We start from the raw sequence: 72,089 nt of genomic DNA on the forward strand, positions 1-72,089 counted from the left end.
AGAGAAGTGATGTTTTTCCAAGCTCTGAATGCATGTCCTATAGAAGAATGGCCGTATTGTGTCTATCTGGCTCAAAAGACATAATCACAAGCTCCAGAGGCTGAAATTTAAAGAGAAATTGCTATTATACATCATGTCACATACCTATAGTCCCTGCTCTGGGGGACATTGAGTCTGTTAACTCATTAAGTTCAAGACTTCAGAACTGCAGCAAGACTAAAGCTGATTGGGTGTCTGAACCAACCATCTTAAAAATATGGTGAGCCTGCAAGAACATGCAGCCCTGGTTAGGGCAATAGAGAAGATTAAAGTTTTCCTTGTGATCAGTATTGGGCTCAAGCCTATGAGTCACCATTTTGTTTCTACTCCTGGTTTTATAGAGAAACAATTTCAAGGATAATACGAGTAGCAAAAAGAGAATCTAGTTTTTTGTCTGTAAATATAAACTATTCTCTTCCCACCAACTTAGAATAAAGCTACTGTTAACATAGTTGAAAGGAAATCAAATCACAGAATCAGTTTCAAAACCACATGGAAAAAGTCAAGGTAAAAGCAACTGTGTGAGGCACAGAAAGACAATTTTCCTGAGAGACTGACTGACTTAACTGTCATGAGAAAGTCTGGAGGGCATTTTGTGACAACTGGGTTTATATCAGCCTGCGAAGATATCCTGTGGAGAATTTCTGAGATACTGAAATATGGAGAGGGCTGATGGGAGGAGGGGAGTATTTGTTTCCATAACTGTGAAAAAATTGAACAGCTTCCATTAATTCCATTAATGATTTTAGCCAGAATCCTTACCATCACAGAAAACTTATTGAAACATTTCTCTGTAAAAATTGTTATACTCAATAAAATGTATGGTTGGAGGTAGAGCCATGATTGCAGAGTAAAAGTAGGCACCTGCTTGAATTCTCCCCCAACTCCCCCCCCCAAACAATTCTAGAGCAGTAGAACTAACAAAATGACAGTGAAACAAATTTTCTGCCCAAGAAAATATGGAAGTTCTATAGAAGGGTCTGTTGCAGCAATCTGAGAGAGGAACACAATTTGGTGCATGCTGTGCTGGCACAGATGGGTTACAGCAGGCCTCAGGGGACAGAATCACTGGCAGCTGTAGCTGTATGGATTGACTTCTCAATCCATAAATGCCAAAGACAACTTACAAGTCCAGTAAGAAAGGTCTATAGGAACTGGGTGAGAGAAGAGTTTTGTTTAGCCCCAGGCCCAGGACAGAGAGAGGAGCACCGTCAGGCCCCAGCCCCATGGGCAGTGGAGGGGGCAGCTGCAGTGGAAGGTGCAGTGGCTGCTTCCAGATCAATCAGCCCACAGAGCACTGGATCATTGAAGGACTGCAGGGATCTCTTTTCTGTCACAGAGGCAGGATTCTCTTACTTTGCCTGTGCTTGGATCTGGGTCGCAGTCCTGGGTGGAAGCCTTGGGGAGAGGAGGAGCACTGGTGTGGTAGAGCCTGTGGCAGGCAGTAGAGAGGGAATCCTCCTCACAGTTCCAAGGCAGCAAAGAGTACTTGTGGTCACAGAACAGGAGAGGAGTAAACACCTCTCCTTTGATTGTACCACCTTAGAAGAACTAAAAATTTACAGAAGTATCTCTAAAAAAACAACTGCACAAAACCACTAAAGTTTGGACGGCAGTACTGTATACCTGCCACACTGGAAGCAGAGTCCTACCTTAACAGAGAGTTTAAAGTTAAGCAATTGGCTGGGAAAATGAGTAAAGAGCATAAAAAGTTCAGAACATGGTATCTTACTTTTGTGACAAAGAAGATCAAATTATATAACTAGAAGAAGACAACAAAGTCAAAGCTCCTACATTCAACGTCTCCAAGAAAAATATGAATTGTTCTCAGGCCATGGAAGAGCTCAAAAAAGATTTTGAAAATCAAGTGAAAAAAGTAGAGGAAAAACTGGCAAGTGTAATGAGAGTGACTCATCCAAATGGCAAAAATGGTCCAAAAAGTCAAGGAATAGAAGAATGCCTTAAAAGGCAAAACTGGCCAAATGGAAAAGAGGTCCTTTGCTCACTGAAGAAAATAATTCCTTAAAAATTAGAATGGAGCAAATGGAAGCTAATGACTCCATAAGAAATCAAGAAATTGTAAAACAAAATCAAAAGAATGAAAAAGTAGAAGAAAATATGAAATATCTCATTGGAAAAACAAGTGACATGGAAAATAGACCAAAGAGAGATAATTTAAAGATTATTGAACTACCTGAAAGCCATGATAAAAAAAGAGCCTAGACATGTTTAAAGAAATTATCAAGGAAAAGTGCCCTGATATTCTACAAACAGAAGATAAAAAGGAAATTGAAAGTATTCACCAATCACCTTGTGAAAGAGATCCCCAAAAGAAAACTCCTAGGAATATTGTAGCCAAATTCCAGAGTTTCCAGATCAAGGAGAAAATATTTTAAACAGTCAGAAAGAAAGAATTCAAGTATTGTGGAAACACAGTTAGGATGACACAGGATTTGGCAGCTTCTATCCTGGGTGATCAGAGGGCTTGGAGTGTGATATTCTAGAGGTCAAAGGAGGTAGGATTGAAACCGGCAGTTGCCTACCCAGAATAACTGAGTGTAGTCCTTCAGGGGGAAAATGGGCATTCAATGAAATAGAAGACTTTCAAGCATTCTTGATGAAAAGACCAGAGGTGAATAGAAAATTTGACTTTGAAATATAAGCAAGAGAAACATGAAAAGGTAAACAAGAAAGAGAAACCATAAGGGGCTTATTAAAGTTCAACCGTTTATATTCCTAAAATAAAATTAAATGTATTGTCGATAGAATTTGTGTTTTGTCTAAGCCTGTGACTCCAAGTATTGATGACAGTTATAATTAAAAATCTACAGGAAAAGAAATTTCTATATTACATTTATGAACTGCAATTAGTGTCCAGAGTTAATTACTTGATTAGTGACTAACTGTGGATCACTAATAATTTGTGAGTAATTATTGTAACATACCCTTGATTACTTAAGAACTCAGAATGGAAATTAATAAGAAAATAACTCATTACCATGTAGAATGGCTATAAAGACTGATCATTGACTTCTTAGTCAAGCAGTGTAGGATATACTATAGCCTAATCAGTAGGGTAATGATGAATACAGCTTTTCAACTTTTATGATTCCCACAAAATGAAATAAGATGATTTGGAGGTGATGAGTAACCACATGACTGGAAGCAAACTCCTTTTTTTTTTTTTTTGGCTAAAGGGGTTTCCTGTCGAGATACATCAATGGTGCCTGAGGACTTTTCCAGCTCCAGGACTCTGTAAAAGAAATAGTAATTATGATATTTATATGCAAACTGACAAGAATTGGAGATAAACAATATATTTTCAAGGATCATATAAACTGAGAATTTGAGAGTTGAGAAAGAATTCGTTATTCGTCTTGTCCCACCTAAGCCCAAAATACATCCTCCCCACAACACAGTTAACAAGTAGGCACTAATTCAATATTACTTTCATAAATTAAGTACTGCATATTTCATCTCCCATAGATCTTTGTCTCATAAACATTTCATGGATAGCCCAAGGTACAGTGTAGACAGTATTGTAGATGATGTAAGTGAAGCCAGATACAGCCATATCAAAAATGTCCAGGGCCAATGTCTCCAAGGAAGCATTTGGTGAACATGTCTCTTGTTGACTTTCTGTTTGTTCTGGGCACCTAAAAGCTGAAAACCAGAATCCCTGAAGTAAAATGTCATCTGGGTATTTAGAAGGTGTAACTCTCTCAAGAAAATTCTGAACCCAGAAATTTCTTTTGTCAAGTATGAAAATATGAGAGACCCTTGGAAAGGAATACCATGATAATTGAAAGGTCTTATGGTAATGTCCCAGTGAGATGTGGCAATCCAGACCTTCCCTGTTGGCAAAATAGGTACTTGTGAGTATCTAAGAATCATGAATGAATCTGTGTCACCATGGATGACAATCACGTTCGTTGATGATGTTAAGATCCTGGGCATGAAGGTCTCATGTGATTTCCTATGTCTTCTCTCACTGACAGGGATCTTCTCTGTGAAGGCCACGCAGACACCATTCTTAACATTTCCTTCCTCATTTCCAAGAGGAATTCTTCACCTCTGATATCACTGGAGGCAATCAGACCTATCCAGTTCCATTTAAAATATATTGTTAAGCAGACAATATCTCAGTGAAGAGAAGAGTCTTTAAAGGCCATCTGAGAGAGGGAAGGAAATTGGACCTTGTCATTAAGAACCAAATCAAATGGACCATAGCTGATCTGGACAAAGAAACCTGCATCAGTTTGACCTATGGCAATACTGAGAAAATTGAAGCAAAATGCAAATTCATAAATGGACATTTTGAGAGAAAACAATTTTGTGTATTTCAGGGCACAGCTTGCTGATGGTATGTTTTTATTTTTTTTTTAATTAAAAATAATTAATGTATTTATTTTTAGTTTCCAACATTCAGTTCCACTAGATTTTGAGTTTCAATTTTTCCCCCATCTCTCCTCTCCCCCTTCCTCAGGACAGTGTGCAATCTGATTACTCATTTTCCCAATATGCCCCCCCTTCTATAACACCCCGATCTCTCATCCCACTACTTCTATTTTCCTATAAGCCGAGATAGATTTCTATAACCCATTGCCTGTGCATCTTTTTTCCCAGTCACATGTAAAAGCAATTTTTAGCATTCCTATTTTAAAAAATTTGAGTTCCACATTATCTCCCTTCCTCCCTCATCATCCATCTTAATTGAGAAGGCAAGAAATTCAACATAGGTTAGACTTGTGTTGTCATGCAAAATATTTCCACAAGAGTCATTTTGTGAAAGACTATGTTTTCCTCCACCCTATCCCACCCCTTCGCTTATTCTGCTCTCTCCTTTGACCCTCTCCCTCCTCAAAAGTGTTTGCTTCTAATTAGTCCCTCCTCCTATTTGCTCTGTCTTCTATCATTCCCCCTTATTAGCTTTCCCCTTATTTTCCTGTATGGTAAGATAGATTTTCATACTTAAATGAATGTGTATGTTATTCCCTCCTTCAGTCAAATCCAATCAGAGTAAGGTTCACTCATACTCTCTCACCTCTCCCCTGTTCTTCTTTATTTTAAAAACTCTTTTTCTTGCCTCTTTTATGTGAAATAATTTATCACATTCTACATCTCATTTTCTTCTTCACCATGCACATTCCTCTCTCACCCCTCAATTTTATTTTTTAGATATCAGCATTTCATATTCACCTTACCCTGTGAAACACACACACACACACACACACACACACACACACACACACACCAACTAAAGCTATACTGAGAAAAATCTCATGGGTTACAAATATCTTTCCATGTAGAATATAAACAGTTTAGTAAGCCCTTTATGACTTCTCTTTCTTGTTTAACTTTTCATGCTTCTCTTGATTCTTGTATTTGAAAGTCAAATTTTCTATTCAGCTCTAGTCTTTTCATGAAGAATCATTGAAAGTCTTCTATTTCATTCAATATCCATTTTTTCCCCTGAAGGATTATACTCAGTTCTGCTGGGTAAGTGATTTTTGGTTTTAATCCTATGATCTCCTGAGTATTATATTCCAAGCCCTCTGAGCCCTTATTGTAATACCAGCTAAAATTTGTGTAATCTTGTTTGTGTTTCCATAATACTTGAATTGAAGCTTTGAGCCCAGAAGCAGCTGGCACAGGAAACAATTATTCAGGAATGGAGACTCAGCTCCCTTCGGTATCCAACATCCTAGCAGAGGTGGCCACATCTCCTGTGCTATAGAAAGGATTAGTTATAAAATGTATGTGATGGTATTAGCAAAAACCTGGAAGGGCCCCTGAGACAGTGATTCATTGGACTAGTAGCCGCCCTGGGAGATCCCTGCCCACATCTCTGCCTCCAGCTCAGGGAACCCGGCCACCCTGAGCATCTCTGGGTTCCAGGCTGAGGAGAAGGCTGATTATCACTGTCAACTATGCTACTGCTCACAGTGACACATACTGAGGGAGAAGTGAGACACAACCATCTTCTCCAACATTTATCATGTTCCTTTTCTATCCTACTAGTCCATTTTGTAAGTCTCAGAGTTGTTTTAGTTTTCAAGTTTTAAGCCTTGTTCCAGGACTCAGCCAGAAAAGAAAGGAGAGCATTCCCCTATCCCTTGGGGGTGCCTGAAGCAGCTGGACAGAAACAGGACATCAGCTTCCCCAGGGCTTCAGTCTACTTCCTGGGCTTGGGGAACATATAGGTTCCCCATGTCTCCATTCCTTTCACAATCTCTCAACATTTTCTTAGTATGATTCAGTTAAGGTTTAAACCCTCAGGCCAGAGACCTGGCATGTGATAAAGATAGAAGAATGATTTCCCAGCTCAGTGTGTCCCCAGTTCTCCTGGGATGGGGCCAGAAGGACACCAGAGGCCAAGTATGCCTCAGGGCATGAGGCTGACCTAGACATTCCTATGACCTGGACAGGTTGGTTGAACCCTGGGCCAAGCAGACATCCATCCTTGTGCCCACCTGCCTTGACTATGAGGACTCTGACTTCTCCTTTTCATACTCTAGATGTTTTCCTTTTTTCCAACTGAGTTCTCTGTCCCAGCTTCCCTGGGGTACTCCCTAGTTTTCATCTTTCCTCTCTTTCTCTAATTCACTTTTTCACCTCTAGTCCTCCCTGAGGTCACTCTGAAGTTGTTTGACTGGCCAGCATCCACTTGCAGGATAGGCTACCCTCACCAATCTCTTTTTCCTTTCTTTGAAGATTCTGAGGCCCCTAATGTGCTGACATAGTGTACTGACATAATGTACTGACACTGGTGTTCAACACCCTGGGAGAGAAGGGCTTCCTGTTCTGTTCTTGAAATGGAATTAGTAGTAAAAATGAATCCTGGTATCAGCAGAAACCTGGCTGGGCCCCTGTGCAGGTGATTTATGAGGATAGCAAGAGGTCCTCACGGATCCTTCCCTTCTCATCCAGGAGCCATCCTAACCACCCACAGGGTTCCTGGATCCTTTTCCCCCAAGTCTTCACAGCTCTATTGCACCCTCCAATACCAATTCAAGTTACCCTATCACCTTCCCTATACACATTCTACTCACCCTCCTCAAGCCCCAAACTCTACTACTTCCTACTTCCCTCACAACGAAAATCACTGTAGTTAACACTTTACACAGGAGACTGAGGTAATTCAATAATTTTTCTCAATAAAAAAATAGATAGTCCTGGTATGGCAAAATGGCCTGTGGAGGTGGTCTTCTATCTTGGCTTCCAAAACACTCCCCCCCCAAAAAAACTATGAAGAATGAAATCTGAAATAATTGAGAAAACATATTTGAGCTTCAGATCATATCAATTTATTAAGGTGGTCCAGCTTCCCAGCCACAGAAGGCTAGGTTCAAACAATGTTATAAAATTTTATCACAATTCCCATAACTGAATAAAGTTTTCTTACAACACAGAAATTGGATTAGAATCATAATTGAATAATAAGGGAATGGAGCTAATCCAGAATTGAGTCACAAGATGGAGTCAATATGATAGACCAATTCCTATAATTCCTTTTGGCCATTCAAAGCAGATGAGCCATAAGGAAGTTACCTTCAGATTGGTTGAAAAGAATGTCACCCTCTGTGAAGTTATGGATAACACACAAAAGTTCCAAGAGTTCTAACATTTAATTCAACTATGGGACTGAATCCAGTTGAATCCCTAATGGGAACTGACAATACATAAGGGAGATGGGAGAGTTTCCTCACAACTTTTGGTCTCCTACTCCCCCACTGGCCAAGGTATGACAGTGAGAACTTCAAACATTCTGAAAATCTAGAGTTCTGAGATATTACCCACTGCATTGGTAGTAACGTCCACTGAAATTCATAATAAAAGACTCAAAAAAGCACTGGTCAGCTACACTGTGGAGATCTAGCCCAGTCTTGGGAGTACAATTTGATAAAGTGGTGAGAGAGAAGGCCACATATATACTAACTAGTGTTGAAACATAGCAAAAACTGACAGACATGACTATGGTGGATTAATGCAGATTTTTCTTCAAACCTATTATTCCAAAACTGGAAGTATTAGTCCTTGCTCCAGAAAAAAATTTCCCTTTGGAATCCCATTGATTCTTGGTATTTTTCAGGATATTTTTGTCTGGCTTCCAGAGGATCACATAACATTTGGGAATAAAAATGCACCCCAGTAACCCAGCACTGGAAGCCCAGATGGAGAAGATCTCCACAATCACCATAGCCTTCCCCTTGGTGCTCTGATATGTGAGGAGGAAAGAGGCCCAGACACTGCAAAACACCAACATGCTGAACGTGATGAACTTGGCTTCATTGAAGGTGTCAGGCAGGTTCCTGGCCAGGAAAGCTACAGTAAAGCTTGCTAGGGACAGAAAGCCCATGTAACCTAGGACACAGTAAAATGCCAAGGCAGAACCTTCATTACATCTAAGGATTATGTGGCCAAATTCAGAGCTTGTATCTGCCTCTGGAAAGGGGGGATGGGTTCCCAACCAGATGCCACAGAAAATCACTTGAATCCCTGAGCAGATGAGAACAACATAGTTGGACACTCTAGAATGTATGAACATCTGGATCCTGCTCCCTGGCCTTATAAACTTGAAAGCCAAAATCACTATGATGGTTTTGGCCAAAATGGAGGAAACAGCCACTGTGAACACAACAGCAAATATTGTTTGTCGTAGGAGACAGGTGGCAGGGGTAGGCTGACCTATGAAGAGCAAGGAGCAGAGGAAGCAGAAGGTAAGAGAGATGAGGAGAGTATAGCTGAGAGTCCGGTTATTGGCTTTGACTATGGGGATGTCTTGAAACTTCAAAAAGATGCACAGAACCATAACTGTGACTAAAGAGAAAGAAACAGCTACAAAGCTTAAAGTCATCCCTAAAGGTTCTTTCAGATTTAGGAAGGTGACCAGCTTGGGGAGGCAGTTATCTCTCTGCTTATTTGGATATTCATCTTCTGGGCACTTCATACACTGCTCTGCATCTGAAGGAGACAAGCAAGGAATCAGTGTTTACGTTAAGACTTATTCCCATGCTCAGATATAGGAAGTGTTCAAGAGAATTGCAGCAATTTCTTCTGCCTCTACAAGATGCAAAATCCCCTTCCCCCTTTGCTGAAAAACCATGTCCTTGGTATGTTACATGATGCTGTTGGCTAGTCCCACTCTGTTTATGGCCTTTCTTAGTGGCTGGGCTGAGATCACATTGATTCACTGTATTCCATTTACTTAAGTAATGATACTTTTTCTTTTAGTAAAATATATAGTATAATTTTCTCTTTGTACAATAAACTTAGAAATCAGAGTCTTTTTAGTATCAGATGTAAACTTTGCTTCTCTGTGTGTTGTCTTTGTGACAGCAACTCTCCCAGAAGATTGCCTGCATTAATCTTTCCTCATTCTTCCCAGCTCCCAGTGGACCTACTCCCACAGCTACTTGTGTGCATTTTCAGATATTCTGCAGTTGGCTCCTCTGTGTATGTTCCTATTTTCTTCTCCATCGAAATGGAAGCTTCCTGAATCAGTGAATGTTTCCTTTTCTTCTTTGCATCCCTACCATTTATCAATAAGAAAATCACATACTAAATAGTGATTGGTTGATGGATTGGTGATTTATTGAGTAGTTGTAAGTTTTCTTATGGGAGAGGCTTCTTTCATCTTGTAAATAGCCGTCATGTTAATGCTCAAGAAACTGATGTCATTCCATGATATATTCAACAGTGAATTCAATTAATCTCTCATACTGAGGTTTTATTAATTAGCTTAAAGCCAGGTTCTCATTAGATCATAGATGGAATTATTTTTCACTTATTTTTAGAGTAGTGAATTACAAGTTCTGTGATCCAGGTGTATACTCACCTATTCTGATTTTGTCCCAGTTAATCTCCTACATCTGTTCATTTCATGTTGCTGCTCTAAGTGTAGTGTGGTGTAGTTGGAAGAGAGCTGATGGCCAAGCCAAAGAGACTTGGCTTCAAGTCCTGCCTCTGATGCATATGCTCTTCTAATGCCGTGGAAGTCACTCAACCCCTCCGTGCTCTAGTAAACTTTAAGACATTGATCTTTAGATAAACTGCTGACCTGTGATATTGCTAATCCATAAGTGCCCTTTAGTAGTGAAGTCACAGATCTAGTCCCAAGCCTTGGTGCTATCACCACCTCTTATTATATTGATTAAATTGGACAAAGACAAAAGGCCTATTGCTTTGAGCATTCTCTACTAAGTCTGAGTATTCTGTGGATCAAACCTTGTATGTGAATTGGACAATGAGGCAAAGAGAAAAAATCATATAATGGGCTGTTAAATCAGGAGATATATGTTTCTCTGTTTGGTTAGTCCATGTGGAAACTTATAGCATCATGGAATTGTTCTGGGTTTCATGTGTGAAATAAAGCATGCAGAAAAGATATCTTTTAAGATTGACACTTGGTCAATTATAAGTAGTTGTGCCTCTTAAATAATCTCCACAAGTTACAGAAAATAATGAGAGTTATGACTCATTTTCCATTACACCTACAAGAATTAAGAACCTCGCTCCTTGACCACAACCTAAACCAAGATTTTTCACAATGTCTGAAGTTAGATACTGAAATGTTCATTTCCTTATTTTTCATTATCAAAATTAATCTTCCTAATATGACTGCTTTCAAAATTTTTCCTTTTCTAGTCCACTTCACTTCCTGAAACCATGAAATATTTAGATGCATCATTAGTCTCACTAACTTTGGTTGTTCTTCCATTTTTGAAGATCATAGTTCAAATCTGGCTGCCAAACCTGTGGGACTTTTGTCCTTGTCTTTCCACAACTTTGGGAGACCACATGAGTTCTGTTTAATGTGCTGGAAAAAGAAATGACAAACCATCCCAAAATATTCGCCAAGAAAACTCCTTGGACAGTATTACAAGGATAAAAGAAATGATACTATAGGATGAGCCCTCCAATTTGAAAAGTGCTCAATGCTGCTGGGAAAGAATGAAGAACAACTGCAAGTACTTCCAGAACTAATGCAGCAGCTGGAAAAAAGCTGAAAGGATTGTCGACTATGGATGTATGGTGATTAATGGAAAGTCTGATGCTATAAAGATCAATATTGCATAGAAACCTGGAATATAAAGTCTATGAACCAAGGTAAGCTGGATATGGTCATACAGGAGATAGAAAGATTAAACATCAATATCTTCAATGTCAGTAAACTTAAATGGATGGGAATGGTGACCATTACATATCCTACTGTGGCAAGAATCCATAAGAATAAATGGAGTACCCCTTATAGTCAATAAAAGAATGAGAAAATCATCAGTGGACTGTAATCTCAAGAATGACAGAATGATATCTGGTTAAATCCAAAGAAAACCATTCAAAATCAAAGAAATTCAAATCTATACTATAACTGCTGATGCTAAAGAGGTCAAAGTCAAGCAGTTCTATGAAGATGTACAACATCTTCTAGAAGAAACACCAAAAAAAAGATGTCACATTCATCAGAGGGGATTGGAATGCTAAAGTAGGTAATCAAAAGATAACTGAAATAACGTGCAAGTTTGGCCTTGAGGTATAAATGAAGAAGGGAAGAAATTAATAGAGTTTTGTCGGAATAACTCACTGGTCATAACAAACCATCTTTTTCAACAAGCAAAAGAATGACTACATGTAGGCATCACCAGATAGTTAACGCCCAAATCAGATTGATTATATACTTTGGGGTCAAAAGTGGACAAATACTCAATACAGTCAGTTAAAACAAGACCTGAAGCTGTATATAGCTAAGAAATAAAATTCTTATTGCAAAATTCAGACATAAATTGAAGACAGTAGGGAAAATCATCACACTCTAAAGGGATGACCTAAATAAACATATTTTATGAATATAAAGTAAAATGATACAGTTTTTTCATGTTTACTTACTTATTTTTAGCTTTCAACATTCCTTTCCACAATTTTGAGTTCCAAATTTTCTTCCTGTCTCTCCCGTTCCCCAACCCAAAACACTGTGCATTGTGATTACCCCTTTCCCCAATCTTCCCTCCCTTCTCTCACACCCCTCCCTTCCCTTATCCCCATCTTCTCCCTTTTCTTGTAGAGCAAGACAGATTTCTATACTCCATTACCTGTATTTCTTATTTCCCAGTTGCATGCAAATACAATTCTCAACATTCGTTCCTAAAACGTTGAGTTCTAACTTCTCTCCCTTCCTCCCCCCTCACCCATCCCCACTGAGCTATTCAGTATAGGGTATATGTGAATAGCTTTGCAAAAGACTTACATAATAGTCATGTTGTGTAAGACTAACTATATTTCCCTCCATTCTATCCTGCCCCTCATTATGCTATTCTCTCTTTTGACCGTGTCCCTCCCCAAAAGTGTTTACTTCTAATTACTCCCTCCTCCCATTTGCCCTCCCTTTATCATCCCCCCACCTCACTCATTCCCTGCTCCCCTACTTTCCTGTAGTGTAAGATAGATTTTAATACCAAATTGAGTGTACATTTTATTTCCTCCTTAAACCAAATATGATGAGAGTAAGCTTCACTTTTTCCCTCTCACCTTCTGCCATTTTCTCCTCCATTGAAAAAGCTTTTTCTCTCCTCTTTTGAGAGATAGCTTGCTCCATTCCATTTCTTCCTTTCTCCTCGCAATATAATCCTCTCTCACCCCTTAAGTTTATTTTGTTAGATATCATCTCTTCCTATTCAATTCACCTGTGTCCTCTGTCTACATATGTATACGTGTGTGTATAATCCCTCCAACTACTCAAATACTGAGAAAAGTTTTAAGAGTTACAAATATGATCTTTCCATGTAGGAACGTAAATAGTTCAACGTTAGTAAATCTCTTAGAATTTCTCTTTCTTGTTTACCTTTTCATGCTTCTCTTGACTCTTGTGTTTAAAATCCAAGTTTTCTATTCAGCTCTGATCTTTTCATCAAGAATGCTTGAAAGTCACCTATTTCATTGAATGACCATTTTTTTCCCTGAAGTATTATACTCAGTTTTGCTGGGTAGGTGATTCTTGGTTTTAATCCTAGTTTCTTGGACTTCTGGAGTATCGTATTCCCAGCCTTTCAATCTCTGAATGTAGAAGCTGCTAGATCTTGTGTTATACTTATTGTGTTTTTACAATACTCGAATTGTTTCTTTCTAGCTGTTTGCAATATTTTCTCCTTGATCTGGGAACTCTGGAATTTGGCTACAATATTCCTAGAAATTTTTCTTTCGAGTCTCTTTCAGGAGATGATCACTGGATTCTTTCAATATTTTTTTTTGCTGTCTGATTCTAGAATATCAGGGCAATTTTCCCTGATAATTTCATGAAAGATGATGTCTAGACTTTTTTTGACCATGGCTTTCAGGTAGTCCCCTAATTTTAAAATGGTCTCTCCTGGATCTATTTTCCAGGTCACTTCTTTTTCCAATGAGATATTTCACATTGTCTTCTATTTTTTCATTCTTTGGTTTTGTTTTGTAACTTCTTGGTTTCTCATAAAGTCATTAGCTTCCATCTGCTCCATTCTAATTTTTGAAGAACTATTTTCTTCAGTGAACTTTTGAACCTCCTTTTCCATTTGGCTAATTCTACTTTTTAAAACATTCTGCTCCATTCTAGTTTTTGAAGAACTATTTTCTTCAGTGAACTTTTGAACCTCTTCCATTTGGCTAATTCTACTTTTTAAAACATTCTTTTCCTTATTGGCTTTTGGGACCTCTTTTGACATTTGAGTTAGTCTATTTTTAAGGGTGCTATTTTCTTCACCATCTTTTGGGTCTCCTTTAGCAAGCTGTAGACTCACTTTTCATGATTTTCTTGCATTTCTCTCATTTCTCTTCCCAATTTTTCCTCCACATATCTTACTTGATTTTCAAAATGCTTTTTCAGCTCTTCCAGTGCCTGAAACCATTGCATATGTATTTTTGAGGTTTTGGGTGCAGAAGCCTTGACTTTGATATCTTCCTCTTATGGTATGCATCGTTCTTCCTCACTCAAAAGGATGCAAGAAAATACCTGTTTAATAAGAAAGTAGCCCTCTTTAGTCTTGCTTTTTTCCCCATTTTTGGGCATTTTCCTAGCCAGTTACTTGACTTTTGAATCCTTTGTCAAGAGGAGGATATACTCTACTGATACATAAGTTCTCAGTTCCTCCAAGGTGGCATAATCAAGGGAGACGAGTTTACTCCTCTTCAGCCCTGCGTTTTGGACTGGGAGCAACCACAGGCTTTTCTGCCCAAGGTCTGCAAGTAGAATTCACTCTCCACAACCACCTCCAGCTTGACCATGCCAACAGAGCTCCTCCTCACTGAGGGCTGAGATCCAGATCAGCATCTTGATTCCCTCAGTGACTTTAGGTGGAGGGCTCCAAAAATGGATTGTGTGGCTCCAGTGACTGCTGCTGGGGGTTCCAGACCACATTCCCTGCTCACATAGGTGAAAGAGCTTTCTCACTGATCTTTGAAGCTCTCTTTGATGGTTGTGGATTGAGCAATCTGAAAACCACAGCTGCTGCTGGGGATTCCGCCCTTAGAGGCCTACTCTGTTCCTGTCCCTGCTGTGCTGCAGGGCTGAGGCTGGGCTGAACTCCACTCCACACCTGGTGTGATAGACCTTTTCTGTCAGCCTTCCAGACTGTCTTGGGCTGGAAATCTCTCACTGTCGTTTTGTGGCTTTTGCTGCTCTCGAATTAATTTGGAGTCATTTTTTCATGTATTTTATGGGCTATGGGGGAGAGCTTTTACAGGTCCATCCTGCTATACTCCACCATCTTGGTTCTGCCCCCAAGTGATACATGGATTAAAGAGATTGGATATGGTAGAGTGCCTGAAGAACTACGGGCAGAGAGTAATTTTTCTGGAGACAGCAACAACAACAACAAAGCCTCCAAAAGAGAAAAGAAGAGCAAGAAAGCAAAATAACTGTCTGATGTGGCTTTACAAATAGCTGTGGAAAGAAGGAAAGTGAAAGTTAAATGAGGAGAAAGATGAACCCCACTGAATCCAGAATTCCAGAGAATAGGAGGAAGAGATAAGGTTTTCTAAAATGAGTAGAAGAAAAAAGTAGAATGGGAAAGATAAGATTTCATCAAGCAAAATAGACATATCAAGGAAATAATTTTTGTAAAAATGGGCATGATAAAAGACATAAAAGGTAGGGCATTAACAGAAAGAAAAGAGATTAAGAAGAGGTGGAGAAATGCACATAAGAACTATAGAACAAATATATTAACGTCACTGGTAACCACAATGGTGTGGTTACTGATCTAGAGCCATAGAGCCTGGAGAATGAAGTCAAGTAGGCCTTAGGAAGCATTGCTGACAATAAAGCTAATGGAGGTGATGGAATTCCAGCTGTGCTGTATACAACACCAAAAGATGATGCTGTCTGAATCCTGTTCACAATATTCCAGCAACTTAGAAAAAAAAACTTAGCAGGCCATGGGATTGGAAATGAAGAGTTTATGTTCCTGTCCTAAAGAAGAGCAGCTCCCAAATGGTGAGAGGAAGGGGAGAGGCCACAAGAGGCAGCTTTCTCTTTCCCTACTCCCTTCTTTGGAGCCAGGAAATTTCCAGCTGCCTGTCTTATCACTACTGTTCAATATCATAACGAATAAGCACATGCAGTTTCTCACAGCCTTCATACATATATACATATACATATATGTACATATATATTTCTTTTCAACATATTTAAACTATAAGTCTTCTTTCTTTTTTTTAAAATACTCTTCCAGTGCCCTTCAAACACCATATACTTCTTATTTGCTTCATATTCTTCTCCTAATATTTCTTTTACTTGCTCTATTCCTAAAGTCTATATATTTCAGTTCTATCCCACACCATCTATAGAACAGAATTTCTCCTTTAGTACCAAAAGTTGTTACTCTAAACCAATAACTTATTGAGATTTTTATTCCTAATTTGTATTGTTCTTTTCAGTTTAGGTGACCTTTCCACTAATTTATCCACAGTAGTCGAATTATTGTTTGATTAGTTGCAGTGATGGTATTCTCTAAACACGAAAGCACCTCCTATCTCTTCCACTCTCCCAGAAGGGGAAAGAGACCTTCACTACACAAGTTTGGGAGGCAAACCCTTCCATAAACTCATTAAAATATTCTTACCAATCAATTTTTCAGTCACTTTTTTTAGTCCTGTCTGACCCTATTTGGGGTTTTCTTGATGCAGATAATGAAATAGGTTGCCATTTTCTTTTCCAGATCATTTCACATGTGAGGAAGCTGAGGCAAACACGGTTAAGTGACTTGCCCAGGATCACACAGCTAGTGAATGTCTGAAGCCAGATTTGAACTCAGGAAGACAAGTACCCAGCATTCTATCCATTGTGCCACCTATATTCCCTTCTTAGAAGTTAACACTTTCCTTCTTAGCAATAATAAGGCACTAGTAAGGGCTCTCAGTTCTCCCAGTCCCAGTTGATAGCTTACAAAAGTCTGATCTTTTCGAATATCAACTGAAATCTATTGTGTCATTAACAGTGGTAAAAAAGGATTTTTCCAAATTCATGTGTACTTTCTTCTTTCTTTTTTTTTTTGTTTACTTACTCTTCAGTTTTCAGAATCTGGGTAGAGTTAACATTCTGTAATTTCCAAATAGAGTTGCATTTTTTTATTCCTAATGGCACATCTAATAGTAGCATATATTTTTAAACTTTAATAAGTTGATTGCATTGAAGAGCAATATAAAGCTTGTTCCAATTATGCCTGAAGGACAGCCACTTACTTGACACTTACAAAACACATTGCTGTGATGTCAAATATTGTGGGGGGCACCTGTGGGGACTGAGTGCTATTGGGGGAGCAGTAAACAATTTGCATAGGAGATCTCATCTTGAATAGCTTTTAAAGGAATTTAGGCATGAGGATAAAGGAATGTTTCACAGAAAGGGGGCTCATAGAAAACATAGGGGCAGGGAAATTTAAGAGCCTTCAGAGGCTTCCCTGAAACCTCTACAATATTGAAAAATTCAATTAAAATCAGACTTACTCAGTAGGACTAATTTAGAGATGCTAGTATTTAACAATACTAGATTGTGTCACCAATCTTGGGTGACTTGGAGTTCATTGTTTTGGGAAGAGAAATGGAGAAGCATAATTGAGCTGAGGAAAACAAAAAGCCCTCTCCTGGATCTACAGTATCTCCCTCTGCCCCACATCTTCATACATTAATTTTCCTCTCTCAACCTCTGAAGTCATACCACCTTTTATTCTTGAAATATTTTTTTTTCTTTCTAGAATCTTTGGTGATCTGGCCTTTCCACTTAGAGTAAAGACATTTATGTGAATCTCAAGGTTTTGAGTTTGCCCCTGACATTGACTGCATGAGGGCCTCTGAAACAGTTTGTATTACAGTCCATAAAATAGACTGATCATGCTAAGATAGCATGTGAGGGGGACAAGAATGGTTTGAAGTGAAGCTGCGTGCACTGTGGTGATGACAACTTACTTTTCTTTTTCCCATGTTTCTTTCTCCTGCTTGATCTTTTCCTAGTTTTCTTTCTGCCAATTTTCACAAACAAAAAGGGCACTGTCCTTCAGTTGAACTATAGCCATCTCATGCCATCCAGGATATACTTTATAGAAATTCTTTCTTGTTACAAGAAATGACTGGCTTATAAAGTGCATGCTGATCATACGTAGGTCCTGCAGGTTTTGGGGGCAGAGTCATCTCCTATGCATTATAGTACTTTTGCATAGATAATAAAAAAAAACAAACAAGGATTAGAATTCTAACTCTTCTCTTGCTCTGTCTCCTGGAACTTATTCTAGTTCTACACAATCATTCAACCTTTAAGCAAAGTTTGCCTCACCTACTCAAATCTGATGCAATCATCTTCATCATTACAGTCCCAGGGTCTATGCCCTTGGGGTGAGGGACCATTCCCCTCTTCCAAAGTCATCCTATTTATTGATCCCTTAATTGCTTGTATTTCTGTCATGGAGAGTAGAGTTACTATTAAACCAATTACACCTTCTTAAGCAGAATAATTACCTCTGAATATGGCTTGAAAGTTCTCCAAAATTGATCTGTGGTTCTCTTTAATTCTAGGAATGTATTTCTCCAAGTAGAATGGTTGAGAGTGCTGAAAGGTTTATGTTGTGTAATGAAAAAAAGATTACGTATGAAAAAATACTCTAACTCACTATTAATTGGAGAAAGGTAAATTAAACCAATTCTGAGGTGCTACCTCATACTTCATTATTGTGTACAGAAAAGGAAAATGACAAATGTTAGAGGGGGAAAAATGAGACATTAATTGACTCTTGATGGAATTGTGAACAAGTTCAACCATTCTGTAGAGGAGTTTGAGATGCCATAACAGCAAACAACTAGTTCAATTTTCCAAAATTTCTATATCCCAAAACAAAAAAAAGAAAAAAAGACCTATATGTACAAAATGTTTATATAGCTATTTTCTGGAGGAAATGAACTAGAAATTGAGGGGATGCCCATCAATTATGGAATGACTGAACATATTGAAGTATGCAATTATGATGCAATATATCATATTTTAAGAAGTAGTGAGCAGAACGCTCTCAGAAAAAAACCTGAAAAGGCTTACATGAGCTGATGAAATGCGAACTGTACTGTGTTCAAAGTATCAGTAATACTGTAAGATGATTAGTTGTGAATAATATAGATATTCCCAGTAATATCCACAACAAAAATGAAGGATTTATGATGAAAAAAGCTAGCCCTACTTAGAGAAAGAATTAATGTTGTCTGAATACAGTTTGAAGTATGCTTTTTTAAATTTTATTTTTCTTGAGGTTTTCTTTTGCTATATATTTTCTTTCACAATAATATGGAACTGTTTTGAATGACTGCACATATATATTACCTATACTGAACTGCTTGCCTTCTCAATGGTGTGTATGGGGAGGGAGGGAAGGAGAGGATTTGGAACTCAAAGTTTTAAGAGAATATGTTTAAAATTGTTTTTATATGTAATTGGGAAAATAACTAAAAGAAAAAGAAAGAAAGAAAAAGAAAAAAATTTTCCTCTGGAGTCCCTTGTTCTCATATGATCCTTCACCATTAATGAAGTTCATGGGGGTCGTAGGTGAATGTAAAAGAATACTTGCTGTTTTTTTCTATATCAATGGCCATTAGAAAGGAGTTCCCTGAAGAAATTTACCCATCCAACTGGAGATCTCCCTTTCTGGGCATGGAGAACAGTCAAAGCAGCAGGCTGCCTTCCCTTGCAAAGGAGTTTTCCTGAATCCAGGACCACAGCTGTCACTGCATACTCCACGGGGAACCTAAGACAGTAATAGCAGACTAGAATACACACCTTTAACTGTGACGTTTTTTACTAAAGGTTTCAGCAAAAACTAGAATTGGCAAAATGGAAAAGGAGGTGCAAAAGCTAACTGAAGAAAACAAATGGTTAAAAATTAGAACTTGTCATGAAGAAACTAATGACTTTGAGGCATCAAGAATCAGTCAAAAAAAATCAAAAGAATGAAAATATGGAAGACAATGCATAATAACTCATTTAAAAAATTGATCCAGAAAATAGATCCAGGAGAGATAATTTAAGAATTATTGGTCTACTTGAAAGCGATGATGAAAAAAAGGAGATTTGGCAGCATTTTTCCAAGAAGTTTTCAAGGAAAACTGTTCCAAGGTCCTTGAACCAGAAGGCAAAATAGCCATTGAAAGAATCCACTGAATGCCTCCTGAAAGAGATCCCAGATTGAAAACACCAAGGAATGTTGTAGCCAAGTTCCAGAATTTTCAGGTCAAGGAGAAAATAGTGCAGGCATTCAGAAAGAAACGATTCAAATATTTTGGAACAACAGTGAGGAGCTATGGGACCTTGCAACTTCTAAATAAAGATCAGAGATCTTGGGAGAAGGTATCCTTTAAGGCAAAGGAGCTTGGATTACTACCAAGGATAAACTACCCAGAAATTTGAGCATAATCTTTCAGGCAAATGAATGGACATTCAATGAAGTAGGGGGTTTCCAGGCCTTCCTGATGAAAAGAATAGAGCTCTACAGAAAATATGATCTTCAAATACAAGATTAAAGAGAGAGATAAAAAGCAAATAAAAAAGTGAAAAAAATGTTATTCAATAAGACCAAACTGTTTACACCCCTACATGGGAAGATGGTAGTCATAAATCTTTTCTTTATTACTCAAAAACTTTCTTTAATACAAGGTAGTGCTCCAACTCAAACACCACACGCACTTGTGCATACCTTACTAAAGAGGTCCCAAGGAAGGTTGGGTCATGCATTAAGTGTTTTGGATGAGGATTTTGGCATGACCTAACATGGGTTCTGGTATGAGAAAAAGTGGTCCCAAATGAAGCACAGATCTCTCCCCTCTTCTTTGATGAGATCCCTCAATAGAAGTGAGACAAGATTTCAGTGCCATAACAATGAGGAGGCCACAAGGATCCTGGGGGGTAATGGAAAGATTCGGTTTCTTTACAGTATTACAAAGTGTGTTTTAAGAAGAAGAAAAAAGTAGCCCTGACCTGCCCACAATCTGTTAATCAGTTGGAGCTATAGGACCTGTAGGAGAACTGAGCACAGTACATGTGGGCAGTGGACAAGTCTTGGTTTATGACTGGTATTAAGAAGATCTCGGGGCTCCCCTACACTATCATCACTTGTAAAGAAGCAACTAAGTCTGAGGGACATATTGCATGTACCCAGTTGAGACCAGGAGCTGGGTATATAATGCATTGAAGCTAGTCATCGGTCTGGGGTCTATTTTTACATGAGGAGGAAAACAAAAATTCCAGTCTAGCTCTTCAGGATAAAACAACCAAAGCAACACACCTGATTACCTGCAAACCTGCAACTCAAAACTATCTTTAGAACACCATCCTTAAAGGTTCTGCTAAAGTTTGAAGTATGGGAAAGTAGTTCAGCTTTTCTCTCCTCCCCATTTCGAGCCTGGGAGTGTTTTCCATTGTGGAAGGACATTTCTAACTACAAGGCAGAAGTATCTGTTGTGAGACAGATTATAGAGAAAGGGCCATATATAGGGTACCAGAGAAAGGGTCATCAGTTTCTTTCATGCTGATATCCTCTTCCTTCAGAGCAAACTTTCTCCTCCACATCTCTGAAATAAGGATAGTTGAGTCTTCTTCCTTCATCAAGCTCTAATTCAGGTCTTGGCTCTGCTTCATCAGGTGAATGTCGTTCAGGATGTCTATCATATCTGCAAAGCTGCTAACCTTTGAGAGAGATGCAGAGTTGGCATCTTCAGCCAGGCTGCTGACAGCTTTGGAGTCAGTTTTACAATATTCAGAGCTGGTAGAACAAAGCATGGGAATGGATGGAAGCTCAGTCCTTTCTAACTCTGCCTCCTCTGTGATGTCGCTAATGACAAAGAAAGTTGTGGAGTGGAATGAGGACCCAAAACAAGGTAAGGGAGAAGAGACATCTGAACTTCCTGAAGAAAAGAAATCTGGTGTTAATGAAACCAAGGTTCCATTTGCTGCCACAAACTTGGCAATCTGGCTGTGTAGGTGACTTAGCTCATCTTGTAATTCAGTGGTTCTGCTCAGGGTTGGTAGGCCAGGCTTCTTCAAGACCAGGAGCCTCTCCTCCATCCCTCAAAGGCTGGGCACTGAGGCATTGCACTGCATGACAAACAGCAGGCTGTGCTTCCACTTATGCTGCAAGGGTGGGGTGTCACTCCTGACTCAAGCTTAGGTTTCCTCTACATCTGCTGCTATCCAGTCAATATGAGCCAAAGTAAGAACAGGGGGCACATCACTCAGAAATAGGTCAGAGATGTTGTGCAGTGTTTGCTAAATCTTTCAGAATTCTTTCAAGACAAATAGGGAGGTTAGTGTAATAATCCTGGAACAGGTAACAAACTCATCCAGGGAAACCAGGTGCTCTCATCTTAATTTGTCTTAGGTATAACTCCATAATAAGCAGATTTGTTCTCTTCACCAGTCTGAGGAGGATAAGAAGGATGGCTGGGTTGCAAGCCTCAGGAACTGGGAGGATATTGCTGCCCTTGACAATTGACAATGAAAGGATGTCCAAGGACACAGCTTCAAGGGCAGATTAGTTCCAATCCTCCACACTATGCTATGAACAGCTCCATGTGGTTTGTTCTGCCAGAGTGGGACAGTGGGATCTGTTTCCATCTCCGATATCACACCTGGCTTCCACCTGGCGGGGCTTCCTCATGTTAGGCCATCTTTGGGAACAACAGGCCTCTTTAACTCATAGCTCCTCAGTACTCATAAATCTTAAGAACAGTATCTTTATTATGAAATGAAAAGAGGTATACCTAGATAGAGCGTGTGGGTATAAGTTACCTGATATGATGATAAAAAATCTAATTAAGGGGTGAAAAGGGATTGCAATGGGAGAAGAGGAAAGGAGGAAGCAGAAAAGGGTAAATTACAGCCCATGAAGAGGCACAAAGACCTATTACAGTAGAGGGAAAGATGGGAGGCAGATGACCATTGTTTGAAGTTTATTCTCATTCAATTTGATTCAAGGAGGGAATAACATACTTAGGTATAGAAATCTAATCTGCCCTACAGGCAGTAGGATGGGAAAGGCATAAGAGCAAGCACTCCAGCATACACAGGAGTGCCTGTTGCACATGTTCTTTGATATACTTTTCTAAAAGAAATGCAACTTAAGAGGGATAAACAATTTTACTTTACTCAAATAAATGTATCATCCACTTAGTTCAGGGGAAAAGTCAGTACCCTGAACATCAGAGAAAATACAAACAGAAATTACAAGCAGCAATTAAAAAATAGAGAGGCCAACAGACAGGGCTTCCACCTCTTTCACCAGAGGCAATACATACATCCTTATTAGAGCAAGAAGCACCAGCATCTGGGTTTTCAAAGCTGGGGGGCTTTTAAATCACTTCCCAGAGTCTCCTCTGGTTTAATCACGCAAACACTCTTCCAATAATTTGAGCACCAAAGCAAAACCTCACCTCAGAATATATTTATATATATATATATATATATATATATATATATGTACATATGTATATATATTATATATCTGTACAAATATAAATATGCACATATGTACATATATACATATATATACACACATACACATGTATATAATGTGTATACATAGGTATGTGTATGTGTGTGTATATATGTGTGTGTGTGTGTGTTCATCCTTCCTTGTTGAAGAAGGCTATGCCATCAGAGAAGTAATGACATGACTGTCACTTGACTTTGTTTTGAGTGAGGGAGGGCTGGGCAGATCACCAGCCTCACTTCTCCTCCAGAGCCATCTGAATCCAGAGACCAGATATTCATCAGGATGACTGGAGATGACCCAGGAGGCAACTGGGGTTAAGTGACTTGCTCAAGGTCACACAGCTAGTGAGTGTCAAGTGTCTGAGGTGAGATTTGAACTCAGGTCCTGCTGACTCCTGCCCTGGTGCTCTATCCACTGCACAACCTAGCTGCCCCATATATATGTATAGGTGTATGTATGTATAAATACACTTTTCAAAGCTTGAGGGCATGACCTAGTGCCTCATTAGCAATTAACAAACCGTGTGGACCTTCATGCTAAACAAACCTCTCCTAATCAAACTTACCTTAATAGCTTCACTTGAGGTCTATTAATGGGTGAGGAAGATTTTTAACTCACATTACAAAAGGAGAATGAAACAGGAATGGATATTTAGAAAAGAGGGAAGAAATAGTAAGGGAAAAGGGAAAGCAAAAGGAACAGCCTGAGAGAAGGGAAGGAAGACTGAAGGAGGTGGTGCTCAAAAGCAAACTCTCTTGAGGAGGGAGAGAGGAGGGAGAAATAAATAAAAGCATATATGGGGAGAATAGAATGGAAAGACACAAATAGTAATCATAACTATGAACACGAATGAGATGAAATCTGTCATAAAACAGAAGTGGATAGCAAAATCAATTGAAACCATGATCCTACAGTATGTTGTTTAAAAGAAACACATTTGGAAGAGGAGAGGCAGAGGCAAGATGGCAGAATAAAAGCAGGGACCTGCTTGAGCTCTCCCCCAAACCCCTCCAAATACCTGGGAAAGTGACTCTAAACAAATTCTGGAGCTACAGAACCCACAAAATTACAGATTGAAAAAATATCCAGCCCAACACAACGTGGAAGGTTAACAGGAAGGGTATATTGCATCAGGCTGAAAGTACAGCACATTTCAGCATGGGTGCACCAGTACAGACAGGGCTGGAGCAGACATCAGGTGACTGAATCACTGGCAGTTGTGGCATTTTCCATACTTCTCAACCCACAAATACCAAAGACAGTATAAAATGTCAATGGAAAAATTCTGTGGGACCTGGATGAAAGAGGAAGGAGGTCCTGCACCAGCCTTGGTGTAGGTAGGGCAGGCTGTTGGCAGCAGCAGCAGCTACTGATGCTTCCACAGCTCTGGGACCACCGATGGTAGGGGATTGAGTGGTTGATACAAAACCCCAGAAATCTGGGACAGTACACCCACAACCATACTTACCCCAACCCCCACTGGAAACAGACGTCTACCTCGTCAAAAATTTTAAAAAGTCAACTATTTGACTGAAGATGAGCAAACAGTGTAAAAAGACTCAGACTATAGAATCTTACTTTGATGACAAAAAAGATCAAAACATACAAACAAAAGAAAACAACAAAGTCAAAACTCTTACATCGAAAGTCTCCAAGAACAAAATGAATTGGTCACAGGCCATGGAAGAGGTCCAAAAGCATTTTGAAAATCAAGTAAGAGAAGTCAAGGAAAAATTGGGAAGAGAAGTGAGAGTGATGCAAGAAAATCATAAAAAATGAGTCAACAGCTTGCTAAAGGCATCCCAAAAATGCTGAAGAAAATAACACCTTGAAAAAAATAGACTAACCCAAGTGCTCAATATCTCATTGGACAAAAAACACAGTGATTTGGAAAATAAATCCAGGAGAGACAATGTATAAACTATTGGACTACATAAAGGCCATGATCAAAAAAAGAACCCAGACATCATCTTTCATCTTGCTAGTGCTACATTATGAAAAGTAAACAGGAAAAAGAAATCAAAAGGGAATTGTTAAAGTTGAACTCTTTAACTTCCTACATTGAAAGATGATATTTGTAACTCATGACACCTTTCTCAGTATTATGGTCTTTGGAGTAGATTGATAGATAGATAGGTAGATAGATAGGTAGATAGATAGATAGATAGATAGATAGATAGATAGATAGATAGATAGACAGACAGACAGACAGACAGACAGACAGACAGACAGACAGACAGACAGACAGACAGATAGATAGATAGATAGATAGATAGATAGATAGATAGATAGATAGATAGATAGATAGATAGATAGATAGATAGATAGGTAGGTAGGTAGGTAGGTAGGTAGGTAGGTAGGTAGGTAGGTAGGTAGGTAGGTAGATAGATACATAGAGGAGACAGGGTGAGCTGAACATCAAGCGATGGTATCTAAAAATAAAATTAAGAGGTGAAAGAGATATATATTGGAAGGAGAAAGGGAGAGATAGAATGAGATAAATTATCTCACATAAAAGGCGCCACAAAAAGGTTTCTCAATGGAGGGAAAGAGGGGGGAGGTGAGAGAGAATGGATGAACCTTATTCTCATCAGATTTGGCTTGAGGAGGGAATAACATACACACTCAATTGCGTATTTTACCCTACAGAAAAGTAAGGGGGAAAAGGATTGGGGGGGTGGTGTTGATAGAAGGGCAGGCAGATGGGGGAAGGAGCAATCAGAATGTATGTCATCTCAGGTTGGCAGGGAGGGGAGAGATGGAAAGAAAATTTGAAACTCAAGATCTTGTGGGAATGAATGCTGAAAACTAAAACTTAATAAATTAATAAAAAAGAAATTAAAAAAGAATATCTCTAACTGAATAACTATACAAATTCATTTCTAGAGGCTTTTTCCACGTGGTGAGATCTCAAGAACTGGTTTTTCATGCAGAATCAGGAAAAACAGATGAAAATAATTTTTTTATAAACTCGTGTTTGACTACAGAGCTTCTCTGTCCAATTGTATGACCTTAACACTCATTGAAAAGGAAGGAATGTGAGCTCCATGTATGCATGCTGTCCTTCAAATTATCTTGATTGAACCCATCAGGAGGGCTAGGATGAGTTTGGAATAAAATTTAAAAGTCATTTAAAATTATAAATACTGGAGAGATGTGGAAAAATTGTAAGATTAATTCTTTATAAGTAATCTGATCCAAACATTCTGGAAAGCAATTTGGAACTATGTCCAAACAAAAGCGTGCGTACCCTTTGACTCAACAATGCCACTTCTGGGGCTATATCTCAAAGAAATCATAAAAATGTGAAAAGGACACACATGTACACAAATATTGCTAGCAACTCTTTTTCTGGTGGCCAAGAACTGGAAATCGATTGGATGTCCCTCAATCGGGGAATGGCTAAAGAAGTTCTGGTATATGAATGTAATGCAATACTATTGTCCTTTAAATAATGAGCAGGTAGACTTTAGAAAAACCTGGAGAGATTTATAAGAACTGATGCTGAGTGAAGTGAGTAGAACCAGGAGAACATTGTGCACTGTAACAGCCATGTCATGCAATGACTGACTTGACTAGACTTCACTCTTCCCCACAATGAAAGGACCTAAAACAACCCCAAAAGACTCATGTTGGAAAATGCCATCCACATGTAGAGACAGAAATTCTGAGTCTGAATGCAGACAGAAGCATACTCTTTGCTTTCTTTTTTTTTGTTCTGCTTTCTTTTATTTTCTTTCTCATGATTCCTGCCATTTGTTCTAACTCTTCTATACAACTAGGTTAGTATGAAAATATATTTAATAAATTGTATATGTAGAGCCTACTTTGGATTGCACACCTTGTTGGGGAGGGAAGAGGGGAAGGATTCAGAGAAAATTTAAAACTTAAGGAAGAGAATGTTGAAAACTAAAAATAAATTTCCTTTAAAAAATGTTCACTAGATGTTTTTAATTATAAGTATGTGTCATGTAGAATACATTTAATAAGGTAAGAATTATACCTGTTATTAGAAGAGCAAAGGTGTCACTTTAATTACTTCTGTCTTCAAACTCCACCATCCCCACACTATAACAACCTCCCATGTGAAATCTAAATCAAGGGAGATTTGAGGATGAGGTAACAGAACTACTGGAAGCCTCAATGCCACTTGGTTAACTGAATTGATCTAAATTGATTCATCGCCTTCAATCACAAAAAGATAAGACAATGCACAGACTACTGGATTTGTAAAGGATCTTGGAAAAGACTTGAACTTTGGTATGTTGCTTGTATCATTTGTAGAATGAATAGATAAAAGACCCATGACCTTGGAAATTCCATCCTGATATAACTATTATATTGATGATTTCTCTACATTTTGGAAGCAATTTCTTGAAAGGTTGCTGTGCCTTCTCATTCAGAAGTTTGTTTACAGAAAAAAGAAGAAAAGAGAAGGTTTTCTCTTAATTAGGAAAAGACACTCGTTTCAGAGGCAAAGAATCTGGTTCAAATGGGACCTTGGAGTGGTGAAAGGAAGGTAGAAAAGTAGCTATGAGGAAGGTGAGTATACCTTATTCAAAAGAAACAGAACAAATAAAAGGGTTGGCAGTGAAGATAGCGCTGAATCTGTTATGAAACTATATATTACTATCAGAACCAAGATGATAGATTACCAGGAACCAATAAAGCAGAGAAGTACATTTTAACTCCTCAAACAAATATAGAAATACATCAGAACAAACTCTCGTGGAGAAATTGAATAAAAAGTCATTAGTTCACTCCAGGTTGACATGGGCTATTAGACACCAAGATCCATAGATACTAAGTAAAGGTTATGGCCAAGATAATACCATATGAGACTGACATCAGGGAAAGAAGAGGTTCTAGAATCACACCAAGGCACCTTTATGGGAACAGGTCTTCTAGGACCATTGTCCATCATATCCTGTTTGGGGAAATAGATCCAGGCTGAGCTGAAAGGGGATTTGTGCCTATGGGTGACCTTTTGAGTAAGAATTTATCTCAGGCTCTATATAGACTACTAGGAGAGGAGCAGTTTCTACAAAAAACAACATTTTGATTCATATTCTGAATAGAGAGCAGTGTCACAGCTCCAGTTTCTATCCCAGTGTCATTTCTGCAAAGGAATAACCAAGGCAAGTATTCCATACCCAAGAAAAGCCACTAGTTCTGTTGTTCTGAATCAACAGAGCTTCCCAACTTCTTGGCAGTGGTTGAGTCATTATACTTTTGTTGCAGCACAAGCTCAGGTTAAGAACTTGGAGAGTTCAAGGTTGAAGAAGGTGGAAAAGGTAAGAGAAAGCAATCTGCCTTTACCCAGAGTTAGACCACATTGAGAACTTTGACATATTCACATCTCAATTTGGAATCATCCATGATATCTGGGAATAAGACAAAACTCAATACTTCAACAAAACAGCAAGAGGACTATTTCAGACTTTCTCTCCAGAAGTGTCCAGAGACTGGTGAAAAGACCAAAGTAAAGAAACAGACTGGAAGAATGAGCAAACAAATAAAAGTATATTCAAATAAGAAGTTATTAGCATAACGGGAAAGTTCAAAACAAAAATTCAGAAAAAGTGAACTAAAAAATTCTACCAAAAAAAAGTTCCAAAGAAAAATCCAAATTGGGAAGAAACTCAATTAGAATTCCTGGATAAAGTGAAGCAAGAAGTTTTTGCTTGTTTGTTTACTTGTTTTCTTTGTTTTTAAGCAGTAAAATGTTTTTTATCAAAGAAATCACAAGGTTAGAGGAAAACTTGGAAAACAAATGAGAGATTTCAAAAAAAGTATTGGAAAAGGATTAAACAGGAGACAAGAAGAATACAACTTCCCCAAGAAAAAAATTGTGAAAATTAGAATGAACCAGATAAAAGCCATTGACTTTATGAGACAAAAAGTAATAGAAGGTTAAACAAAATTATCTCACATAACAGTGGTACACAAGAAAATATTTGTACAAGCAAGGAAAAGGGTCAGGATTTAATGTCAATGTGATACCCATAGCAGCTGCTATGAATATGCATGCAAATTTCCAGGGTATACTCGAAAAGTATAAACTCTTCCTCAAAGACAAAACCAAAATATTCATTCAGATACCAGAAAGTCAATTCCAACATGGTAACAAAGTAGTTAATACATGTTACCAATACAGGGAACACTGACCTTCCCAAGCCTTCCCTCCATTAGGCCTCCCAATAAACAATCTCATCTAGGTAAAATTCCTCCCTCTCTCACTCACCCTAACTTCTCTGCCTCTGCTCTGCCTCACTTTTTCCCAGTTCTGCCTTGCTCTCTCTTCTTGCTCCACCCTTCCTGCTCCACTCATTCAGCAAGCTCCTCCCAACATCAGCCCCATGTGACTCAGGCTGTGGGCTGGGCCAAAGCTCAAAGTAGATCACATGGGCCTATTAATGGGCAGGGAAGATATTCAAATTCCCTTAACATTACCTGGGGAGAGGATGATACTACAACTTCACTATTACAGGGAGTGCTCAGAAAAAAAATATTTAAAAGAAGAATGACAAATTGGAGGGAAGTCAGATTAACAGAAGGCTAAAGCCTAAGCAAAACTGTAACTGAGGATGTACAAAAATATTTATAGTTGTTTTTGAAGTTGAAAAAATGAGAATTTGAGATGGTGCCCATAAATTGAAAAATGTCTGAAATTATCATATATACGCATATGAATATAGATATATACACATGTATCTGCATATACACATGTGGGAGTGTGTATGTATTATGAATGACTATTGTTTTGTAAGAAATGATAAAGGAGATTGTTTTAGAGAAATCAGGGGAGATTTAAACGATCTCATGCCAAGTGAAGTGAGCAGAACCAAGGGAACTAATAATAATAAAAGAAAGACATGACAAAAACATTTGAAAGAGTTAGAGATTCTAATCAGTGTAATAAGCAACTATGAATCCAGAGGACTGATGATATAACAGGCTACCCTCTTCCTGATAGGAAGGTGAAGAACTGGGAATGAAAAAGGAGACATGATGTTTTTAAACATGGTCAATGTGGAAACTTGCTTTGTTTTATCATAGGATTGTGCTCTTCTTGTTTTCTCAGTTTGGAAGAGGGAAGAGTTGAAGTGATAAGTAGGAAAGCTTTCTTTCTGCTGACTGAAAAAATCATATATACATATATATATATATACACACATACATATGCATATGCACACACAAACATACATACATGCATGTGTGCATGTATGCATATGCATATATATACATACATATGCTTACAGCTGTGTATGTATATATACACCAACAAACATATATGTGTGCATGTGTGTATTTACATTCATATGAGTATATATATCCATATCTATATATGGTCTCTGACCTTTGAATCCCAATATCCCCACAGTATGGCATCCTCACAAATTGTGAAATCTTGACCAAATGGAGCTTTAGGTAGAAACTGCCCCACTTTTACCAGACCATCAGTGTCATTAGAAAAGAGTAAATAGTTCATAATGGCATATTGAGCCTCAGGGCTTCTATTTTCATCCACAAACACCTGGTTACCAGCACTGTTCTTAAATTGGGTGTTCTTCAGGGAGGAGTGCAGCTGAAAGGGAAGAGAAATCTTCATCACTGGGTGGTGCCTAAGGGAAGGGCTCCCTCATATGAGAGATACTGGGGTAATTTGTCATCTAAAGGAGTTTTGTAGTCTTACTTGGAGGTGGGGTAAAACCTTGCTTTCTACTGTGACACGTAGAATTGAACCTCTGGAACCTAGAGTGTTGATTACCCTTGAGTCCTCACTATCTCTCACCCACTTTTTCTAGTCTATTGCCAAGGTCTGTTGATATCACTTTTGCCATATCTCTCAAACATGCCTACTTCCTCTCCTCTGATACTTCCACAACCTAATGACTCATACCTGCAGTATATAAACACTTGTATCACACCAGAGGGTCTATTTCTCACAAGTTTCTCCTTATTCTAGACAATCTTCCATTCATCCGCCAAAGAAATTATTCTAAAGTGCAGGTCTAAATACCTCACAGTAGCTTCCATGCTCAATAAACTTTAGTTTATTAAACTCTAGTCTGTTTCCTCCATGTTAAAATGCAAAATATTCTCTGTGGCATTAAAAACATTTTCTGCATTACTCCCCCCCAACAATTTCCACTCTCTTTATATTTTTTGCTAACCCTACCCACCTGCCTTTTTATAATTACTTAATTTCTTTTCAGGTTTCAACATTCACTTTCATAAGTTTTAATTTTTCTCCCTCTCCCTTCCCAAGATTGCATCTAATCTTATACGGATTCTATGTATACATTCTTATTAAACACATTTTCACATTAGTCATGTTGCATGAAGAATTAAAATGAATGGCAGAAATCATGAGAAAAACCAAACCAAAACATAACAAAAGAGAAAATAGCCTGTGTCATTTTACATTCTGACTCTATAGTTCTTTTTCTGGCTGTAGATGGCATTTTGCATCATGAATCCTTTGGGGCTAAGTTTATCAGACACAGTCTTCACATACTCTGCCTCTTACTGTGTATAATGTTCTCCTGGTTTTGCTCACTTCACTCAGCATCAATTCATATAAATCTTTCCAGGTTTTTCTGAAATCGTCCTGTTCACCATTTCTTATAGCAAAATAGTGTTCCATTGTATTCATATACCAAAATTTGTTCAGTCATTCCACAATTGATGGATATTCCCTCAATTTTCTGTTTTTTGGCCACCACACAAAGAGCTGCTATAAATATTTCTGTACATATAGGACCTTTTACCATTTGTAAGACCCCTTTGGGATACAGCCCTTGAAGTGGTATTGCTGGACCAAAGGGTATGGACATATTTATGCCCTTTTGGGCATAGTTCCAAATTGTTCTCCAGAAAGGTTGAATTAGATCACAGCTCCATCAACAATGAATTAGTTCTAACTCTGCCATGTCTTCAACATTTGTCATCTTCCTGTTCTGTCATGTAAGCAAATCTAACAGGTGTGATGTGGTACCTCAGAGTTGTTTTGATTTGCATCTCTCTAATCAATAGTGATTTAGAGCATGTTTCATAAGACTATAGATAGTTTTAATTTCTTCCTCTGAAAATTGCCTGTTCATATCCTTTGACCATTTATCAATCGGGGAATGACTTGTATTCTTGTAAATTTGACTCAGCTCCTCTATATTTTAGATATGAGGACTTTATCATATATATTAGTTGTAAAGATACTTTGCAAGTTTTCTGCTTCCCTCCTAACCTTGGTTTTATTGGCTTGTGTGTGCAAAGAACATTTCAATTAAATGTAATCAAAATTATCCATTTTGCATTTCAGAATGTTCTCTATCACTTGTTTCATCATAAATATCTTCATTCTCCATAAATCTGGCAAATACACTATCCCTTGCTCCCCTAATTTGTTTACAGTATCAACCAACTGCCTTGTAAACATATTACCCTGCGTGTCCAGTAGACAGTTTTAAAACAACATCCACAGCAAACTCATTAACTTTCCCCTATATCCTCCCACCTCCTTCCTTTCCTATTATTGAAAAGGTCAACACTATCCTCCCAACCTCTGTGTCTCACAACCTCGGAGTTATCATCACTTTCTCTTGCTCTGCCCCCACACCCAATATGTTGTCAAGATCTGTTGATTTTCAAAATTTAATCAACATCCTTCCTTCTTTTCAAGAACATTGATATTAAGAAGGATGAAATCTGAGATAACTGCGGTTTAAGGTTCAACTTCCAAGCATATCAGCTTATTAAACAATGCGTGTCAATTGCATAACAAAGCAAGACTAAGGCTTGTCAGCTTAGCACTGGATCCTGGAGGGGAAGACAGATTTTGTTTGCATTAAAAGAAAACAATTGACAGTATGTAAACCAGGATAAAAGATTAAGTAATCTCATTTCAAAATAGAAAAAAGATTATGAGTTTTCCCCCTCAACAGGAATCAGGAAGAGAGTGAGTTTCAGTCAAGTAGTGAAGAGGAAAGTGGGTTTGGAAGTTTTTCCTCTCCTAGAATTGAGATATGCTAGTTAGTTACAAACACCTGCATTTTATGAAACAATAAATTCCTTATGCTATCTATTTTCCCATAGATTATATGCAATAAAAAGAAAAATAAGGTGGAGCAAAATTGAGTCAGTGTTAATTGCACTGGTTCTCTTGATTCTCACACCCAACCAATTCCATTGTGAAAACAGTTTTTACTCTATTTCTTCACCATCACCCTACAGTAAGCGCTTATCAGATCCCATCTGGACTATTACAATAGTCACATAGTGTGTCTGCCTGCATCATTTCTCTTCATTCTAATCCCCACCTCCATTATGCAACTTAAGTGATTTTCCAAAACACCAATTTAAACATGTCATCCCCTCTACTCAACAAAGTCTAGTGCCTTCCTATTGCCTTGATTATCAGATGCAAAATTCCTTGTTTGCTATTCAAAAACCTTAATAACAAAGCTCATTCCCACCTGCCACATCTTCTTATTACTTTTTTCTCCACCACATGCTCTTTGATCCAATGACCCTGGCCTTCTTGCTATACCTCTAACAATAAACTCCATCTTCTCTGGACCCCATACCTGGAATACTCTCTCCTTTCATCTCCACCTACTAGACTCCCTGGCTTTCTTTTAGCTGCAACTAAAACACTAACTTCTACAGGAAGCTTTTCCCAATCCCTCTTAATTCTAGGACCTTCTGTTCTTTCCTATTTCCCCTCATTTATCATTTATATACCTTATTTGTACATATTTGTTTTCTTTTTTCTCCCCTACTAGATTGTGGGCTTCTTTTGTGTAGGGACTTTTGCTTCTTTTTGTATCCCCTGCATTTAACAAAGCTCACCACATATTTTGTTATTGTTCGGTCATTGTCACATCTGACTCTGTGTACATGGTGATTGCTTAAAAATCCTTATCAAATGATTGACTGATAGTCTCCATGCCTTTCTCATCCTTTATTTTGGAAGACGGATATATTCTGGGCTTTTGGAAGGCTGCCGGATATTTAATTTCAGGATTTTTTAGCTGTGATAGTGCTAAAGCTACTTGGATGTGTGAGCAATTCTGTCAAAAATAAGGTGAGACCCTAAGAACAGAAGAACATCAGACTATCTAATGCCATGGAGCCCAGGTGAGAGAAAACAGAGTAGATTAGAGCTTCTTTGATCAACAGTGTTGGCATCACCTCTGAGCTACCATTACATGTCCACTCGTGATTACATAGATGCTTTCAAGAGTAATATGAATAATAAAAAAATAATCTGGTTTTCTTTCTATGAGAACAGAGGGCCAGTTTTTATAGCCCTTCCAAAAGAGATTGAGGCTACCATTAATATATGTTAAAAGGAAATAGATTCATAGAATCAGTTTATCTACCATATGGAAAAAAATAAACTGTCAAGATGAGAGAGATTGTGAAAGGCACAGAAAAAATCTAAGATAACATTTCTGAGAGACTGTCGTGAGAATATCAATAGAACATTTTGAGTGAATTGAGTTTACATCACCCTATGAAGATACCCTGAGGAGAATCTTAGACAGATTTTGCTACCTGGAGAAAGTTGACTGGTGGGGGTAATTTGTTTTCATAATTGTGAAAAAATCAACAGCTGTCATTAACGGCTAGAGGTGATTTTATCCAGAATATTTATCATCACAGATATGTTATTGAAATATTTCTTTCTATAATATGTTATATTCTTAATAACGGGCAGCTAGGTGGTGCAGTAGATAAAACACCAGTGCAGGAGTCAGCAGGACCTGAGTTCAAATCTCACCTCAGACCCTTGAGACTCACTAGCTCTGTGACCTTAGGCAAGTCATTTAACCCCAACTGCCTCATCCTGGGTTATCTCCAGTCATCTTGATGAATATCTGGTCACTGCATTCAGATGGCTGTGAAAGGAAAGTGAGGATGGTGACTTGCACAGCCCTCCCTCACTCAAAACAAAGTCAAGTGCAAGTCGTGTCATTACTTCTCTGATGTCATGGTCTTCTTCAGAAGGATGAATACACACGTTCTTAATAATTTACATGCTCAACATAATACATGTGTGTCTAATGTTGTGATTCCAGAGATTGATGAAAGACAGCATTAAAAGCTTATAGGAAAAAAAGTGTCACCAGTTCATTTATAAACTGTGTATGGGTTCAGAGTGAATTGATTAATGAGAAACTGCATCACAAAAAAATTGTGAGGAAATATCCTAACATGTTTTCCTTAGAACTCAGAATGAGAGTTAATAGGAAAATTACTATATAGTAGAGAGGTTATGCACGCTGGTCATTGGCTTGCTTGTCAGCTGGCATTGGATATTTTATTCCCCACTGAGAACTATGTAGACTAGCGATGAATAGTTTTCTACAAACTGTAACTAACACCAAGTGGAATGAAATGCCTTTGGAGGTAATAGGTTACTATACACTAGGTCTTTTAGAACAATGACTGGAAAGTTTTTTTAAAGTGGTTCCAAGCATCACTACTAAACGATACCTGAGGTCCTTCCAACTCCCAGACCCTGCAAAAGGCATGACAATTATGAATTTCACACACATATTGGTAAATATTAGGAATTAATAGTGCAATATTTAAGGGACACATCACAGTATTTGAACGTTTGATGGGACTTCATTACCTCTCTTGTTTGATACATTTTTACACATTCTCAGAATATATTCTCACTACACTATGTCTAAGATGTGGCCACCCATTCACTGTTACCTGCCAAGGATGAGGCAATAAGTAGTCTTCATCTTCCATTGATATTTTCTGTGATTTTCTCGTAACTATTTCATGTAAAGTCCAAGCCACAGCATAGACAGTATTGTAGATGGTGTAACTCAAGCCAGACATGGTCATATCAAAAGACCACAGAGGCAAAGTTTCCAAGGAAGCATTTGGGGAACATATCTCATGCTCTGGATTTTCTGGTTCATGTGGGCAGCTAAAAGCTGAGAGCCAGAATCCCCTAAGTAAAATGTCATCTGGGTATTTAGAAGGTGTAACTTTGTTAAGAAAAGTTTTGAATCCAGGAATTTCACTTGTCAAATATGAAAAGGTGAGAGCACCATGGAATGCATAACCTTCAACAAAGAGTTGTCTCATGGTTATGTCCCAGTGGGATGTGGCAATCCACACCTTCTGTATTGGGAATAAAGGAATTTGTGGATATCTCATAATCATTAGTGAATCTGTGTCACCATGGATGACAATCACCTTGGTTGGTGATGTTATGATCCTGGGCATGAAATTCTCATGGGATTCCATATGTCTTCTCTCACTTACAGGAACCTTCTCGGTGAAGGACGTGCATACACCATTCTTTTCCATTTCCCTTCTTATTTTCCAGAGGAATTCCTCACCTCTCATATCATCTGAAACAATAAGTCCTATCCAGTTCCATTTAAAATATACCATTAAGCGGACAACACCTTGGTGAAGAGAAGAGTCTTTGGGGGCCATCTGATAGAGGGAAGGAAACTTGACCTTGTCACTAAGAATGGTATCAAATGGACCATAGCTGATCTGGATGAGAAAGAAAAAGAAAATAGTCTGAGCCATGGTAATGGTGAGCAAGTGGCAGCTAGGTGGCATAGTGGATAGAGGGCAGGATCCGGAGTGGGGAAAATTCATAGTTCTGAAATAGTTCTCAAATATAGGCTCAACAACTTACTAGTTATAGGACCCTTCTTAAGTCAACTTTACCCTGTTTGCTTAGGTTTCCTTATCTGTAAATTGAGTTTGAGAAGAAAATGACACATCATTACATTATGTTTGCAAGAAAACCCCAAATAGAATCATAGTCAGACAACACTGAAAACAACCGAGCAAAAGTGGTGATAGAACTGAAGCAATATGCAAATTTTTGCAGGATATATTTGTTGATAGTAAAAAAAAATGCACATTTCAGTACAGTTTGTTATAGGTGGTATTTTTATCTCTGAAAGTCTATTTCCCTCTCTTTCTGGACCCTCAAAAAGACAATGGTTTACACTACTGATTAGGGAAATGCAAATTTAAGCAACTCTGAGGTACCACATCACAAATATGAGATTGGCTAACATGACAAAACAAGAGAATAATCAATGTTTTCTAGGTCTATATACCAAAGATATCATAAAAATGGGAAAAGGACCCACATACACAAAAGTACTTATAGCAGGTCTCTTTGTGGTGACCAAGAATTTGTGTTCATCCTTTGTTGCTGAAGAAGACCATGCCATCAGAGAAATGATGACATAACTTGCACTTGACTTTGTTTTGAGTGAGGGAGGGTTGTTCAGGTCCCCAGCCTCACTTCTCCTCCAGAGCCATCTGAATCCAGTGACCTGATATTCCTCAGGATGACTGTAGATGACCCAGGAAACACTGGAAACCTAGGGCCCTTTAGGCCAAAGTCTTTGCAGGTACTCACTTAGGGTGAATATTTATAGCAGCTCTCTTTGTGGTAACCAAGAATTGGAAATTGAAGGACTGCCCATCACCTGGGGAATGACTGAGTGAACAAGTTGTGGTGTATGAATGTAATGGAATACTATTGTTCCATAAAAAATCATGAGTGGACAGACTTCAGAAAAAGGTGGGAAGGCTTATATGAACTGATGCTGAGTGATGTAATGTTAATTAGATTTTCTCTCACCCATTAATAGGCCTCCAGAACCTTTTGTTAATTTCTTTTGAGGCATTGGGTCAGAGGATCCTGTGCTCCAGCTGGGAAAAGTATATAAATACTCTGAAGTCAGGTTTTATTTTGGGGTTTACTCACTGAAAGTGTTTGTTTGGCCAGACAAGACTCTGGACAGCTAAGGAGTCCCCTGCTTTTGAAAACGTAGATATTGGTGCTTTTCTTTCTGGTAATTATGTATGTATAGACAGACCGTTGAATCTGTCTGTTGATCTGTGATGTAAGTATTGCTTATGGTCAGACAGCTGGAAAACTTGTCTCTCTGTTGATTTTCCTTTCTCTGTTTGTATTTTCTCTGAAGTTCAAAGTGCTGACTTTTCCCCCTGAACTAAGTGAATGGTACATGTGCTTAATTAAAGTGATTGTTTATCCCTCAAAAGTTGTTTTCCTTTTAGAAATTCAGATCTAAAAACCTGTACAGCAGGCCCTCCTGTGTTTGCCAGAGTTCTTGCTGATCCAAGTGAGGATAGTGGAACCAGGAGAACATTGTTTTTACAGTGACAGCCACATTGTTGGCTGACTAACTTCAATAGACTTGACTCTTCTCAGCAATGCAAGATTCAAAGACAACTCCAAAATACTCACGATGGAAAAATTTTATTCCCATCCAGAGAAAGAATTATGGAATCTGAATGCAAATTAAAGCATAATATTTGCTTTCTCTTTTTTTTGTTTCTTCTTTATTTCAGTTCATTCCATTAGTGTGAATTCTTTCCAACAAGACTAATGTGAAAATATGTTTAATGTGAATACATATGTAGAGACTATATCACATTACATGCTGTCTTGGGGAGAGAGGAGGGAGAAGGGGAAGGAGAGGAAGAAAATTTGGAACTCAAAAGTTTGTGGAATTGAATGTTTTAAAATAAAAATTAATTAATTAATTTAAAAAACAGAACTCTGAGAATGGGAAAAGCACTTAGTGGAAAATAAAACACTACACATAGTTAGTAAAGGCATTCCAACTGTCAGCATTCATCAAGTGGTTACCCTATGTTTCAAGAATTTTCCTAATTGTGAAGATAGCAATACAAAAACCAACATTCCTTCCTTCTAAAAGTTTACATTTATATTGGAGAAGAGGAGAGATATAATGGAATATTGCCCTGAAATTAATGATTTTGTCTATGAAGACACTGAGATGGTGAGTGGAGACCTGGAGTCATTTATTATGACATACTTTACATGAATAGTCATACAGATCTGACTACTGTATTCTGAGGTAGAGTGGAAAACAAGATAGAAGAGAAGAGATGAATCCAGGAATGAATAGCATCTGAGACATACATGTAGGATCTGTTTTGGACTAGGTATGGATAAGTATTACTTATGAAAATGCATTATTTGTTATTTCTACTTGAAGGTGGAGGCTTCAGAAAAGAGGCATAGGAAAATATTCCGGGAGAACGGTGTAATTATCCTGGATAATTGTGATACAGTGTTTACAACCCATTAACATCTTATTTTTTTCAAAAATTGCTACCTTAACCTGCCTTCTCACATTCAGTGATGAAATAGTTGACCTTTGTATTTTTATTAAAAAAATCAAAATATAAGGTTTTATATTTCTTTTTAAAGACCAGAAGAGAAGATGGTGAAGTAGAACCACCAGACCTGCTTGAGCTCTCTCCTAAAGCCCTTAAAATACCTATAAAATGACTCTAAACAAATTCTAGAATATCAGAAGCCAGAAAATGACAGAGTGAAACAGATTTCCAGCCCAAGACAGCCTGGAAAGCCAAAAGGAAAAATCTATCACACCAGGCTCAGAGGGAAGCACAGTATAGGCCACTTGGGCACAGACAGGACTGCAGCAGGCTTCAGGGCATGGAATGATGGGACGATGCTGTGGTTTTCAGATTTCTCAACACATAAGCACCAAAGACAGCTTCAAAACTCAGTGAGAAAGTTCTTTTACCTAGATGAGAGGACAGTGAGGCGCAGCCCCAGTTCCAGTCCCAGGGTGGCTGTACCCACTGTTGTATCAGCAGGTGCTTCTGGAGATCTCTGTCTACAGACCCTGGGGGAATCAAATGACTGATGTGGGTTTCAGTCCTGAGTAGTGGTTCTGGGATGAGGAGGAGAGCTAGCATGACAGAGTTGCTGGCGACTGTGGAGAGGGAATCCTACATGCAGATCCAAGTCAAAAAGAAAGTGCTTGTGGTTGCTCATAGACCAGAATGCAGGCCAGGAGAGGAGTAAATGCCTCTCCCTTGACTATGCCACTATGGAGGAACTAACAATTCACAGATCTCTACAGGTGTCTCAGAGAACAGCCGCACAAAACCTTTGAAGCCTGAGGTAGTACACTATCCACTTGACAAAGTTTTCAAAATTGACTGGGAAAATGCCTCAAAAGGATAAAAAATGGCACTGTTGAAGGTTACTTTCTTTGTGAAGAGGTATTTTCTTCCATCCTTTCAGATGAAGAAGAGCAAAGCATACAATCAGAGGAAGAAGAAAGTACACAACTGAAGGAAGATATAAAGGTTAAGGCTCATACATGCAAAGCCTCCCAAAAAATATGAAATGGTCTCAGGCCATGGAAGAACTGAAAAAGGACTTTGCAAGTCAAGTAAGAGAGATGGAGGAAAAATTAGGAAGAGAAATGAAAATGATGCAAGAAAATCATGAAAAATTAGTCAATAGCTTAGTAGAGGAGACACAAAAATAAATGCTAAAGAAAATAACAATTTTAAAAATAGATTAACTCAAATGGCAAAAGATGTTCGAAAAGTTGTGTGTTCATCCTTTGATGCTGAAGAAGACCATGCCATCAGAGAAATAATGACATGACTTGGACTTGACTTTGTTTTCAGGGACAGAGGGCTGTGCCAGTCACCAGCCCCACTTCTCCTCCAGAGCCATCTGGATCCAGTGACCACATATTCATCAAGATGACTGGAGATGACCTAGGATGAGGCACTTGGGGTTAAGTGACTTGCCCAAGGTCACACAGCTAGTGAGTATCAAGAGTCTGAGGTGAGATTTGAACTCAGGTCCTCCTGACTCCTGCACTGATGCTCTGTCCATTGTACCACCTAGCTGGCAGTTCAAAAAGCTAATGAGGAGAAGAATACATTAGAAAGCAGGAATGGCCAAGTGGAAATGGAGGTCCAAAAGCTCACTGGAGAAAACAGAGGTTTTTTTAAGTAGAATGGAATAGATGGAACCTAATGACTTCATGAGCAAACAAGAAATTTTAAGACAAAACCAAATGAATGAAAAAAATAGAAGACAATGTGAAATATTTTATTGGAAAAACTATTGACCTGTAAAATAGATCCAGGAGAGATAATTTAAAAATCATTGGTCTATCTGAAAACAATGATCAAATAAAAGAGCTTAGACATCATCTTCCAAGAAATTATCAAGTAAAACTCTCCTGATATTCTAGAACCAGAGGGTAAAATTCAAATGGAAAGAATTCACCAATCATCTCCTAAAAGAGATCCCAAAAGGAAAACTCCTAAGAATATCGTAGCCAAATTCCAGAGTTTCCAGGTCAGAAAGAAAATATAACAAGTAGTCTGAAAGAAGCAATTCAAATATTGTGGAAACACAGTCAAGATAACACAGGATTTAGCAGCTTCTACACTGAGGGATTGAAGGGCTTGAAACATGATAATCCAGAGGTCAAAGGAGATAAGATTAAAACCAAGAATAACCTACCCAGTAAAACTGAGTATAATACTTCAGAGGAAAATGGAATTTCATCTAAGTAGAGGACTTTCCTTTCACAAAGGAGGGGAAGAGGGAGGAGATGAAAGGGAATAAGTTAGCCTTACTCTTGTGGGATTTGGCTTAATGAGGGAATGGCATGCTCAGTTGAATATGGAAATCTATTTTACCCTTCCAGAAGGCAAAGGGAAAGGGGATAGGAGAGGGAAGATAATAGAAGGGACAGGAAATTGGGAAAAGGGATAATCAAAAGCAAACACTATTGTGGAAGGACAGGTCAAGGGAGACAATGGAATAAGTGGAGAGCAGGATAGGACAGAGGTAATGTTAGTCTTTCACAACATAACTACTATGGAATTGAGACAGCACAAAGCAAACGCAGGATGTGGAAATTTGGGATATCCACCCCAAATATTCATACAGACTATCTGTGCCCAACCTATGGTAGAGCATTCTGAGCTCGTGTTAGTCTGATCAGCCACGGTTGGACACACTGAAATTTCACTTTACAATGGTGATGTCATTTTGGTCCTCTTTGAAGATAAAGGACAACAAACATGACTTGCATGACTATATGTGTTTGGCCAGTATTGAATTGCTTGCTTCCTCAGTGAGAATGGGTAGAGAAGGAGGAAGGGAGATAATATGGAAATAAAAGCTTTAATAATGAATGTTAAAAATTGTTTTTGCATGCAACTGGGAAATCAGATGTACAGGCAATGGGGTATAGGAATTTATTTTGCCCTACAGGAAAATAGAGGGGAAGGGTATGGAAAAATGGGGGAGTAATAGAAAGGAGGACAGACTGGAGGAAGGGGTGGATGGGGTGCATGCTGTCCTGGGGTGGGGGTGGGGAGACATGGGAAGAAAATTTTGAATTCAAATTCTTGTGGAAGTGAATGTGGAAAACTGAAAATAAATTTTATGTTAAAAAATAAAGATCAGAACAAAACCATAAACTGTCAGTTCCATTTGTCATCTGATGTGTCAGTGGTAAACTTCAATCTTTATCTCATTTGCATACTTGAGGAGAATACTGTCTCTACCTTCATCAGAAACATAAATGAAAATATTAAACGGCAGAGAGCCAAGAAGAGATCCCTCAGATGCTCCATTGGTTACTTACTGTGACATTGATTTTGCACCATTAAAAACTACATTTTAAATTCAACCAGTTAATTAATCAACCATTATTATTATACAGACTGCATATCTACTTCTATTTTTTATATAATACATCAACTAATTGTTTCCTTAGGAATATTATCATATAACTTAATAAACATTTTTGTTAAACTTGAAGTTTTCTTTTCATAGCATGTTTTCTTTTGAAACAAACTAGACTTTTTTCCCTATTTATTCTGATATGAAGATTATTGAATGTTTGTTACTGGCAATTAATACCACTCAAATTAAGCTTTGCATATGCTCCTTATGTATCATTATTTTCACACTTTTCACTTTCATGTTCCATTGCTTTGAATATCAGTTCCTTCTGTAAAATAACTTTTCATTTGAAAGGAAAAATAACATACAATACATCCTTAAATTTTGAATGTAATCAAGAATAAATTTTATCCTGCATATGCTTTGTGCTGTCTCAATTCCATAGTAGTTATGTTGTGAAAGACTAACAACATTACCTCTGTCTGACCCTGCTCTCCATTTATTCCATTGTCTCCCTTGACCTGTCCTTCCAGAATAGCGTTTGCTTCTGATTATCCCTTTCCCCAATTTCCTGTCCCTTCTATTATCTTCCCTCTCCTCTCCTCTTTCACTTTGCCTTCTGGGAGGATAAAATAGGTTTGCATATCGAATTGAGTGTGCTATTCCCTCATTCAAAATCTATGTAGGTCATCTGTGAGGAAAAATCATATATTTTAGCATGACAATCATATATATATTCCATCCTAACCAGAAGACAAAGAGATAAATTCGTTGGCCCCAAAACATGAATTTGGTGTTCATTATCTATTATACACCACAGTAATATGTATTACATGATTTCTTTCATCTAGAATTTTAGTAACATTGTTCAAAAATTAAAGAAGCCTATTTTTGGCTTGACCTGTTTTTGATGGAACACTGTTGATTGTGTGTAATTATGGATTGCCCTTCTAGATATTCATTATCAGTTTAATTCCCCATTCTAGAGTAATCCCCAGCATTTATAGTGAAGATCACTAACACAGAGATTTGGGCTTCTGTAAACTTCTATGTTTTTTTTGAAAATCAGGCAATTTACCTTTCTCCAATCTCTTTGTACCTCTTACATTTTTATGATCACTTCGGATTAAATAAAATTTAAAATCACTTATAAATAAGTTAGAAGAACATAAAAGACATGAGATAAAAGGCACAGCCAAGATGGTGGAGTAAATCAGGGACGTTCTTACGTTCTCCTAAATTACCCTCCAAACAATTTTAAAATAACACCTCTCAAAAAAATCTGGAGTGACAGAAGCAAGAAAAGGATGGGATGCAACTATTTTGAAACCCAGGACAACTTAGGAAGTAGACAAACTCCAAATCTTATGGAAATAAATGTTAAAAAATAAAAATAAATAAAGAGATTTAAAACATTAAAAGATACAATAAAACAGTCAAAAATGATCAAACAGAAGAAAATGTGAATTATTTCATCAGAAAAACAATTGACTTGGAAAATCGATCCAGGGTCGATTAGTTTAAGCATTATTAAACTGTGTGAAAACCATGATGAAAGAAAGAGTCTAAACACCATATTTCGAGATATTATTAAGGAAAATTTCTCTAGTTATCTGGAATCATTAGATCAAGAAGAAATCAAAAGAATCCACTGTCCACCTCCTGAGATATTGTAAAATGAAAAGAGGCAGGAATGTTACAGCCAAACTCCAGAATTAACCAGTGAAAGATAAAGTACTTCAAGAAGCCAGGAACAAACCTTACAATATCATGGAACCAATGTCAGCATCGTAGGTTTAACTGCTTACATGTTAAAGGAGAGGATGATTTGCAATATGCTATTCTAGAAGGCAAAGAGCTAAGATTGCAACCAAGAATAACCTCCTAAGCATCAAAACTGAGTGTAATAATTTCAGAGAGGAAAAAAGGATATTTAAGAAATATTTAAGAAAAAATAAAATTTAAGAAATAAGAAAGTAAATACCAAACTAGAAATACTGAAAACCAAAGGAGAGATTAATAAAATTGAAATTAAGAAATCTATTGAATTAATAAATAAAACCAATAGTTGGTTTTATGAAAAAACTAATAAAATTGATAAACCTTTGGTCAATCTGATTAAAAAAAAGAAAGAAAAAATCAAATTACTAATATTAAAAATGAAAGGGGTGAACTCACCTCCAATGAGGAGGAAATTAAAACAATAATTAGAAACTACTTTGCCCAACTTTATGCCCACAAATTCGATAACCTAAACGAGATGGATGAAGATTTTAAAAAATACAAATGGCCCAGATTAACAGAAGAGGAAGCTGAATACTTAAACAACCCCATCTCAGAAAAAGAAATTGAACAAGCCATCAATGACCTCCCTAGGAAAAAATCTCCAGGGCCAGATGAATTCACAAGTGAATTCTATCAAACATTTAAAGAACAGTTAATTCCAATACTACATACACTATTTTTGAAAATTGGGGAAGAAGGAGTCCTCCCAAATTCTTTATATGATACAAATATGGTTTTGATACCGAAACCAGGAAGAGACAAAACAGAGAAAGAAAATTATAGACCAATTTCCCTAATGAATATAGATGCAAAAATTTTAAATAAGATTTTAGCAAAACGAATACAGCATCTTATCACGAGATTAATACATTATGATCAGGTAGGATTCATACCAGGACTACAGGGCTGGTTCAATATTCGGAAAACTATTAGCATTATTGATCACATCAACAACAAAGCTAACAAAAAGCACATGATTATCTCAATAGATGCAGAAAAAGCTTTTGACAAAATACAACACCCATTCCTACTAAAAACACTGGAGAACGTAGGAATAAAGGGAACTTTCCATAAAATAATAAGCAGTATCTATCTAAAACCTTCAGCAAGCATTATATGCAATGGGGATAAGCTTGATGCATTCCCAATAAGATCAGGGGTGAAACAAGGTTGTCCATTATCACCACTATTATTCAATATGGTACTAGAAATGTTAGCTGTAGCAATTAGACAAGATAAAGATATTCAAGGAATAAGAATAGCCAAAGAAGAAACTCAGTTATCACTCTTTGCAGATGATATGATGATTTACCTAGAGAATCCCAGAGATTCAAGTAAAAAATTACTTGAATTAATAAACAACTTTGGCAAAGTTGCAGGTTACAAAATAAACCCACACAAATCTTCTGCGTTCCTATATATTAGCAACAAATTCCAACAGCAAGAGATAGAAAGAGAAATCCCATTTAAAGCTAGGGTAGACACTATAAAATACTTAAGAGCTTACCTCCCAAAACAAACCCAGGGATTATATGAACACAATTACAAGACACTTTTTGCACAAATAAAGTCAGATTTAAGTAAGTGGAAAAACATTAGTTGCTCATGGGTAGGCCATGCTAATATAATAAAAATGACAATTCTACCTAAATTAATATACTTATTTAGTGCCATACCAATTAAACTATCAGACAATTACTTTCTAGAGCTGGATAAAATAATATCAAAATTCATTTGGAAAAACAAAAGGTCCAGAATATCAAAGGGACTAATGAAAAGAAATGATTGGGAAGGTGGCCTAGCACTACCAGACCTCAAACTGTACTATAAAGCAGCAATTATCAAAACCACTTGGTATTGGCTAAGAAACAGAGAGGTAGACAAGTGGAATAGACTTGGCACTCAAGATGCAGTAGGCAAGGAATATAGCAACCTTCTGTTTGATAAACCCAAGGACCCCAGCTTCTGGGATAAGAACTCATTGTTTGACAAAAATGGCTGGGAAAACTGGATAACAGTGTGGCGGAAATTAGGCATAGACCCATACCTGACACCGTACACAAGAATAAAGTCCAAATGGGTACATGATTTAGGTATAAAGATTGATACCATGAATAAACTGGAGAAGCAAGGAATAGTGTATTTATCAGATCTATGGAGAAGGGAAGAATTCTTTACTAAAGGAGAGATAGAAAGCATTATGAAATGCAAAATGGATAACTTTGATTACATTAAACTGAGAAGTTTTTGCACAACCAAACCCAATGCAACCAAAATCTGGAGGGATGTAGTAAATTGGGAAAGAATTTTTACAGCTAGGCTCGGGGATAAAGGCCTCATTTCTAGAATATATAGAGAACTGACCTAAATGTATAATCATACAAGTCATTCCCCAATTGATAAATGGTCAAAGGATATGAACAGGCAATTTTCAGAGGAAGAAATTAAAGCTATCTATAATCATATGAAAAAATACTCTAAATCACTTTTGATTAGAGAGATGCAAATCAAAATAACTCTGAGGTACCACATCACACCTATAAGATTGGCAAACATGACAGAACAAGAAAATGATAAATGCTGGAGAGAATGTGGGAGAGTTGGAACACTAATTCATTGTTGGTGGAGCTGAGAGCGCATCCAACCATTCTGGAGAGCTATTTGGAACTATGGCCAAAGGGCTACAAAAATGTGCATACCCTTTGATCCAGCAATATCACTACTAGGACTGTATCCCCAAGAGATCATAAAAATGGGAAAGGGTCCCACATGTACAAAAATATTTATAGCAGCACTCTATGTAGTTGCCAAAAACTGGAAGTCAAGGGGATGTCCATCAATTGGGGAATGGCTGAATAAATTGTGGTATATGAATGTAATGGAGTACTATTGTGCCATAAGAAATGATGAACAAGAAGACTTCAGAGAGGTCTGGAGGGACTTATATGAACTGATGCTGAGTGAAAGGAGCAGAACCAGGAGAACTTTGTGCACAGCAACGACCACAGTGTGTGAGAGTTTTTTCTGGTAGACTTGGAATTCTGTAATAACGCAAAAACTTCTTATAAACAAAAAAATCCCAAAGGTGGTTCTCAAGGCAAAATGCCTTCCACACTCAGAGAAAGAAATATGGAAGTCACTCACAAAATGTAGCAGATCATGTTTGTGTATGTGTATGTGTTTGTGTGTCATGTTCTGATTTGTTATACGATTTCTTTCATTTATTTTAGTCTGACTACATAGCATGACTATAGTGAAAATATACTCAGTAGGAAAGTATATGTAGAATCTATACAGAATTGTATGCAGTCGTGGGGAGGGAGGAGGTAGTGGGGGGTAGGTGGGGGGGGGATAAAATCTCAATTGTATGGCAGTGATTGTTAAACATTAAAAAAAAATAAAAAATAAAAAAAAAAGTAATAAGAAAGTTTTCAGGCATTCCTAATGAAAGACTAGACCCAAAGAAAAATCGACTTTCCAAAACAAGATTCAAGTAAAGTTTAAAATGGCAAACTTGAAAGAGAAACCATAAGGGAATCAATAAGGTTAAACTGTTTGCCTTTCTATACGGGAAGATGATACATGTAACTTCTAAGAACTTTATATTATTAGGGTAGTTAGAAGGATTCTACATGAACAACTGGTTTGTGAATGAATCAATTATGTTGCAATAATGAAAAGTAGTTGGGTGAAATAAATGGATGGCCTAGGAGAAGGGCTAAGAAAGGGGGACAAATGGGGGAAAATATCTCACATAAAAAAGATGCAAGGAAAAACTATTACAGTGAAGGATAAAATGGTGAGGGCAGGAAGTAACATTTCAATCTCACTGGTATCTGAATTAGTGGAAAGCTGGAAGAATCTATTCATACACCCTCAATTGTAAATAAGAATACATCATACTCAGCAGAGAATTCGGACAGAAATGAAATCAAAGGAAAGAGGGCAATAAGGGAGGACTGATAAAAGAAGGAAGTGGAACTGAAGGGAATTTTACAGGAAGTTTCTCTGACAAAGGCTTCATTTCTCAAATGTATGCAAAATTTAGTCAAATTTATAAGAATAAAATCTATTTACAAACTCATTAATGTTAAAGAATATGAATAGGCAGTTTCCAGAACAAATCAAAGCTATCTATAGTCATATAAAGTGCTCTAAATAACTATTGATTAGAGAAATGCAAATTGAAACAATTGTGGGATACCACCTCATACTCACCAGATTGGCCAACATGATATGAAAGAAAAATATCAAATGATAGAGGGGATACAGAAAAGTTGGGACATGAATATACTCTTGGTAGAGTTATGAATTGATCCAAGCATTCTGGAAAACTGGGAAATAAGTCCAAGATCTATGATTTGACTCAGCAATATCACTACTAGGTCTATATCCCAAAGAGATTTTTTAAAGGAAAAAGCCATATATGTACAAAAATATTTGTAACTACTCATTTTGTATTGGATAGAATCAGAAATTAAAGGGATTGTCTCCAATTGGGGAAGGGGTAACCAAGTTCTAATATGTGATTGTGATGGAACATTGTTGTGCTATAAGAAACAATGAAGGGGTGGTTTATGAAAATCCTGGGAAGACTTAAGTGAACTGATACATAATGAAGGGAACAGAGTCAGGAAAAAAAATTGAACACAGTAACAATAATATTGTGACAGTGATCAATTATGAAAGCCTTAACTACGTTAAACAAACAAACAAAAAAAGATCAAGTCAATAATCTTAAGATCTATCCAATGCCATGTCCTTGACATCAAAATAACTCATGATTTAAAAAAAAAAACCTATCCATCTTTAAAGAGCGAATTTATGAAATCTGGGTGCTTATTGAAGAGTATTTTTTCACTTTATTTTTCTTGCTTTTTCAGTGTATTTTTTTTTTTTTGCCGTAGAGTTAATGTGGAAACCTTCCACATGGTTTCATGTGGATAAGTGGGTAAGGAAGGGGTAAGTGAGTGAGAGAGAATCTGGAGGTCAAAATTTTAAAAGACAAATTTTTAAAAATATAAATGTAATTTGGAAATATTTAAGGAAATAAATAAAATACAGTGTAAAAGAAATGAAGACAGCTGAAATATATGCTAATACTGTATATAAATGGACCAATGCTCCCCTACTGCTCTCAGGCGCATGGAAAACACTTCAAATAGAAAACATTACTTAACATCATATTAGACTTTCAAAACTCTCTATACTTAACATAACTCTGATCTACCGATGAGATTTCACTAGATATAATCAGCCACTACTGAAATAGAATGTCTGTTCATGAAGAGCATTACCATTTTTGCCCAACTAGCTGATGCATGTCTCTACCTTCAACCAGAAGAGTGGTTCCATCAATGCAGAGGATGCCTATCAAGATCATAAAAAGACCTAGACAATGTCTTACCAATCATAGTCACTGTTGCCTGATATCAGAAAATTAGACCAGTACCCATACAATATCCTGTGAAGGAATAAACTCATTTGTGGGAGCAGACACATTCATCCTCTCCTGTCATGTTATACCCATCATGATCAAAGAAAAAGAAACCCAGAGGGAACACACACATTTAACTCTTCCCTATCTAGGATCCCATGCTACTATATCATCTGAGAAACAAAGATGCAAGATGAGGCCTCTTCAATGGATATTATAATTTAGGGATCTCATTTTGGTTTCCAAATCTCAACCTAGAGTTAATCCCTCCGCCCCTTGAGCTTAGAGTTTTTCATTTTTACCCAAGTGTATTATCAGAAGTCCCTGAAATCTAGTAATCTCTGTAATGCTAGCAACACCACAATGCTTCCCTAGCTACTCATCAAAGACTCTCAAATACTGAACTGATATCTGTGGAGTCATTGGGAATAAATAATATTGAGTGAAGCTCTGAAAGTTTTAAAATAAAAAGTGTGAATATAGGCACAGAGAGGTCCTCTTTTTCCTCTTTTGACATTAGTAACACCATAGTAAAAACTGGTTTGCATTTCATTTAAATCAAGGACTCATATTTTTCTATATCTCTGTTCTTTGAAGCCATCCCTATTTCTGTTCTTGGTCTTGAACTAACAAAGCAATCAGTCATTTTCCTAACCAACACTCAAAAAGTTTTGTAAGCAACAAGGGTGAAAAAGAATTTACACAACCTGCAAAGCTAGTGTTCATTGAAGACTCCATATAGTAAAATGTGAGTGGCCTTCTGAAAGAAAATTATTCATACCACATGTATCTATGTGTCTTCTTTGCCCTTTAATAGAGCTACCAGTCTACCTGCAAGCAATTTCAGGAATTTATTCCTGCACCTTCACATGCATCAAGGTATTTATGGTGCTCCCTAGTAAAGCATTATAAGGAGGCTTACATTGTTACCTTAAATTTATACCTTCCACACAAGTGTTCATGTTCAGCCTTTCTTTTGTAAATAATAATTTTATCAATAAATTCAGGACTAACATGAGTGGACTAAATGACTTTGAAAGGTGAAACACATAGAATGAGATTCAGTAGATTAACTGATTATTGAACTGATGGTCCTGGCATGTAAGTTCTAGTCCCTAGTTTTGCATCAGTGAATTGTACACTTTTGAGTAATTTAAAAAATTCCTCCAATCTTCAATGATCTCATCTGTGTGATGGTCAAGTATATGCCTAACTAACAATTATAAAGTTCTATAAACAGCACGGCTGAAAAGGCAAATTAGCACACCTGCGAGGCTCATGTTTAAAGGAGACTCCTTCCAGGCTTTAAAAGGTGAGCTGCCTTCTGAAAGGAATTTCTTCATACTATATATATATATCTTTGTGTCTTCTTTGCCCTTTAATAAAATCACTGGGCTATTTGTGAGCAATGTTAGGAATTTATTCCAGCAACTGCGTATTCCTAAAGGTACTTATGTGCTCTTGGCAGAACATCAGAGTTGCTCCATAAAACATGAACCTTCCAGTCAGGTGCTTGTACTCAGGCTTCCTTTTCTAAATAACATTTCCATCAGTAAGTTTAGGAGTGACATGAACAGACAAAATGACTTTGAAAAGTGAAGCGCATAGAGTGAAATGTAAGCGACTGACTGACCATTCAACTGGAAGTACAGGCATGTATGTTCTAGTCTCTACTCTTGCTCCAGTGAATTGTGCAATGTTGAGTGATTTTTTAAAATTTTCCAATTTTCAATGACCTCATTTGTGTAATGGGTAAAAATATCCAGGTTTCCTTTTCTTATCCTTTCATGGGATGAAAACTAAATGATTCCAATCCTATTCTCGTCTTACAGTGTGGGTGATGTTCCAACAGAGGGTTAAACTAGTGTCAACAAGACCTGAGATAAAATCCTGTCCCAGGAATTCATAGCTGTATGATCTTGGACAAACAACTTAACTTTTCTCCATCTAAGTCTGCCTCTCTGTGAAAACGAAAGTAGCAATGAAGAGGCATATCTATTACAACAGAGGGAAAGACCAGGAGATAAGTATTCCTTGAACCTTCCTCTCATCAGGTTAAGCTCATAGAAGAGAATAACGTATTCAGCTATGTATGGAAATCTAACTTATTCTACAGGAAATAAGAATGGAAAGGGGAAAGAAAAGGGAGGAGGTAATTAGGAGGGAGGGAGGGAGTGTCAAAAGCACAACTCTAGTGAAGAGGGAAAGGGAGAAAGGAGACAGAAAACCATAAATGGGGGGAAATAGGATGGAGAGAAAGACACAGATAAGAATAGCTGTGAATGTAAATGGGATGAAACCTCCCATAAAACAGAAGCAAATAGCAGAGTGGATTAAAACCTACAATTATACAAAATATTATTTCAGAAAAACCTGGAAAGACTTATATGAACTGAAGCTGAGTGATGAAAAATGCCGTCCACATCCAGAAAAAGAACTATGCATTCTGTCTGTGGATGTAGAAGACTATTTGTTCTCTGCTGTTGTTGTTTTTTGTCGTGGTTCCTCCCATTGGTTCTTATCCTTCTTTACAACATGACTAATGTGAAAATGTTTAATATGAATGTATACATAGAGTCTATATCAGATTGCATGCTATCTTGGGAAGGAGTGAGAGAATGGAGGGAGACATAATTTACAACTCAAAATCTCATGGAAGTGAATGTTGAAAACTAAAAAAAATAATTTTAATAATTAGGGTAAGATGCACACTTCCCTTATGAATTTGTTTTGATGAGCAAAAAATATACATATGTAAAGCACTTGTTAAATTCCAGTTATAGTTGTTGCTGCTGTTTTAGTTTTCATTTTTTAGTTTGGTTTACAAATATATAGAATACATCAGTTTCGATATGACTCACCTGTGGAAACTTGTAGACGTCAAGCAGAGTTCCCATCTGGACAAAGAGAGCTGATGTGACTCCTCCAATAACAGCCACCGACTTGTCCTGCTCCCAGCAGCTGTAGTTAGGAATGAACTGGCCCAGCCCAGACAGCCAGCGCAGAGAGCTCTCCAAGGTCTTCTCAGCACTGTGGTAGGTGTTGTAGAGGTGGAATCCCAGGGAAATGTTGGGCAACAGATCAGGATCCCCATTAATCTCCTCCACAGCAAACATGAGAGTCAAGGCTTGCTGGTAATTTTTGTGCAACCACCTGTGTGTGTGGAGGGGGGGAGGTGCCAAGGAATGTTAGCAAGCACTGAAAAATTCTACTTTTCAGAAGAATTTCCCAGCCATGTGAATCAAAACTAAGGACTCTAACAGTCATTCAGATCATTTCATTTGTATTAAAAATAGCCTCTCCCAGGTACCTAGTTCCTATACTCTGCCCTTTTTGAGATTCCTGAAATGGTGAGTGCTATTGGCTTTAAGTTTTCATGTAACTCTGCCTGGCTGAGTCACTCACTCATTTCACAAATAAATATTGAGTATGCAGTATACACAATATCACACAAAGGATCTGCAAAATCCTTCACTCTAGAAGGGCTGGGGCATAGTGAAAGAGAGAATAGAGACACAAAAAAGTGTAAAGCAAAGGTGACCAGAAATATATTAAAGGTTAATGACACTAATCTTTAACAAAGCTGAACAGAGGGATTCCCCAGTCCCTTGAAGAAATAAGGGAAAGATTCATGGAAGACATCATGGCCCATAAAAGATGAGGATGTTTTCATATATGGGTATGAGGGGAAGAGGTCATTTCAATGATATGAAATTATACAAATAAACTCACAGAGGTATGGGAATAGGAGCTACTCTATATCTGGGCTGCTTGTGTTTTACTCAGGTTGTATATGAGATCTCCAATGAAAGGTGAGGTCCTGACTCAGTGTTCCCTCCTTTCTCATTACCTTTCTGGTATGTACAGGGACTGAGTAGAAAACAAAAGTGATTCAAGGATTCTGACTTAGTAGCAGGTCTTGAACTAGGAAGCCATTAGCAAAGAAAAAAATACTTCTCTTATTCTCATAAAAGTTTTAAACAGTATAGGCAACCTCAAGAGGTTTCTCATGCACTTACCACCACTTAGACAGTGGAACCCTTTTTTCTTGGAGCCGTGAAGTAAACATGACAGAATCCTAAGTCCTGGCTACCTCACTTAACATGATAACGTCCACAGAACTTTCAATTCTGTCTTAAGATGTCACTTCCTAGTTTTCTGAGAATTTAAAACCCTGTGTCCATGCTCTCATTCTTCAATCATTTTCCTTTGAATTAGAATCAGGAAGGAGAGAAGGAGAGCCCCTAGCCTTACCATGGAGCACTATTCTCGAGACAAATTCAATGATTGCTTAGAGCATTTGACTTAGAATAGGATTTTTATTTGATATTTCACATTTCACCAAAGGAGAATAGAATCTTCTTTTCCTTCTTATCCAAACCACTAATTTGCCAAATTAGCAAATAATAAAGAAAGAAAAGAAAAGAAGAAGAAGCAGATCAAAGCATTAAAAAGGTAACCAATGATGACAATGATTAAACCATTTTGTCTTTTAGATAAAATTATATAGAAATAAATACTTCTTATTTATAAGTGGAAAGAAAAGTATAAAGGGAAATAATCCACAGGGATTTAAAAAGTGACAGCAGAAGGCAAAACAGATAGGGAGAAGCATTTGGCTAATGGAAGGTACAGAACAACAAGTCAGAATACTCTTCTGAAAAAGAACCATCAAATGTATCTCATGACCTGTCTCCCATGATCAGAAGAGAGCAAACTGCTAATCTGCTTTGCTTCACATTGTTTGAGTTTATTCTGAAGCCCATTTCAACAATGCACACTTATAGAGTCTTAAATGGGAGTTTGTGTTGCTACACACAGAATTCATGCTATTTAAACCTACAAAGGGAAGTTCAAAGGAAAGCACAAAGTTCAAAACTAGGGTCTGGTCATCAGTCAAAGTGTCAGAAAGTAAATCCACTCCCACTTCTCTTGGATGTTTTCAGTTCAGCAAAACTGACTTAGAGAAACAAAGTCTCTCTCATATCACCTGGAGGAAATCAGAATATTCTAGCCATCACTGTATTTCTCACAACTATTTCCTGGGAATACTTCTAATTTCTTAATAAGTATAATTCTACTGAACCTGAAGGTTAAGGCTCAGTCCCAGCCCATTCTAATCAGTTTTGTTGTAGTTCCTTGACCTGCTAAATCATGAACAAGTAACTAGTGTCAAGAAGAGCAGAGAAAAATAATAAATTCACACACACAAGATAAAGATGACCTAGTAGTATATTTTCCACTAGGAGGGGAAGTGGGAGGAATATAACATCTTCACTGAAGAAGGATGTCCCATGACTCCCTTTACAGTTGGACTCATTTGTTATCTGCTGGGCAAATGTTGAGAGGCAATATAGGAGCTTTCATTCCTATGGACGGGGTGGAGGTTTCCTTTGCCCTACGTAAGTATGATCACAACAATAACTTTGATAAAAACTGTAGAGCTTCAGCTGATTCAGGATAATTATTAACCTCATCCCCAGTGGTGCTGAAGTCTAAGGACTTTCCTTAATTCCACTGTTTAAATACTAACCTGAGATCAGGAGAGGGGAGGCAGGGTGATAAAAGATGCTCAGCACTGAGCTTCCTGGTTGTGGGCCTTTTGAAGGCGAGTATGGAGAGAGAAGTAGAGGAATTAGATTTTCTCTGTTAACCTTTTAAAGTTAATTGGATATAAGGAAAACTGATAAGAATGAAAAAAGTCAGAGATGAAAAGAGGGTGAGAGTACTCTGAATCTGCATGGACCTGCCTTTTTTTGTACTCCATCCATGAGAACCTAGTTTAATTATCAAATTGAAAATAAGCCCAGACAGATAGATAGACACTTACTGATAAGGCTTACAAGCTTTGTTAGGAGGACTTTCAAACAGTTCTGCTCCTCTTATGCTGTTCACTTCAACTGAGAACAAGGATAAAAAGATCCCAATCACCAGGTCCCCATCTTGGTAAATAACAGGGTTATTTTGGTAAAAGCAGGAGAGGCTCTCTGTTCTACTCCCAGGTCCTGGAGGGAACAACAGCACAGATATGAAAAGGGAAGAAAGTAGCTGAGAAATACATTTCTGTACATAGGGCAGCATCCCTCTGAGATTTAGTCAAAGTTCCAAGGGTAGGGAAACTAAGGAGCCACTCAGACCAGAGTAAAGTCAGCTGCCTAACTCAGGACTGATAAGGAACTGTCTAGAATCAGAAATGGCCCATCCTTCTGTAGATGCCCAGGTTCTGGTCTGTCTGCTGCACCTGAGGAATCACCATAAGACATTAGGCAGGTCCATGTCAAGACAAGGACGACGGTGTAAGACCAAGTGAAGTTTTATAGTTTCACCAGCTTTGAGACTGAACTGTCTCACAGCACCCTTATTGTTAGGTACTGAGAGGGGCCACTCCTCCTACTGCAGTCTCCACAGAAATTGTGGTTCATGAAGATCTCTGGGGACCAGACTGCCTGGGGTATCTACAGCTGAGACTCTGAACACAAAGGAAAAAAAAGCCTTATGTTTTGGACACTATCTCTTATTCCCAGAAGAGGCTAAGATGCAAAGCGCCTTTCTAGGAGAGTAGTTTCTGTGTCCTGGGTTCAGCAATAGACTGTCGTGACTAAATCTCATGAAATATTCCCCAAAACTAAAAAAAAAAATATAACATCAGTGATGGCAATTTCTTTGATAGCCTGTAGGACTTATGATCTTGATATCTTCCGACATAGCTGCGTGAGATACAAAGTAAGCCTCATCCTCAGGACTCAGTGTAATCTATTCTGAACATCCATTATTCAATGCTCACAAATAGCCTCTCCTATTTCTGCCTTTACACCTTGATCAGAATCATACCATCACTGTCTCAGAGACAACAGGGACCCCAGAGCTTACTTAGCCCAACAGTTTTATGACAGATTCCCTTCCAGAAGACTAGCAACACAGGCCCACACAGACTCATATTCACTACCTGAGGAAGGCTTTAATGATAGGCTCTGGAAACATTTTGCTCTTTTGATAATAAGAGTAAAGAATGTAGAGCTGCCAGAGATCCTGGAGGTAATTGATTTTACACCTTCATTTTACAGATGAAAAAGAAAGTGATGCCCAGGAAAATAAAATGATTGTATTTAGACCATATGAAGCAAATGAAAATAGACCTTTTGCTCCAAAGCTGAAGCTCCTCTTACTACCATTTGCTGCCCCTGAGAGAAGGGCCCAGGTACAACTCCTGCCCTAAGAAGGCAAGTTCATCTCTATTAATCCCCATTACATAATTTTTATTTCTTTTCAGGAATCATCATAATTATAAGGTACATCAGAAGTTATTAACCATAAGAGATATAAGTGAACATTCTAGTATGTGGGGTTAAATTGAGCAAAGAGGGAGAAGGAATCCAAACCTTAGGATTGCCTGAAGTCACTGGTTGGGAGTCCAGATTATCTCAGTACTGTCTCTGATCATGGGCATCCCATGTGGCCTGGAGACTAAATGGATGGAAGAATGAATAAATGAAAATGAAACTTATTACTCACTGTGTTACAGAATGGTGACACAAATCTCAAAACAGAGACAGTCTTAAGGATGTCCATTATCATCATTATTATTCATTATGGTACTGGAAATGTTAGCTGTAGCAATCAGACAAGATAAAGAAATTGAAGGAATAACAATAGGCAACGAAGAAACTAAGTTATCGCTCTTTGCAGATGACATGATGATATGATTAGAGAATCCCAGAAACTCAAGTAAAAAACTACTTGAAATAATAAACAACTTTGGCAAAGTTGCAGGTTACGAAATAAACCCGCACAAATCTTTTGCATTACTATATATTAGCAACAAAGTCCAACAGCAAGAGATAGAAAAAGGAATCCCATTGAAAGCTAGGGTAGACACTATAAAATACTTGGGTGTGTAACTGCCAAAACAAACCCAGAAACTATATGAACACAATTACAAGACACTTTTTGCACAAATAAAGTCAGATTTAAGTAAGTGGGAAAATATCAGTTGCTCATGGGTAGACTGAGGTAATATAATAAAAATGACAATTCTATCTAAATTAATTTACTTATTTAGTGCCACACCAATTAAACTATCAGATAATTATTTTCTAAAGCTGGATAAAATAGTATCAACATCAATCTGGAAGACAAAAGGTCCAGAATATCAAAGGAGCCAATGAAAAGAAATGCTAAGGAAGGTGACGTACCGCTACCAGATCTCAAATTGTACTATAAATTATCAAAACCACTTGGTGCTGGCTAAAAAAGAGAAGGGTAGACAAGTGGAATAGACTTGGCACTCAAGACACAGTAGGCAAGGAATATAGCAACCTTCTGCTGCTGTTCGATAAAACCAAGGACTCCAGCTTCTAGGATAAGAACTCACTGTTCGACAAAAATTTCGGTGAAAACTGGATAACAGTGTGGCAGAAACTAGGCATAGACCCATGCATGACACCCTACACAAGAGTAAAGTCCAAATGGGTATATGATCTAGGTATAAAGACTGATACCATGAATAAACTGGAGGAGCAAGGAATAGTGTATTTATCAGATCTATGGAGAAGGGAAGAATTTTTTACTAAAGAAGAGATAGAATTATGAAATGCAAGATGGATAATTTTGATTACATTACAGTGAAAAGTTTTTGCCCAACCAAACCCAACGCAACCAAAATTCGGAGGGAGGTAGTAAACTGGGAAAGAATTTTTACAGCTAATCTCGGGGATAAAAGCCTCATTTCTAGAATATATAGAGAACTGAGTCAAATGTACAACTATAGAAGTCATTCCCCAATTGATAAATGGTCAAAGGATATGAACAGGCAGTTTTCAGAAGAAGAAATTAAAGGTATCTATAATCATATGAAAAAATGCTCTAAATCATTTTTGATTAGAGAGATGCAAATCAAAACAACTCTGAGGTACCACATCACACCTATATGATTGGCAAACATAATGGAACAGGAAAATGATAAATGTTGGAGAGGAAGTGGGAGAGTTGGAACACTAATTCATTGTTGGTGGAGCTGTGAACTCATCCAACCATTCTGGAGAGCGGTTTGGAACTATGCCCTAAGGGCTACAAAAATGTGCATACCTTTTGACCCAGCAATATTACTGCTAGGACTGTATCCCCAAGAGATCATAAAAATGGGAAAGGGTCCCACATGTATAAAAATATTTATAGCAGCACTCTTTGTAGTTGCCCAAAACTGGAAATCAAGGGGATGCCCATCAATTGGGGAATGGCTGAATAAATTATGGTATATGAATGTAATGGAGTACTATTGTGCCATAAGAAATGATGAACAAAAAGACTTCAGAGAGGCCTGGAAGGACTTATATGAACTGATGCTGAGTGAAAGGAGCAGAACCAGGAGAACTTTGTGCACAGCAACGACCACAGTGTGTGAGAGTTTTTTCTGGTAGACTTGGAACTTCGTTATAATGCAAGAATTGAAAAAAAAAATTCCCAATGGTCTTCTAAGGCAAAATGCCTTCCACACTCAGAGTAAGAACTACGGAATGCATTCGCGGAATGTGGCAGATCATTGTTTGTGTGTGTGCGTGTGTGTGTGTGTGTGTGTGTGTGTGTGTGTATTATGTTTTGATTTGTTATGTGATTCCTTCCATTTATTTTAGTTCATCAACACAGGTTGACTATAGTGAAAACATATTCAGTAGGAAAGTATATGTAGATCCTATATAGAATTGTATGCCGTCTTGGGGAGGGAGGGGGGTGGGGGGGAAAGGCGTTGGGGGGGGGGGTAAAAATCTAAGTAGAACATTAAAAAATTAAAATTAAAATTAAAAAAACCAGAGACAGTCTTTCCTCTTGAGAAGCTGCTATTCCAATACAGGGAGACAAGCCATTTAAGGGGGTGGGGCCAGGGAAGTATATTTGATTACAAAAAGTTAAAGAGATGATGAGAAAGGGACTAGACTGATGCATCTATCCAGAAGTAACGACAAAATTGAGTTGATTATAGTTTCAGAACTCCATAGCAAGCTGGAAATAAGTAGCCAGAAAAGTCAAGCATGGTTGGCAGTGAGCTTAAGTACACTGGGTGCCTAAGCCCATCTCCAATCAGGAGAGCTGGGTTCCAGTGTGGCAGTTAAACTGTGAAGTGGCTAAGTCTTCTTCAGTGACTTCTGGGAGACCAATAACTGAAGCAGGTGGTTTTCAGTCACCAAGTACAGTTGAGCCTGAGTAAAAGAGATGGGAAAAGACTGTATGAAGTGATACAAAGGCCTGATTCCTACCAATATAAAACCAAAGACTCTCCTATTAGATTCGTTTGGAACCAATAGTGGACTCCAAGTTCTCCATGGTGTAGAGGAGGTCAGGGATTGGGATCATAGTGAAGACTTGCAACAAGTGACAAGCAAGAATAATTTTCCTGGGAAAGTTGAGTAAAATCCACACAAAACACACGACCATCTCGCCAGGAAGCTCAGCAGCCATGAATATCTCTTCTTTCTCCCTCCATGCCCCCATTGCCAATGCTAACATTAGCACTGCCCACCATGGCACTGATGATATCTACGATTACAATGGTGTTTAAGAGCAGTTGTGACCCATAACAATCTTGCACATCACATGTAAATTCCTCTTTGTTCTTCTTTTCTAGAAGTAAGCCATCTAGTTTTCCAGAACTAAACGTCTCACTATGTGTCTTTCAGGTATCCCCAACAAGTGCCCAGGTTGTTTCAATTAATACCTGTAAATTTTCAAACATTCTTGTCAGAATTAAGCTCAATACCAGTGTTCTCATTCGGCAGAAATTTGCAAAGTCCAAAAGTAAACAGATCAGGATCCTAATCATTAAACAAGTTGTGGCAAGAGATCTAGAGAAAGCACCCTTGTGCACATTGAAACGAGGGCCCGTGGAGAATTTAGAGGGAGGCATGGACCAGAGTCACAGTATGAAAAGCCATGGAAAGGCTACAATCATTACCACTGGAAGAAATGCTCACATCCAGGACATCGAGAGAAAAGCTCCACATAAAAGGAGGCAGCGCCTTTGGAGAAGATGAAAAAAGGTCAAAATTAGTCACAGCCTGAGAAATTATAGAAAGGTTGGAACTGTTACTCCTAGAAGGAGTACTTATATACAGGAGATCATCATAGTATCACCATATTGAAAAGACAGCAGGAACATGAGTACAATCTGGGGAAGGGTCAGGATGGAGGGAATCCTTGACATACAGGAAAGAGAGAATCTCACCACAGAATATCAGAAAGAGGGAGAACTTTAGAGTTCTGCAAATGATCCAAATAGCAGATGTAGAGGTGCAGAAGAGAGTCTGCCAGTCTCTCCATTCGAGGGAGGGGGACACTAAGTCCAAGGAAAGGAAAGGATATCACCCAAGATGATTCAATTTAGTGTCCAAAGCTGGATATAGAATTCAGATATTCTAACTACAAGTCGAAGTTTTGGAGAGTTTCATTTTGAGTTCTTTCCTACATGACACCAGCCATCTTTAATTCTCAGTACTACCTCACTGTGCCTAATCTGCCTCACATCTCTGCTCTTATGGTCCCCTTATTCCATTGATGAGTTCTTCCTGTAACTTCCATTTGTGGAGAAGTATTCTCTAGAATGAGCCATTATACTCCTTCCCAAGTATTTCCTCCCCAAATACCATTCAGTTTTCAAGCTCATTTAGGTGCTATCTTTCTCCTTTAAAATTTGTTATCCTTCGTTATAGCTCCTATCTTTCTGTTTAGATTTGTATCTCCAGAGCTTAGCACATAGTAAACACTTAATGGACTCTTCTTGAATGACAGACACAATGAGTGATAAAAGAAGTACTGGCAGAAAAAGAAGGAAGTGGGATTAAAAGATTACATTGGCCTCAGAAAGGAAACTCACATTATACTTTAAACCCAGATGATCTTGCACTGTTACCTCCCTTATTTGGGCAGAAGATTTCCTGGAAAGTCAGATTTAGAGGATTCATCTTTATGAATTTAGTTCATTGCAACAAATGTTTTAGGTATTCCCTGTTTGGAAAGTCCAAGGATTGATTAAATAAATAATCAAAACAGTTACTTCAACATTGTGTTTGCCCTATACCAGGTACTAGGTTCAGCAATTTATAATCATGTGATTATAACTACAATAACCCAGGGAAATGGTTGCTACTATTATTCCCTTAGAAGATAGTAAATTGAGGTAAATGGACATAAGGTAACTTGCTTGGAGTCATACAATGGTAAAGTTCTTAGAACTAAATAACACTTTAAAAAATTAGCTTTTGATTTACCATAATTATCTTCATTGGAGAACACACTCAGACCACATTCTAGTTCCTTCAGGATAAATTTCAAACCAAATCAAATCCTGATTTTTATTTGCTAATGGTCATATTTTAATTTCAATTTGTCCAAGGTCTATTTATTCTTAGCATTTCAAAAGAAAAAAAAACATGATTATTTATAAATTCATATATTCCCTTTTCTCTTTTTCTAAGATATGTGGTGTTTTTTTTCCCCTCCATTTGCCCAAAGAGCTGGATCAATTCTCAATCCCCTGCCTCCACTACCTAACTTTGAAACTTTTCAGATAAGGAGCTGACCTAAGTATTTCGTTTCCAATTCCCAATATAGGCATATAATTATGTACATATACATCTATATACACACACACACATATATACACATATATGCCTATGCACATACATACATATACATGTATGTGTACATATATGTGTGTGAACACACATACAAAATACAGTTTTAAAAATAGTTTGAATTCACAGCTGTTACCATTCGTTTAACTTAAAGTGTATTGGGCTAAAATAATATGAGATTTTGAGACCTAAGGTAGTTGATCTAATGCTACCAAGGCATGGGGGTGCAGTTAGGTGGTGTAGTGGATACAGCACCAATGCAGGAGTCAGGAGGACCTGAGTTCAAATGTCACTTCAGACACTTGTCACTAACTGTGTGATCTTGGGCAAGTCACTTAACCCCATTTGCCTCATCTGGGATCATCTCTAGTCATCCTGATGAATATCTGGTCACTGGATTCAGATGACTTTGGAAAGAAGTGAGGCTGGTGACCTGCACAGCCCTCCCTCACTCAAAACAAAGTCAAGTGCAAGTCATGTCATTCTTTCTCTGATGGCATGGTCTTACTCAGCAATGAAGGATGAACACACACACTGTGGCGGTGGGGCCCAGGCTGAACTGCGCTCCTCTCCCAGCCTGGTTATGATTCACCCTTCCTATTTACCTTCCAGATTGTCTTTGGCTGGAAATCTGCTTCAGTCTGTCATCTTGTGGTTTCTGCTGCTCCAGAATTTGTTTAGAGTCATTTTTTACAGGTTTTTTTTTTTTTTTTAGGGATTTGGGGGGAGATCTCAAGTAGGTGCCTGTTTCTCCTATGTTAGCTTTGCTCCTGCCATTTCTAGTTCTTAAATAAAGTCAAATCACTTCACTTTGACCTTCAATCTTAAAATATTCACACCCCAACTCAATTATCAATTTGCTATAGACACAAATACTCAATGTCACTGATTTTTATTTTTATTTTCCTTTAGGACATCTTTACTTTAATCTCATAGCAATAAATTCATAACCTAAAATAATTAAAGAAATCACTTTCTGTACAATATTTCTAATGCAATTAATTATCAAATTAATGTTAGGCACTTTTCTCCATAGGCAGTACAAATCAAACAGCAGAAGTAAATTGGTTTAAACAACTAACAAGTTCCCTGACTTATATAGTATTATAATAATAAGAAAAATGTAATAAGAACAAATGTCATTTAAAATGAGACTGTAATAAATTTATCACATGTGGATGTGTTTTCCAAATAGAATTATACAGAATTTGAATCTGTAACCTAAATTAGCATTATATGTTACAGAAGAACTATTTCTTCCAGGCATTTCATATTAGGGAATTCACTATTTCTAACTGGTCCACTACTAAAGATTTTAAAAGTGACAGTATATAAATTACTTTTATTATCACACATAGGAAAATTTACTCATCAAATTTCTCCCAAGCATCTAAAACAGTCTGTATTGGCTTTCAAATCAAGTTGAAAATTTTTTCCTTGTGAATTTATTTACACAAAATTCAAACCTGCCTATAACTTATTAATATGCTTAGACCATCTGAAACTTTCACATAGACCTCTAGAGCAACCATCCAGGGACAGGAGTGGCTTGGAGACTCTGACCTTGCTACTACCCTCATCTTCCATCTGTCCCCAACAATGTTAATAGACTACAAAAGACTTGACTGCCTACTTAACTATAGAGATGTATTACACTGCCTCAAAAATTTCCAAATTAAAGGTCATTCTCACCTCCCTTTCTTTCGTGCTATTCTTCTCTTTTTAGAATATGGAGAAAGTTAAAATTAATAATTTACAAATCAAGGAGTTGCACTGCTCTCATACCTTTCACCAACATTACTTATAAAAACAGCATCATTTACAAAGTTAATATGCATTTTAAACATAAACTACCAAAATACTAAAGTTATTGCATTTAAGACTATGATAGAAAAACTTTGATCAAAGTGTCTTAAAAGAGAAATATACTTATTTTTGCAGTCTTTAACACACAATTCTGATGTCAGATACATTGAGTGGGCAAATAGTACACTAGATGTAATGTAAACACAGTTTAAAACTAGTTTTGGAATGCAATTATAATCAAAACCTTTGGAGTGTCCCTCACAAAAAACCTCCCCAAAAATTGTTGTCATGTGTCTTTAAGTCACTCATTGTTTTAATTAAACTCACTCGAGATGGCAGGCAAGCTCCTAAGAATCAAAGGTAGCTTTCCCTCATCAGCCCTTGCAGGCTATGGCTGTGTTAGCAGCCTACTCGTGATCAAGTAATATGTCTCCAGCTATTTAGATGTGACATGATTTGTGTGAAAAGTGTTTTGTCCTTTTGTTTTCATATAGCCCCAGTGTTTGTCTTGGCAAGTCAACTCCCAAGTATTTTTTTAAAAACATAGATGCAGAATTTAAAAAAAATATTTCATTTTCCCAACAATTACATATCAAGAAAATTGTTAGCATTCATTTTCACAAAATTTAGAGTTACACATTTTTGTCCCTCTCTTCCATCCCTCCCCTCTTCTGAATATGTTAGGCAGTTTGATATACTTTATATCACGTAAGACATATTTCCATATGAACCACGGTTATGGAAGAAGAAACCAATAAAAAGAAAAGAAAAACATTAAAAAGAATAAAGTGAAAAAATATGCTTCAATCTGTATTCAGAGTCCATTCGTTCTTTATATGGATATGGATGGCATTTTCTTTCAAGTGTGCTTTGTCCTTGTCTTGGATCATTGTGTTGCTGTGAAAGTCTGAGTTATTCACAATTCATCCTCACATGATGTTGCTAATGTTGTGCACAGAGTTTTCCTGGTTCTGCTTATTTTACTTTGTATCAGTCCTTACGTCTTTCCAGGTTTTCCTAAAATGTGCTTGTTCATAATTTCTTATTGCACAGTAGTATTCCATTACATTCACATACCGTGGCTCATTTAGCCATTCGCAAATTGATGGGCATCCTCTCAGTTTCCAATATTTTAGTACCACAAGTAGGGTTGCTATAAATATTTTCACAGTAGGTCCTGTTGCCTTTTTATGATCTTTTTTTGGTTATAGACCTAGTAGTGGTGTTGCTGGATAAAAGAATATGCACAGTTTGGTTGTCCCTCGACATTGTTCCAAATTGCTCTCTAGAAGGGTTGGATGATTTCTCAGCTCCACAAACAGTACATTGATGTCCCAATTTTCCCACATCCTCTCCAACATTTGTTCTTTTTTTCTTTTTAAATCATATTAGCCCATCCGTTGGCATAAAGTGGTATTTCAGAGTTGTTTTAATTTGCAAATCTCTAATCAATAGTGATTTAGACCACTTTTTATATACCTATAGATGTCTCTGATTTCTTCATCTGAAAATGTCCTTTTCAGATCCTTTGACTCTTTATCAGTTGGGGAATGACTTGTATTCTCATAAATCTGACTCAGTTTTCTATATATTTGAGAAATGAGAGCTTTATCAGAAACACTACGTAAATACTATTTCTTAGTTTTTGCTTTCCTTCTAATCTTGGTTGAATTGGTTTTGTTTGTACAAAATCTTTTCCCATTTAATATGATTAAAATATCTCTTGGATATTTCATAATACTCCTTACCTCTTGTTTGGTCATGAATTCTTCCCTGTCCCGTAGATATGACAGGGAGACTATTCCTTACTCTTCTAAATTGATTGCTTCATTGTCTATGGTATCATTGAACAAGATACAGTTTTCTTCACTTTTTCTTTTAGTTAAAACTATTTTTTTTTGCTTTTACTTTGTCTAAGAATAGGATTGCTATATCCGCTTTCTTTTTTAAAACTTCAGTTGAAGCATAATAAATTCCTTTCCAGGTCCTTATCTTTTCTTTGTGTGTGTCTCTCGGTTCCAGTGGTTTTTCTGGTAAGCAACATTTTGTGGGATTCTAGTTTTTGATACACTCTGCTACATTTTTATTTTATAGGAGAATTCATCCCATTCACATTCATAGTTATGATTTCTACCTGTGTATTTCCCTCAACCCTGTTCTTCCTCCTGTTTTTTCCTCTCTTTCTTTTCAGCCTTTCCCATTTCACTAGTGTTTTGCTGCTCTCTACCATCTCCACCTGTCTGCCCTCCCTTTTGTCAGTCCCCACCTTCCCTTCACTTGATATCCTCTCCTTCTACCTCTCTGCTGGATAAGATAGATTCATATATTCATCTGATTGTGTATATTTTTCCCTCTTTGATCCAATACTGATGAGAATAAGGGTCAAGCAATGCCCATTGCCCCTCCTCCATTCTTTCCCCTCCACTGTAGTAGGTCTTTCTCACCTCTTCAGGCGAGATAATTTACCCCATTCCATCTCTCAATTTCTTCTACATCCATTGTACTCCTCTTTCTCACCTCTTATTTTTTATGTCATTACCTCAAGTACACCTTATAAGCATACCCTCTATCTCTGTATATTCCCTTTTATCTGTACTTTTAATGACACAGTTTTTACTAGTTCCAAGTATCATTTTCCCATGAGTGAATGAAAACAGTTTTTATTCTAGAAGGGATTTCATTATATCCCTTATGGTTCCTTTTTACTTTTACTTGTTTTTGCTTCTCTTGGGTCTTGATATTGGAGATCAATTTTTGTGATTTAGTTCTTATCTCCTCCATTTGAAGGCTTGAAATCTTTCTATTCCGTTGAATGGCAATTTTTCCCTATTGTGTTATACTACCTTTTTTCCAGGTAAGTGAATCTTGGTTGTAGTTCTAGCTCCTCTGCCCTCCAGAGCAGCTTCCAGATCCTTTGTAATCCTCATTCAGACTTTCAGATATTTGATTTGTTTCCTTTTGACCTCTCGGAGTATTTTTTTTCCTTAACTGTGTTGTTCTAAAACTTGGCTAAAATATTCCTTGGAGTTTTTATTTTGGGACTTCTTTCCTAAGGTGATCAGAAGATTCTTTCAATGCCCATTTTTGCCCTCTGGTTCTGGGACACCAGAAGAATTTTCCTTGATGATTTCTTGAAAGATGTTTTCCAGGTACTCCTTTTGATTATAGCTTTCAGGTAGTCCAATGATTCTGATACTGTCTCTCGGGGATCTATTTTCCAGTGCAGTTGTTCTTTTCCATGAGGTATTGTACATTTTCCTCTATTTTTTTTATTCTTTTGAGCTTATTTGATTGATTCATGATGACTCATAGTCATTAGCTTTTACTTACCCAAGTCTAACACCTAAGGAGGATTTCCTCAACTAACTTTTGTACTTCCTTTTCTATTTGGCCAATTGTATACCTTAAGAAGTTTTATTCTTCAGTAGATTTTTGTATCTCATTTTCTACTTGGTCAGTTCTACTTTCTAAGCAGTTTCCGAAGTTGTTGTCTTCTTTTGTCCTAACTCTCTTGCATGACACTAGTGTCTTCTCCCCATTTTTCTTTTGCCTCTCTGATATGATTTTGAGTTCCTTTTTGAGCTATTCCATCAGTTCTTTCTTGACTTGAGAGGATTTCCCATTTTTCTTTGAGGTTTTCGCAGAGGTGCTTTGACTTTGATATTTTCTTCATCTTCTATGTCACAATAATAATGTTTGATGGTCATATTCTTTTTTATTGTTTTTTGCTCAGCTTTTATGGGGGACATTTTCCCATTTCTTTTAAATTCGATCTCTGCCCCCAGAATGGAAGGAGCTCTGCTTCAGGTTTCTTGTGCCAGTGGCTACATGCCTTGGCTGTTTACCTGGTGCTGTGCTGATGTGTCGCTGTGGTCCATGGGGACCCTAGTTTGCATGACCCTAGGTGCTGTGTTCTTGGTTCATAGAGCAGAATACTTTTTAAAATGAGAGCATGCTGGGGAGTCTTATGTCAGTGTCTCTCAAGCCATGCAATAAGTCCCTAAGTTCTTAACAGAGAACTTGAGAATGTTCTCATAGTGCTTCTTCAGACTACTTTGTGAGCACTTGCCCTGTGTGATTTCTACATTAGACTTTTAGGCAAGCATGCATTTGGGATTCAAGCAATGTGGCTAGCACATCAGAGTTTTACTCTCTGCAGTAGTGTTGGAATCTTTGGCAGTTTAGTTTGCAAAAGGATCTGTGTCCAGTACCAGGTGATCTTCAGAATCTTCCTAAGACAATTCAAATGGAAATGACTCAATTTCCTGGCATGGTGTGGGTAGATTGTTCAGGTTCCACAGGCATACAACAATAAGGTCAGTACCATAACAATGTAGACCTTGAATTTGGTAGTCAGTCTAATACCGCTTCTTTCCAACTCTTTCCTTCAGAGACTCTCATACCCTAAACTGGTTCTGACAACGTGTGTGTCAACCTCATTTCCCTAGAACGTATGCTGCCAAGGTAAGTGAACCTATTCACAGCATTATCCATTTGGTGTAACTGTTGGTTGCACATATAGATGGTGTTGTGTTATCTGTTGTAGGGTCTGGGTTTTCTTGGTATTATTTGATAGGCCAAAGCATGCATATGTGTATGTGTGTGTGTGTGATTTTGAAAATTGAGAGGATGCCCAAAAACTGAGGAATGACTGAACAAGTTGTGACATAAGGTTGTGGTGGAATAACATTATGCTATAATAAATGATGAGTAGGATATTTTCAGAAAAACTTGGAAAGACTTAGATGAATCAATGCAAAATGAGGTGAGGAGAACCAGAGAATAATTGTACACAGTAACAACAATATTGCATAATGATCAACAGTGAATGAATATGAAGAATGAGGTATCTGTCCTAATCCTCGAATTAATTATAAAAAGCTAAAACATTTTGGTTGAATAAATTAATTAATCCAATGTATACTGGTATAAATAATTCCTTAATCACTTTTAAAGAACCATTGAGTCTTTGCGTCTTTGGATGAAACAGAAGATCCATAAAGTAGATAGCTTGATATTGGTTGAGCAGAATAAGTCATAACTTCTGGAGGTATGGATACCACACCAGAGTTCCAGGAATGCAGCCATTTAAGTTGTGATTGTATCTTGTGAGGAAGGAGTCCTTAATTGGGACAGATATTAGGTATCTGAAATGAGAACATTTCCTCATAACTCTTGGTCTCCAACTCCCACGTTGTCTAAAGGATGACACTGAGAACTTCAACTATTCTGAAAATATGGATTTCCTAGGTATTACTCAGTGCACTGGTAGGAGTGTCCATAAAGACTAGGAGTCACATCTTCAAAACATAACTAGACAGTTGTACTGTGGGAATCAAGTCCAACTATATAAGTAGAATTAGAAAATGGGGCCAAAAGAATGCAACAATAAAGTAATTTGGGTTCATTTATCAACAAAATTGATAAATGCGACAATGCCAAATTAGTGTAGGTTATTAATCATACTAACTAGTCCAAAAACTAGAGATGTAGAGTTGCTCTCTAGAAAAATTCTTGCCTCTGGAAACCATTTATGCATAGTGTACTTCTGGGTATTTTTGTCTGGCATCAGGAGCATCACATAACATTTGGGAATAAAAATGCAGCCCAGTAACCCAGCACTGGAGTCAAGATGGAGATGATCACCACAATCAGTAAGGCCTTTCCTTTGGTGCTTTGATATGTGGGGAGAAAAACTGCAAAACACTAGCACTCTGAAAGCGATAAAATTGGCTTCCTTGAAGATATCAGGCAGGTTTCTGGCCAGGAAAGCTATCGAATAGCTTTACAGGGTCAGGAGGCCAATGAGACCCAGGACACAGTTATGCAAAGGCAGAGCCCTCATTACATCTAAGGATTATGTAGCCATATCGAGCGTGTGTGCCTGCCTCTGGAAAGAGTACATACATTCCCAAACAGATGCCACATATAATCGTTTTAATCCCTGAGATATTGAGAACAACATAGTTGGAGACTTTAGGGTATATCAGCATCTGAATCTTGCTCCCTGGTCTTATAACATTGAAAGTCAGAACTACTATGATAGTTTTGACCAAAATGGAGGAAAAAGCCACTGCAAACACAACTCCAAATACTATTTGTTGAAGTAGACAGGTGATGATGGTAAGATGGCCTATCAATAGCAAGGAGCACTGGAAAGAGAATGCAAGGGAGATGAGCTAAGAGGATGGCTATTAGATCTCCCTATGGAAGTGTCCAGAAACTTCACAAAGACCCACAGAACCAGAGCTGTGAGTGAAGAGAAGAAAACAACTACAAAGGTCAAAGTCATCCCCAAAACTTCTTTCACATTTAGGAAGGTCATAAAATTGGGGAAGTAGTGATCTCTCTGCTTCTTTAGATATTTATCTTCTGGGAAATTCATACATTGATCTGTATCTGCACGGGAAAAACAAGGGTTCCATGTTGACATTCAAAGAATTATCCCCATCGCCAGACATAAGAAATAGTCATTAGAGCTACAAAAGTTCCATATGCCTCCATGGTATACAACATCCCCTTTCCTCTTTGCTAAGAGGCAACATCAAGAGTAAATTACATAGTACCTAATAATAGTCCCACTGTTCTCATTTCCCTTATCATTGATTGCACTTGCATCACATTCATTCTCTATATTACTTTTACTTAATTCATGATACCTGTGTCTCTCTGTTTTAATTAATTTATTTTTATATTTCAACATTAATTTCCACACCATTTTGAGTTCCAAATTTGCTTCCCATATCACTCCTCCCCCTCAAACCAAGAAGACATGCATTATGATTGCTCCTTTCCACAGTCTGCCTTCCCTTCTATCACAGCTCCCAGATCTTATCACTTTCTCCCTTACTGTCTTGAAGGGCAAGAAATATTTCTATACTCCATTGCCTGTATATCTTATTTCCCAGTTGAATATATAGACAAATTTTTAGCATTTGTTTTTAAAACTTTGAGTTCCATATTGTCTCCTTTTTTTCCTCAAAACCCAACCTCACTGTGAAGGTGAGCAATTCAACAAAAGTTCTACTTGTGAAGTTCTGCAAAACATTTCCACAATAATCATGCTGTGAAATGCTAAATTTCCCTCTATGCTCGCCCACTCCATATTTATTCTATTTTCTCCTTTACTCAAGCCCCTTTTCAAAAGTATTTTTTTCTTAACATGCCCTCCCCCAACCTATCCTACTTTCTATCAACCCACACTCTGCTTATCTATTTCCCCCTTGCTTTCCTGTAGGGTAAGATACACAATTGAGTATTTATGTCTGTGCTTCCATTGTGAAACCTTTTTCTTGCCCTTTTATGTGAGATAATTTACCCCATTCTATTTCTTCCTTTCTTCTTCTCTCAATATATTCATCTTTCATCCCTTGATTTTATTTTCAAAATAATCACAATCGCATTTAGATTGTCCAATATATGGGCATACAGTTGGGCAAAGCAATTTCTAATTATTATTTTAATTTCCTCCTCATTAGAGGTGAGTTCACCCTTTTCATTTTTGATATTGGTAATTTGGTTTTCTTCTTTCTTTTTTTGTTAATCAAGACCAAAGATTTATCAATTTTATTGGTTTCCTCATAAAATCAACTCAGTTTTATTTATTAGTTCAATATGTTTCTTAATTTCAATTTTATTATTCTCTCCTTTGTTTTGCACTATTCTAATCTGTTATTTGTTTAGGGATTTTCAATTTGTTCTTCTTCTAGATTTTTCAGCCACATGCCCAATTCATTGATCTCTCTCTGTATTTAATTCATGTAGGCATTCAAAGATACAAAACTTCCCTTAAGAACTGCTTTTGCGGTATCCCATAAGAAATGGTAGGTTGTCTCATTATTGTCATTCTCTTGAATGAAGTTGTTGATTAT

At 37.5% G+C, this 72,089-nt stretch overlaps 1 protein-coding gene and 1 pseudogene across 1 annotated transcript; both read right to left on the reverse strand.

Annotated features, from left to right (window-relative positions):
* Positions 1 to 7,274: 7,274 nt before the first annotated feature.
* LOC140498866 (vomeronasal type-2 receptor 26-like) lies at positions 7,275 to 55,786 on the reverse strand. Its single transcript, XM_072599647.1, has 6 exons — positions 55,620 to 55,786; positions 52,651 to 52,942; positions 35,757 to 36,560; positions 30,388 to 30,615; positions 19,166 to 19,289; positions 7,275 to 9,003 (listed from the first exon to the last, which is right to left on the reverse strand). The coding sequence occupies exons 2-6, from the start codon at positions 52,903 to 52,905 to the stop codon at positions 8,024 to 8,026; spliced, it is 2,391 nt and encodes a 796-aa protein (XP_072455748.1). The 5' UTR covers positions 52,906 to 52,942; positions 55,620 to 55,786; the 3' UTR covers positions 7,275 to 8,023.
* LOC140498867 (mitochondrial fission regulator 1-like) lies at positions 19,855 to 22,153 on the reverse strand (annotated as a pseudogene).
* Positions 55,787 to 72,089: the final 16,303 nt, after the last annotated feature.

The sequence above is a fragment of the Notamacropus eugenii genome, chromosome 4, assembly GCF_028372415.1.
Source record: "Notamacropus eugenii isolate mMacEug1 chromosome 4, mMacEug1.pri_v2, whole genome shotgun sequence".
NCBI classification, from domain to species: domain Eukaryota; kingdom Metazoa; phylum Chordata; class Mammalia; order Diprotodontia; family Macropodidae; genus Notamacropus; species Notamacropus eugenii.

What these genes read in the sequence shown, in the direction of transcription:
- LOC140498866 (XM_072599647.1), bottom strand. Translation starts at nt 52,905, where the DNA reads ATGTTTGCTGTGGAGGAGATTAATGGGGATCCTGATCTGTTGCCCAAC. An exon ending in GGGGATATTGGGATTCAAAG is followed by an intron (nt 19,290 to 30,387) that starts GTCAGAGACCAT and finishes TTACTGTCTTAG; the next exon opens with GTTCCCCGTGGAGTATGCAG. An exon ending in GGAGATCTCCAGTTGGATGG is followed by an intron (nt 9,004 to 19,165) that starts GTAAATTTCTTC and finishes TGTCTCCTTCAG; the next exon opens with ATGCAGAGCAGTGTATGAAG.